Source organism: Peromyscus californicus, unplaced genomic scaffold, assembly GCF_007827085.1.
Source record: "Peromyscus californicus insignis strain IS unplaced genomic scaffold, ASM782708v3 Scaffold_12__1_contigs__length_115047231, whole genome shotgun sequence".
Taxonomy (NCBI): Eukaryota; Metazoa; Chordata; class Mammalia; order Rodentia; family Cricetidae; genus Peromyscus; species Peromyscus californicus.
Window position 1 is genome coordinate 86,663,599 of NW_026294413.1, and position 70,200 is coordinate 86,733,798.

At 51.9% G+C, this 70,200-nt stretch overlaps 1 protein-coding gene across 2 annotated transcripts; it reads left to right on the plus strand.

Moving 5' to 3' along the window:
• The first annotated feature begins 23,347 nt into the window (after positions 1 to 23,347).
• Prkcd (protein kinase C delta) lies at positions 23,348 to 55,713 on the plus strand. 2 transcript variants are annotated; one of them, XM_052733749.1, is made up of 18 exons: positions 23,348 to 23,604; positions 40,718 to 40,837; positions 41,714 to 41,913; positions 43,283 to 43,343; positions 43,516 to 43,678; positions 43,772 to 43,803; positions 44,885 to 44,970; positions 45,157 to 45,286; positions 46,150 to 46,250; positions 47,404 to 47,500; positions 47,767 to 47,867; positions 47,977 to 48,150; positions 48,354 to 48,445; positions 48,985 to 49,047; positions 50,595 to 50,733; positions 50,840 to 51,028; positions 51,500 to 51,628; positions 55,080 to 55,713. In XM_052733749.1, the coding sequence occupies exons 2-18, from the start codon at positions 40,726 to 40,728 to the stop codon at positions 55,236 to 55,238; spliced, it is 2,028 nt and encodes a 675-aa protein (XP_052589709.1). In that variant the 5' UTR covers positions 23,348 to 23,604; positions 40,718 to 40,725; the 3' UTR covers positions 55,239 to 55,713. The 2 variants fall into 2 exon arrangements, with proteins under 2 accessions (XP_052589709.1, XP_052589708.1); XM_052733748.1 differs by lacking the exon at positions 23,348 to 23,604 and adding an exon at positions 38,051 to 38,156.
• Positions 55,714 to 70,200: the final 14,487 nt, after the last annotated feature.

Genomic DNA, 70,200 nt, shown 5'->3' on the forward strand with positions numbered 1-70,200 from the left:
TTAGTTTTTGTTTCTCTGATTCTAGATCTTCATCCAGGCCCTATTTTCTGCATTTTACCTCAACAAATCCTCCCATTCACCTTATAAGGTGGGCTAATTACAAAATATAACTATTCCCATTTTACAGGTGGAGAAACTGAGACTCCAACGGGTGGCAGAGCTGGGATTGAATCCTAGCTGCAGAGCCTCAGAGGTTCCCCTTTACCATTTCCTTCAATTCACTTCTTAGGAATTCAAAAAGTCCCTGGTGAGGAAATGTCCCTGGCCCACTCATAGTTGGTCTGGAAATGGCACAGAGTTCCTCATGGGGTGGTTGGAAAGGAACTGTCCCTGGGGCTTGGCTCTTGAGGCCCAAGGCTACATACATAGAAAGGTCACATGAGGCTGCCCTTGTGTATCAAAAACCCCAAAGAATTTGAATCGGAGTCAGGTGAGGGTTTAGGCCACCCCTCCTCTAAGCACGTGCTAAGTTTCCTGTCCCTTAAAACCACCGTCTGGCTGGGAAGTAGCCCCACTTGCTCCCAGCCCAGTTTCTCAACTGGTGCCCATCACTCCTGGTTTGTGCCTTGCCGAGGATTAAACGTGGTGTTTTATGCATACTGGTCAAGCACTCTACCAACTTTGGTATATCCTTGGAAAAAGCCCAGGGACAGACACCAAGTGCCTCCCGTCCCAGGCCCTGATAACCTGTGGTGGCAACTTGCATCCCTGTCTTTTGTCTCTCGGTGGGTGTGAATTGCCATGTAGGAAGAAGACAAGCGGGGTCACGTAGAACCGTCTCTGTGAGCTTTGGAGATGAACTGATCCGAGCTCAGATGGTCCTCTGTGTCACTGTTTCATGGTCTATAAAACGGAAGCGGCAGTAGAACCTGCCATGTGGCTTATGGTAAGAATTAAACGAGATAATCCAAATGGAAACATCTACATTTCCAGACACATAGAATGAACACGCTCAACAAATACAGGTGATTACCATCAATTTTGTCATATTTACATCAACAGGGCTGACATCGTTTCCTCCCATGAATGATGAAAAACATTGTGTTTGTTAGAATTCCTAGCCACTCCCCCAGCTACATGACCGCATGTGCTGGCAAGATGTTTAGTTAACCCAGGGCCTTATGTCCTACGTAATCCGCCTGCTGCGTGATCATGTAATCTATGCACATGTGTTGCGTAGTTATGTAAGCCCATACGTGCGTGTGCCGAGGGAATCTATAAAAGTGGGTTCCACTTACCCCTCTTCTCTCTTCCTGCATGGTCATTCCCCATAGGCCTATGCACATCCCTTCTGCTCCCTTCCCCTAATAAACTCTTATAAGTGGGTTTTGTTGCACCTTGTGGCTTTTCTCGGTAAACAGTGACGCTTAATAAATAACATTGTGCCGCTTAATAATTAACAGTGTTCCATTCCCATAAAATTATTTTTTGAGACAGGGTCTCAATATGTAGCCCTGGAACTCACTATGTGGATCAGACTGGCCTTGAACTCAGGGATCCCCTGCCTCTCTGCCTTTCAAGTTCTGGGATTAAAGTTGTGCGCCATCGAGCTAGGCCCATAAAGATTCTTTTAACTGGCCTTTCTTTTCCTCATTCCCTCCCTCCCACTTTCCTTATTTCCTTCCTTCTCTTTCTGCCTCTTGTTCTTTCTCAGGCTCACTTTGCTGGCGTATAATTTTTGTATGGCTGCTCCACATTCGTGGTTGATGGACGTGTGGGTTGTTCCCACCCTTTTACTGTTATGAATAGTGTTGTGTTATGAATTTCTGTGTGCAAGTTTTTATGTGGACATCTGCATTCAGTTCTCTAGAAGTGGGATGGCTAGGTCTTGCGGTAACTCACGTTACCACTGAGGGATGGCCAGGCTGTTTTCCACATTTTTGTACAATTTTAAATTGCTATTCACAACGCATAAGGTCTCTAGTTTCTCCACAGCCTTGCCAATATGCACTGTGTGTGTGTGTGTGTGTGTGTGTGTGTGTGTGTGTGTGTGTGAGCACCCGTGTGTGTGAATGCACATGCAAGTGTTTGAGTGCATGTGGAGGCCTGAGAGAGGCTTTTTCCTCGGTTGCTCTCCACCGTATGTAATGAAGCAGTGTCTCTGGCTGAGCCCAGAGTTCTCTGTTTCAGACAATCTGCTCGCTGCTGGATCACAGGCAGGTCACCACACCCGCCTAGCTTTTTTGTGGCTTTTAGAGTGGCAAGTGATTTCCCTGCTGAGTTATCTCTCCAGTCCCCTATTTTCCATCTTTTTGGTCGTAGACATCCTAGTGGGTGTGAAATGGTATTGTATTATGGTTTTGATTTGCATTTCTCTAGTGACTAGTGATGTCGGATGACTTTTTATGTTCTCACGGTCATTTGAATATCTTCTTTGGATACATTTATATTTAAATCTTTAGTCCACATTTAAGTTCTTCTGATTTTCACCAATATTTACCAAGTGGCTGACTACATCCCAGCATGCCAGGGAATGGGAAGGGACACGTAAAGCCAGGACCACGCTCGCGGCATAACGCGTTGCTCTGCTCTGCTTTCCCAGGCTGTAGAATGGGAAAGGACGGAACTCCAAAACGGGAAGATGTGCTGTTGGACAAGAAGCTCGGGTTTCAGAGGCTCTGTCTGTGCAATCCACCCTCCCTGAGGTGGGCCTCACCGAACCCAGCACTGCTGCGATCAATACCTGGCAGCCAGAAGCTGATCGGGCACCGCAGCTACCCAGGGAAGCAACAGAGAGAGCAGGCGCCCTCTGTGCATCCACCCTTGAGAGTCAGTTTCATCCACCATCACCAACTAGCCAGTCACACAGCCCTTGGCCATCTCCAGGCAGCTATGCAGGGTGAGGACTGGAGACTGGAGAGTGCTGGAGACGGAGACTAGAAAGACAGAAGGACCCCATACTTCCCTGACTGGTGTCCCTTCTTCTCTCTGAGCCTCAGTTTTCTCATCTGTGAAACTGTAGAATAATGACACCACCAGTCCCTTGGTTATAAAGCTGAAAGGAGAAGGTGAGCATGCACAGGTCTTCATGTATGTTAGGGCAAAGGAAATGATCCTGACATAGAACTTTTACTTTTAACTGTATAAAAATTTAAAGAGACCAGAAAGCTACCATGCCTTATAAAACAAAAAAACAAACAAACAAAAAAAAAAACAAGGTAAGAGCAGGAGGCAGTGGTGGCACACACCTTTAATCCCAGCACTCGGGAGGCAGAGGCAGGTGGATCTCTGAGTTTGAAGCCAGCCTGGTCTACAGAGCAAGCCCAGCCAGGGATATACAGAGAAACCCTATCTCACAAAACAAAAATAAAGTAATAAAAAACAAGGTGATAAGGGGCAGGAAAACCCAGGTCAGGTGGAGGCAGCAAGCGGGTGGGGCTAACTTCTTCAGCTACGGCTGCTTCTGTGAGGGTGACCTAAAAGCTCCTCAGAGGCAGCAGCCCTAGCTGAAGCTGCCAGATCACCCCGGAGAGCCTTCCTGCCTCTGACTTTTTGGTTTCCATCCTGGTGTGACCTTAGCCCTTCCAGCCCACAACATGGCAAGTAGGACTCTTCTCACTGATCTGCCAAGCTCATGGCCAAGGGGAAACATATTTCCAGATAGGGTGAAAATAGATCCCTCTCCAAATATGCTCATCATAGCTAAGAAAAATAAATAGAACCAAGAGGGAAAAGAGAGCAGGGGCAAGCTGCCCATGGTGGGAGGGGAGAGGTCAGGCTAATGCAATAGAAAAGGGTGTGCATGTGTCCGTGAGTGTTTGAGTGTATAAGTGTATGTGACTGAATGAGTTTATGTGTATCTGGATGTCTGAGCATGCACAACAATAAATGTATGTTTGAGTGTATGTGTGCATGTGTGAAGGTGTGTATGTGCTGTATGAGTAGTGTTGCAGGTTGCATATGAGCATGTGAGTGAACATGTGTGTAAAAGGTGAAAGTATGTAAGCCTTTGCAAGAATGAGCATAAGAGTATATAAGCACTGTATGCATGTGTGGGTGTAACTACATGTGTAATGGTCCAGTTGGTGCATGCTCATATAGGCATGTGTGTGATTACATGTGAGGGTGCATATGTGGGTTTTTTTTTGTGTGTGTGTGTAAGGATACACATGAGCGTGTGCATGCAGTGTAATGGTGTGTATTCAGGGTGAGTTTATGTGTGTGCTCCTGAGTTGATGTGACAATGTGGGGTGGGGGTACACAATGGTACAAAAGAGTGAAAATATGTGTGATTGCATTTCTGTGCTCTTGAGTATATGAACATGTGTGAGGATGGATAAATGAGCTCTGTGTATGGAGGAAATGTATGAGTACATTTGTGTGAGTGTTCACTTGAGTTGTGTGGTACATACATGTGCAAGCAAGTGTAATGAGGACTATATGAGTGTGAGTGAGTTTGTGAGTTTGAACATGTATATTATTCTCTCTCTCTCTCTCTCTCTCTCTCTCTCTCTTTCTCTCTCTCTCTCTCTCTCTCTCTCTCTCTCTCTCTCTCTCTCTCTCTCTGTGTGTGTGTGTGTGTGTGTGTGTGTGTGTGTCCCAAGTCATATGCTCTCGGAGGCTGCCCCAAGGGAAAGGAGAATTCTCTGGGCTTAGTCACTCATGGCGCGGGGCACAGACATTCTGAGAAAATATTTCAAAATAAATATGCTTGTATTTGTCATGGCAACTTCCTGCTTCACAGTGGCCAACAAGGCTTCCTAGAGTTACAGCCTGGCAGGGGTCCCTTAGAGGCACAGAATATTGGGACCTGAAAGGAACTGAAACCTGAAAGACCTAAGAATATCAACGGAGAGATCGAGGCCCCAGGCCCCACAGCTATAGCCAGCAGAGCTGCGTCTGGAACCCAGGCTGTCTGCATTCATTCCTATCTGCTGTCCTTGAACCTCCCTCCAGTGTGAACCTTGGCTTGTGTGCTTACTATTGGTGCACTCAGCAAGTGCACAGATTAGTGTCCCTTAGGTGCTAAGCACCAACCAGAGCTCTAAGATACACTCAAGGACCCTGGATTCAGGCACTCTCCAGCAGGTGCTGGACAGTAAACCAGTAACTGCCACCAAGTCAATAAGATAATTACAGGTCCAGATAAGTGCCTTAAAGTCAAGACAGCAGGTGATGTGATCTGGAGGCCTACTTTAGCTGGGGAGTCAGCGAGGAGCTCTGCAGATTGGTAGTGGAGCTGAGACAAGGTAGAAGGTGCCAAAACCCCACAACGGAGTGTCCTGACCCATATCCTGATAGACCTAGTGGAGGAAGTGGAGCCGGTTGAAAGGGCCAAAGGTCAGAAGGCCATGGCCACACCCCTAACCCTATTCAGTGATGGAGGAGCTCTCTTCCCTGTGGGTAGTAGAGGGATTCTACCTCAGAGAAAACAGAAGCTAGGGGGATACGCTCTATGACCTTGCTGGGAGCCAGGAACCACTCTAGGGATTGGTCTGGACCAGCCTTCACAGATACCATAGAGACCGCAGGTATTAAATAATCACAATCCCTGCATTTGGTAAGCTTGTGTCAGGGGCAGAACCAGTGCTCTGAAAGGTTATTACATTTAATCTCCTCAGCACATCTTATTAGAGAAGAGTCATTTGTGCCTGGTCACACTGTTAGGAAGACACAGAGACGGCATTCACACACAGGCCAGAGCCCTGAGTCAATCCGCCAGTCACTGTGGGCTGACCTTCATGTCTCCCTGACATGGTACTCATGGCCACCCTACCCCCTTGGGATCACCCTTCTTGTCCTCCCAGTAGCTTGGGCTTCCAGACCTGCCAAGAAGTTTTGAATCATGTCTCAATTTTTATGGGCCATGGTCATTATCACTGTCCTTGTGTACCTACTATGTTCCAGGAGTATCCGGACTTTTACATGCCCAAGCACAGTCCTTACCAGAGTCCTTCAAAGCCTGGCTTGTGTGTTTCCTCTTACAGCTTAAGAAGTAAAGCAGTTAGCTTAAGTTTATGTGATTATAGAAAGGGGTCAAGTGACCTGACTCCAATGGGGTGCTGGCCAAGAGCTCAGCCTGGTTCTCTTCATTCTAGCTTCAAAATGTGTGACTCTCTCCCAACACCAGTCTTGACGTAGACAGGATTCAAATTCTGCTGCAACAATGCTAAGACAGAACATACCTGGTCATTGAGGTCATTCTCAAACACTTGAAATCCCAAATGTTGATATGGTGAATACCAGGGGCTCTCCATGTCTGTGCCTTAGAATATGAGAGAAGAAATATAAAATTGCTCAGCTCCATCTTAGAGTAACTTGACTCTGTATGGCCTCAGTTTTCATATTTGTGAAATGGAGTTACATAATAGTATTCACCTTACAGAATTGGAGTCAAGTAAAACTAAGATAATAATGCAATGCCTGGAGCACTGTAGACTCTTAGTAAAGAACTGTGGATCCTGCCAGGCGTTGGTGGCTCACGCCTTTTATCCCAGCACTAGGGAGGCAGAGCCAGGTGAATCTCTGTGAGTTCAAGGCCAGCCTGGTCTACAGAGGGAGATCCAGGATAGGCACCAAAACTACACAGAGAAACCCTGTATCAAAAAACAAACAAAAAAAAAACCCAAAAAAACTGTGGATCCTTTGGATGGCTGAAAGTTGGCCTCAAGACTGAGTGGAGTGGGCATGGCAGTGCATGTTTATGATCCCATTATTTGGGAGGCTGAGGCAGAAGAGAAGCAAGGTCAAGATCAATCTGGGCTATACTATGAGACCCTGTTGACTGAGTGGCTGGTGTTGGACTTCAGACATAGGGTAGAGATTTCAATTTCCTGGTTTTCCAGGATGTTGCTCAGAGGGCCATGGTCCTCAGCCCTATCCTTGAGTTCCTGGTGCTAAGGTTCAGCAGCCCCTGCTCTCTCCTTGGATATAATAGGGCAGAGGGGCAGCGAGGCAGGCCCTAGTTTCTCCAGCACCCCCCCCAGGAGAAGCAGTGGGGTTTCCAGCCAGTTGCACCTGTAGAGCTACAGCTGACCGGGGGTGGGGTGGGGGTGGGGAGTGGGGGAGCAGTGAGTCCTTGCAGGAAGTTCCCTCCAAAAATGCTGTTGAGAAACATGGCAAGAAAATCCCCTAAGCTGCTGTTCCAGACCTCTGGGGTAACTCTGCACAGAGCTCTCATCTCCGTTGTTCCCTTCAGACTGGGTGGTTTCCTCTCTGGACTGCCTTTCTGCTTCCTAGAGCTTCTTCATTCTTCATTCTTCATTCTTGTACCGCTGCTCAACTACTGTATCTAAGACCCAAGTATCAAAGAGTGGTTTCTCTTCTGTTGGCACCTGGGTGCAAAGGCTGGGCGCCCCTGCCATAGACAAAGAGAAAGGAAGGGAAGGAGAGGAACGATTTGCGGCAAACAGGGTTGGAGTGGGTACACTCTGGGTACCGAGCTGGGGAACTGGGCCAGGTGATTGCTGAGGGTCTTGTTAACTAGAAGTCCACAGATCAAAGACTTTTAGAGCTAGGGCACAATTTCCTAATTTCTGGTCCCAATTCCAATTCTCTATGGCCTTTTGATCCCTCCTGTCTCTAGTCTTAGTGTTCTCAGTGGAGATGCTGATGATGTGGTCCAAGAATGCTCTGGGGGCCCGGCATGGTGGTGCACGCCTTTAATCTCAGCACTCGGGAGGCAGAAACAGGCGGATCTCTGTGAGTTCGAGGCCAGCCTGGGCTACAGAGTGAGTTCCAGGAAAGGCGCCAAAGCTACACAGAGAAATCCTGTCTTGTCTACATCCAGAATGGGAAGCTCCTTCCAAGAATCTGTAGACCTCATCATTCCTGCCCTCTCGATGTCTTTCCTATCCTGCTGACCCATGCTGGAGCCCACAAGTCTTGGGCTCACGTTCCCCCTGGTCTCTGTAAGTCTCTGAACCAAGGGCCTGGGTCCCCACTTGCTAGGCGTCATCGATTCCAGCTGTGCAGAACTCCACCTTTGTTTAGATTGAGAAGCCCTCTCCTCTCAGAGAACTAAGAGGCACCTCCTGGCCTGTGATTCCCCTTGCACCCTTGGATTCCTGGCTTTGCCTGGAGTACCTTGGGTGAGGGCTACAGGTATGCTAGAAGAGCTTGGGGCTGTCTAAGGGCCCGGCCTGCTGGTCCACTTGAATACCACCCTATCTCCTTCTCATGAGTGGATCACAAGCCCAAGGCCTACCTGACCTATAGAACGAGTTCAAGGACAACCAGACAACTTAGTGAGACTTCGTTTGAGGAAATGGACTGGGGTGCTGGGGAGGGGTGCTCAGGTGGTAAAGTGCTTGTTGTGCAAGCTAAGAACCTGAGTCTGGATACACAGCACCGCTAGGAAAGCTGGGTGCAATTTTAACCCCGTTGTTGGAGGAAGGGAAGTGTGGTGGATCCCTGGAGCTCAATGGCCAGCCAATAGGTGAGCTTCAGATTCAAGGAGACATCCTGTCTCAAAAACTAAGGTGGAAAATAACTAAGGAAGACACTCAGCATCAACACACACACACATATGCACGCACGCGCGCGCGCACACACACGCACACGCACATGCACACATACACCACCACCACCACCACCACCAACAACAACAACAAAACAAAGAGACTACCATGCTATTTATTGTTAGTCCCATTTTACCACCATGAAACCAGGATGAGAGGAGTTCAGTTGTCCGGGGCCTCATGGCCAGGGGGCACCATTCTGTCCTGCTCTGAAACAGGCCTCTCCCTACAGCCTGACCTTGGTCTGCGCTTCCCCTTGCACTCTTAGATTCCTGGCTTTCCGGGAGTTCCCTGGGTGGGGACTTCAGGCCTGCTAGATGAACGTGGAGTTAAGAGCTCTCTCTCTGCCAGTGTCCTGAGTCTCCTCCCCCGGGTGAGCTTCAGGGCTCACAATTTACCTGCCAGGAACCCAAAGGCAGGAAAGCAAACACCATAAATGATCAGGAAGCCATGTGAATATTTTATAGCCAAGGCAGTAAATAATGCAGCTCTCTGGCTACGCCGACCCAGTTCGTCTGCCCCACATCCAGGACCGTCTGTCTGGGTTCCGCCTTGGATTATTTATTTATTTATTTATTTATTTATTTATTTATATTCTTTGAGTCAGGTCCTCTCTCTGAAACCCAGCCTGGCCTTGAATTTGCAGCAATCCTCCTGCCTCAGCCTCCTGAGTGCTGCGATTACAGGTTTGGGCCACTGCCCCTGGCCTGACCTGTAGTTTTTAAATAATTGCTGTGTTCTTGGCTGAGCTCCTTCATATACACCAGCAGTTTTCAACCTGGGGTCGCATATCAAGACATCCTGCATATCAGATTCATTACAATTCATAACAGTAGCAAAATTACATTTGTGAAACAGCAACAAAAATAATTTGATGGTTGGGGGTGGGGGGTGGGGGGGGTCACCACAGCATGAGGAACTGTATCAAAGGGTTGCAGCCTCAGGAAGGTTGAGAAGCACTGGTATGCACCATCACTACCACCTCACTTTTGCTCAGGCCTGGACCACCCTTCTCCTCAATCTTTTAGGAGTCATTCCTTCTTTGACTTCCTGGGTGGGAGCAGGGTGTCTCGTGACCTCTGGGACGCCCCTCCTGGGCTCTGCTTCCTCCACGTGGTCACCTCCTGCCTCTTATGATGTGATTCCTGGTGACTCATCTGCTTTTCTTCTGTCAGTTCCGAAAGAGGAGTCTTCTCCCCGGGGGCTGGATGCAAAGGCTGGTGTCGTCGGTGTTCGTCACCCATGTAGAGGGTAGAAGAGAATGCCTCGTTTCGTTTAACTCTCTAGTTTCTGTGGTGCTGGGATGAAACCCAGGGCCTCACATGTGCCAGGCAAGCACTCTACCACTAGGAGATAAGCGTTACTGTGTTTATCTTATTGTACAGGTCAGAACACTGAGGTCCAAGTGACAGGGCAGGGCTTGAGCTCAGTCCGTCTGATCCAAGTCTAATCCTTCCTCAAGAATCCTCCGAGAGAGCCAGGGATGGTGACGCACGCCTGTAATCAGGGCACTCAAGAGGCTGAGGCAGGAGGGCTGCTGTGATTATGATGTCTACCTCGACTATGCAGGGAGTTCAAGGCCAGCCTCAGTAAAACAAACAAAAGAACCCACTTGAGAGCTGACTTCTTTCTCCTACCGACCTCCAGGGCCTTGAGTCAGGCCCCTCTGCTTCTGCTCAGGGAGACTTTAGACCCCCTTCCCCACCCCAGGCTTAAGCAAACGGTTGAGTTCTGATCCATATGTTTGAATGGCTGCAACAGGTAAGGGAGAAGGCAGCTCTAGTCTTTTCCTGGGAGGGGGCAGAGGGAGCTGCTTTGTTCAGGAGGCTGGTCCACAGCCCTGCAATCCTCAGGTCCCAGCGCAGCTTTGTGAAGACTTCCATCAGCCAAGGGCCCAGGATGGAGGAGACAGGGTAAAGGCTGTGAAAGTCCTCTGACACCGTTGTCTAGAGACACTGTGCTACTTTGGGGCCGTGTCCCCAACCAGGCTATCATAGCCTCGCAGGAACCTGAGACAAGAAGACAGATGATCCTGCCTGCCTTTCCCCATCCTGGGTCAGGCAGTGAGAACGAGGACAGAAATCAGGGCACAGGCACTGTGCGGTGGCACAGCGCAAGGACAGCGTTACACAAGAAGCCCTGGCCGGAGCCTGGCCTCAATTTTTGGTGGGGGGTGGGGTGGGGTATAGAAAGGAGGGTGAATAGGTTCCTTACTTTCATGAGAACTCTAACTGGTGACCCGTGGCACCTGGAGCTGTGAAAGGATGGCGAGCTATATTCCTGAAGGAGTGGCAAGAAAGGCAGTGATCAGTTTGCATGGTAGCCCACCTAGACGTTTCCACCCACTCCTTCCACTCAGCAGTCAGCACAGAGTCGGGACTCAGGAAGAGTGGTGCCCCCTGTTGGTTAGTAACAAGGTCAGTGCAGAGGTCATTTGGAGACACCATTCAGTGTGGAGATAACAGATATGAACACGGGATCTTTTTACTATGGCATTACTAAGAGCCAGGAAGGGACTAAGGAAGAAGAGACTAGAAGTCAATGCCATGCAACAAGAGTCGGTTATTAATAGATGCTTATAAGAATTTTCTAGTAGTATGGACAGAAGTCCTGAGCCCAGGGACAAGGGCGGTCACAGCTTGACCCTCACCCAGCAGTGGGGACCAGGAGTATTTCAAAGCAAGTTCCAGAGATAAATCTTGGCAGAGGCCCAGGCAGTAAGTCCCTGTGCCAGAGGAGGGAGGGCCTAAGTCTCTATGCCTTTCAGACTTAGGCATCCCTGTTAGGGCCAGGAGAGTGTGAACACAGGAGGGATAGGGAACCCTGCAGTGGACGGGTGGGGGTAGGCTCCTGATGGGCTAAAAAACTCTGGGCATGCTCAAGGGAGGAGGCATGGCAGAGAGACCAGGCAGTAAGGAAGCCAGATAAGTGTCCACTCTAGTGTCTACCGCTCTGTCTCCTCCTCCGGACACTAACTCATGATGCCACTCAAACCTTTACAGTTGGGGTACACTCCAATAGGCCAAAAATTCCATCTGTCCCCCCAGCTGTGGATACTGCTTACTCCATCCAGCCCAGTTACCTGCTCACTTTTTCTCCTGCGGCTTTAGTGAGAAACTAGCCTCACGGTTATAAACTCTGGCCTGAAACTCAGCACAAGTGAAGACGTGAGGCCCCCTCTGTCTACCTACCAGCTGTGTGACAACGGATGTGTCATTTAGACTTCCTGGGCCTCGGTGTCTCCTGTACAATGAGGCTAAAGACGGCACCTGTACAACATGGGAGTTTCATGAGCGGGTATCAGCTCAGAGCCTGCCAGGTACTGGGCACCCTGAGTGTGTGGAAGCTGGAATGACGGTTTTCAGTAGAGATTCTAAACTCACATTCTCCATACCTTCTTCAGAGTCTAGAATTCACCCAGACGCCCAGAGGATCCCCAACAAGATCGGGGGACATGTGAGCTGATAGAAAGCATCAAAGCTGAGGATCCTAAAGGCCTAGGACAGAATAAGACAAGAAGGGGAGAGCTCCATACAGTCCCTGGCCCTGGGCCCAGCAGCACTAAACTGGGTTGAGCTGGCCAGCTCAGGCCACCTATAATTACCTTTCAGCAGAGTTCTGCAGTGCTGGGCGGGGGCAGCATTTTTCAGGTTTTATTTGGATGCACAGACTGTGCCCTGAGGCAGTCTTGTGCCAGCTAGCTGCTCCCAGATGGGAACAAAGGTTGTTTTTTATTTTATTTTATTTTATTTTGCTTTATTTATTTTTTGGATGGCTGACCTCTGAAGGCAGGGTTCAAGGTTTGCAAACCATAGTCTACATAGAGATTCCTGTTGCCCTGCCTGTTTTTGCAGGGGGTGGGGGGGGAGGGGCGGTCCTCTTTGGACAGCCCAGGGAACCCTGAAAAGCCAGGAAGAAGCACACCAGAGCTGTAGGATACAGCACAAAGCAGCCAAGCCAGGGGAGGGGCAATGGGCTCTCTATCCTAGCTAGCCCCAACTCTATCCCTTTCCTTCTTCCGTCAAATGCACAGGTCTTGGCTCATGCTGGCCAAGTTTTTTTTTTTTTTTTTGGACAGGTTATCACTCTCCCTGGCTGCCCTAATACTTACTATGTAACTCAGGATGGTCTCAAACTGAGAATTATCCTCTTGCCTCAGCTTCCTGAGTGCTGAGATTATAGGTGTGCATGACATCTAGCCAGCACAAGTTTCACTGGGGTGACATGGAGCACCTCAAGGGCATTTCTAGAGGTCATGTCTGTACCTGGCCCTTCTCTTGTCCTCCTGCATTGCTTTTAATATTTGCCCTCCCACACCTTTAATCCCAGAACTCGGGAGGCAGAGGCAGGCAGATCTCTGAGTTTGAGGCCAGCCTGGTCTACAGAGAGAGTTCCAGGACAGCCAGGACTATGCAGAGAAACCCGTCTCAGAAAACAAAACAAAACAAAACAATGCACAAACATATGCACTGTCTTACCCACCCACTTATGCCAAGGAAGAAAAAGATCGAGACTTGCAAACATAAATGCTCTATCCAAAAGCAGCGAAAAAGGCAGAGAGCCCAGGAGGCAGATTCCGGGGGGCGGCAAGTGCCCTGTTTGTGCTTCTGCGGTTCTGGACACTCACAGACATTAGCACAGATAGGCTTCCGCTACTGTTGCTCCCCTTGAGTACTTCCCTGCTTGCAGCGCCTGAACCCTTGGCAGAGCTCCGATGTCTCTGGGTCTTCCAGGGTAGGGCCTTCCTGCACACCTGGATGCAGAGACCCACAGAGATGCAGACTAGCCCTGTCCATTTTGACTCCCATGGATAAGACCCTCCCTGGCCAGTTCTATACAGACTCCCAGCATGCTGGGGAAAACAACGAGCATGCTGAGAAATGTCGCTGGGAAGCCATCATGGGAAGCTGGTCAGTGCCAAGCACCTGCTTGCATACTCAGCCCATGTAGGGTGGGAGACAAGTGGGTGGTAGCAATGGGGAGCGATCAGGAGGAGAGGATGTGACACTCAGGTTTGGGGGCGAGGCGGTAGCTAGGGCATGAACTGGCAGCTGGCAGGATACTGGCACCTGGGAACCCAGAGACTCTTACTCAGGTTTAGAACTCGACAGTGGGCCGGAAGCTATACAGCTCAGTGGTAAAGTGGGTGCGCAGAGCTGAATTCCATTCCCAGCAAGGAAAGGAAGGGAGAAGAGAGAGATGGAGAGAAAGAGGGAGGAAAAAAGGAAGGAAGGAAAGAAGAGAAACTAAGAAAAAGGAAAGAATTGACAGGGAAGGAGAGGAAGGACCTTCACAGCTGCCCTGGAACTCCACATTCACGTTGATACCCTTATCCATGAGTCACCAGTGGGCCTCCTTGCCAGACTCCCAGTAGCCCATCATTAAGGGCTGAGCCAGCTAAGCTCTCTGAGCAAAGGTCGGAAGGGCAAAGACTGAAAAGGGCTCCTTGGACTCACTCGTGTGTGCCCTTTGATGTGGGCAAGTGTCCTCCCGGAGCGGGCTGTACTCAGCCTTGGTGCTTCCTTTGGCAAGGGCAGCTGGATATGTAGGCAGGTGGAGGAGTCGGCTCTCAGTTTCCGGTCTTGCATGGCACACAGGCATTGTCTATGAGGCAGGGCACTCGTCCCGGCTCTGGTGGTCCTAAGCCCATAAAGTATAAAGGCTGTGCCTCTACCATTCCTTCAGTCAAGGGCCCAGTGCACTCACAAGTGCTGGGCTTACCCCTCCCTTTGACTTTTGTCTGGGAAACCCCTTTTCTGGAGTTTCACTTTCCAATCTCTTCAATACATGCCCAGGCCTCCACATGGCATTCTAGGCCACTGAGGATGCTCTCCTCGTTGACGTCCGGGGTGAAGCCCATGCTCCAGCCCTCAATCTACACCCTTTCCCCCTGGTATCTGGAATGAGCAATTCCACAGTGGCTGTACTGCTCTCATGCCTCTGCCCGGGCTGTTTCTTCCACCTGGAGTGTCTTCTCAGCCATACCACTTCTGCCACTAAGGAATTCCTTCCGGATCATCCTGACTGGTGCCAGAGTTACCCTTCCACAGAGCCAGCCCAGCTTGGTTAGCCCTAGCATAGAGGCTGGCATTTAGTGGGTACTTATTCTTGACTCCAGTGAATGAAGTCTATAATTGGAAAGTCACTTTGCTTCTTGGGGCCTTAATCTCCCTATCCTATAGGTTTTGATGGGGTCTACATTGGCAGGATTTTCAGTAAGCTTCTACAAGCCTTAGAAATTAGACAAAGTGCTTCAGGCCATGTACGTTTCCCTGTCTCACTTTAAAACTCACCTTGCGAGCCGGGTGGTGGTGGCGCACGCCTTTAATCCCAGCACTCAGGAGGCAGAGCCAGGCGGATCTCTGTGAGTTCAAGGCTGGCCTGGTCTACAGAGTGAGATCCAGGACAGGCGCCAAAACTACACGGAGAAACCCTGTCTCGAAAAACCAAAAAAATAAAAAAATAAAACTCACCTTGCTAATAACAAAACCAGACAAAAGCAGCCAGCATGCCTTTAATCCCAGCATTTGAGAGGCAGAGGCAGGCAGATCTCTGTGAGTTTGAGGCCAGCCTGCTCTGCAGAGCGAGTTCCAGGACAGCCAGAGCTGTTACATAGAGAAACCCTGTCTCAAAAACAAAACAAAACAAACAAAAATCCCAAACTCTACAAAAGCACAATAACAGAGTCAGCAGCCATCCATGGAACACTTGCTCTGATGTAGGCACTGGGCTAAACCTTTATCTTGTCTGACGTCGGGAGATTTAGGGGGAGCTATAATAGCCCCATCTACAGATAAGGAATCTGAAACCACAAAGGGAGGATGACTTATCCAAAGTCACATAACTGAGTGCTTGAGCGCCCCTATAGAAGAGCAGCACCCCTCTCTTGACCTTGGCCACTTCCCTTCAATAAAACCTGTAAGGTTGGGGCAGGCCCACTGCATACTGACTTCTAACTCCTTCAGGAAGCTGAGACGGTGGGGTCTGGCTAAGATGCCTATAGACAGAGGAACAGGCCAAGGACCCCAGAGACAAACGCAGGACCTGGACTTTCGCCTTAGTCCCCTGTAACATCCTGTGTGGTCTCAGGCAAGGGTTTACCCAAGCCTTGCTTTCTTCATCTGTGGCATGAGTGGGAATATCTGATGTACCCCAGGAGCAGGCCCTTAATTAGACAGAAGCTAGGTCTCTTGGCTAGCCATTTGCAATCCCCTCTACTGAGGACACTGCCCGGGTCACCCCCATGGAGCTTGGGAGAGGCTCCTTGCCAAGGGCACAGAGGCAAGAGAAGCTGCAGGCGCCTGCTCCGGCTCCCATCAGATCCCAACGCACATCTGAGGAGGGGGCGAGAGGTAGAAAAGAGGGGTTGTAACCCTGCTCCTCCACACCCTCGCTCTACCGTCACACCTCATGACCCCTGACAGTTGGGACTCTCATGCTGCCATCATCTTGTAGGGAAGCTGAGCTACCTATCTGAGGTTACATAGTAAGGGGGCGCTGAGGGGCTACATAGAACCTAGGCATCTCCGCTTCTGAAGCCAGCAGGTCTTTGTCCTGATATCTGGGAAGTGTGGCCTTCCCAGACTGCGGGGATGTGGCTGGGCCACCTGACCTACAGAGTGGCTTTGAGCACACCTTTCTGAGTCTCGGAGTCTTCAGGGCTGCTCGGACTTGGCGGGTTGTCCTGAGCATTGAACAGGCGGAGCAACCTGATCTAACATCCACTATCTACTGCTCATCTCACACCTACTCACCATCACTCTCTGGGCTACCCAGGATTTGCTTCTTGTGGGAAGCATCCTCAGGCCCTCTGAGCATCCTCTGCCCTCATGTCTTCCTGGTTATGTTCACACTTTATCAGTAATCTGGGGTGGAGGTGGAGCATCAGCCTGGGGCTTGGCACCTGGGCAGGGATGGTGAGTGGGGCAGGGCAAACAGACATTTTTCCTGGAGGAGGAGGTATCACTAAGCCGGCGCCCACTTAAACACAGAGGGCTTAGCTAGGCGTTATATCTCAGGCAAAGCAAATGCCATGTGCAAAGGCCCAGAGGAAAGACTTTGTGGGGTCTGTGTATCCATCTTCCTGGAGTTTGGAGGCTGACAGAGGACGAAGGAGAGCCTAGGTCACATGGGCTAATGGCAGGTCAGAACTTTGGACCTCGCTCTAAGAGGTCCAGGATCAGTCCCAGGGCCAAGGAGTGAGTCCTGAATGCTTTATAAGAGGATCACATAGCTGCTATGAAGAGATAAGATTGTCAGGGCTGAGGGAGGCAGTCTCTTGAGTAGAGGGGACCGCAAAATGGTCAGACAAGAGACCCAAGGCAGTGTGGCAGAGGTGAGGACCGATGAATGAATAGAGAAGTCAGGTGAGACATGAGGATGATAGAGCTTTGTACAAGCTCCCACAGTGAGTCGGGGCTGGGACAAAGGACTGATCAGTGCAGGCCTACTGCTACCTGGCTAGGGCCTGGGAACCTGCTCCACCAGTGCCTTCTGACTTGGAGAAGGCTCAGCCTAAGGAGGAAAGGTCATTTTGTATTTCTCAGAGCTGTAGCTCTACCATGAATGTGTGGCACCCCCACGGGGGCTGAGACTGGGCTGACACTGGCCTTCTTGAATATCTGGGGGACGGAGAAACATTCCTGGGACTTCTGGAGGACTCCAGTGTCTGATGTGGATGGTGTGGAAGGGAAAGTTTGGAGACACAAGATGGCAGGTGGAGTGCTTCCACAATCTCTATTCCTGCTAATTTCCCCATTCTTAGGCACCTGCTGGCACCTCAATCCACACGCATGAACTCACTCCTACTGCAGCCCTAGAGGCCAGCACTGGGACCCACCGATCCCTCTGTATTCCCTCCTCAACTTTCTGGCCTCCAAATAGCACCCCTCCCCCATTCTGGCCAGCCGCAATCCGCACCCAGGGATCTATCCTCCCATTCTACCAAGCCAGCAGGGTTGGTCTGGGAACATGAAGGAGCTAGGGCAGACCTCAGCATGAACTTCCCAAGCTTCTAGGTTATAAAACCCGAGGACAAATTAAAGGTCTAATTCATCTTTTTCTCAGAGCTTTCAGCTGGGTCCCAGATCTCCTTTGCGCCTGGACACTCCTGTGATCCTGGGCCTGGTACCTGTGGCTGAGGCCTCATTTTCAAAGCACACTTTAAGAAAGCTTGGTATGGCTGGATGTCAGAAGCCAGCTGAGTCCCTACCCTATATGTGGCCTACTTGAGAACTTAAATTCTGTACTCCAGTCCTTGACCCAAATTCTACCCCATATCCAGAAATTATAACCTTCTCCTGGCACCCCATTTGCACTGTAGTCATAGGTCCTGGGGTGCCGGCCTGAGTACTGACTGTTTTTTGGTTTTTTTTTTAACCTCAAGGGCGCACAATTCCTCCTGTCCAAGCCTGTTCAACAACCTGGCTGCCTGCCTAGCCACTGCGGCCAAGATGGCCACAGCCTATGCCCACAAAAGGCTGTGGGCAGAAGTTTGACCTGGACCTGTGAAGGTGGTGGGTTGGGGTTGGGTGGGCAGCTGGAGGATGGGACTCATCCTACACTGGGGAGGCGCCTCCCTTGCCAACTACTGCCTACCACAAGCTGCTGGGATTGGCAAATGGGGCAAGTCTCTGCCAGGGGAGGTCTGGGGCAGAGGGATGGACAAGCCCAGCTGCTTGTTTCTAGTGCTGGACACAGGGCTGGGCTCTCTGTAGCTAATGTTAATTTAGTCTCGAGGCAGCCCCAGGGACTGTGAATCTTACAGCTGAGGAATATGAGGCTGAGAGAGGGTTGGCACTTGCTCCAGGTCACACAGCCAGCCAATGTGCTGACTGCATACTGGTTCTTCCCAGCCTAGGGCCTCTGCCCAGGGGCTATGCTTCAGGAGAGGCCCTGGGCAGGATGTAGTGGGGGGTGGGCTCATGAGGAGTAAAGGCTGCAGAAGGGCCATTTGTGCGGGGCCTTGGTGGATGCTAAGAGCTAGATGGAAAGACATTCCAGGAGCAAAACACCAACTGAGCAAAGCGGAGACTGGGAAGTGGAGAGAGAGCAGGGGCTTGGCAGAAGTGCCCCAGGGCCTCTCGTACCTCTGGAGGACTTGACTGTAGGCTGCTAGGTCGGGCTCTGCTGGTCCAACTGGCCCAACCACTTCTCTTGGGCACTACCCACTGCCTCTGCACAGAGCCCTGCCAGGAGATGCCAAGTGAAGTCTGCCAGGGACCTCAATTCCACTTCCCACTCTCAAGGCAAGGATAAAGAGGTCCTGAGCTCCAGGCTGCTCTGTTCAGTCTGGAAGAGTAGAGGGCAGAGTCACTTCCTTCTAAAAAGGGATGTGGGTAGACTGCCTGGGGAGATCTGTGCAATTCTACTTTCTTCTTTAAATGGGCCTGTTTCATTTGCTTTAAACGACACATCCCTTTTTCCATCAAAGCAGCCAACCGTCTTTGTTTGGTTTTTTTTTTTTTTTTCAGGTTTCTGTAGCTCTCCCTGCCTATCGGTCATCTCCAGCTTTGGGTCCTCACCAGGCTAGGTCCTTACCAGCAAGGCAGTGCCCGGGCAGGTGTCAGTGTCTTGGCAGCCTCCAGGTGGCTATGTGACCCAGGAATAGAGCTGGGTCTTTTATAGTCTGGCCAGAATCACGTGGAGGGCTGGCACCTCCCCTCCTGGCTGGGAAATACTTCCTTAGGGCAGGGAGGGCCAAGGCTGCAGGCCTGTGCACAGCAGTGCACAGCACCAGTGCAGCAAGGGGAGTGTGTGTGTGTGTGTGTGCAAGGGTGGTGGTGGTGTGATAGAGGCTGGGGGTAGAAGGGTGAAGGGTAGGGGTGTGGTATGGTGCGGGGGTGGTGGTGGTGGTGGGTTCCATTGTAGGTGAGGGCTGTGTGGCCTGAGTCTCTGGAGGGATTGTCTACAGCCCTTGGCTCCTCCAAGGACCTTCTTTCATCCCAGGCTATCTCATCCCCTGTCCTCAGTTTCCTGTCAGCCACCAAATGCTCAATGAGCTATCATCTGCAGAGGAACTGAGGCAACCACACAAGAGCAAGCGAGGGGCTGGTGAAGCCATCCCCAACCCCGCCGCACTCTCCTGGCCTTCACTCTCTGTGGGTGGGCACACTAGTGTAAGCCCCAGCAGAGGTAAATTGAGTTGGTTCTGGGCAATCAGTGCAGAAGACCAGGATGTTCCTTGCAGTCTCTAGCTGTCATTGGTGACTAGCCCCAGCTCCACTGCCCATCCCTGCCGCTCCCAGGTCCCTGTGAGGAACTGGGACAGAGGAGCCTGCTCAGGAGACAGGCCTGGCCAGAACTGTGCTGGGGTCAGTGCTGGGCCGCACCCACGAGAGCAGCAGGAAAGCCGTGTGCTGTTCTGTCCTCCAGGACTTTCCCCATTTGTCCCCAGGAGTTCCTCAAGTTTCACCTAACAAACTTATGGAAGACGATTAGCTCAGCCTCGCTGACTGTGTGTTAACCGTTGGAACCAACCCAGATTGAGCTTGCTCCTCTGGTCTCAGAAGCTCCATCTCAACCAGCAGATGTCATTATTAGCATCTGCATTCCACAGATGAGGAAGCCTACGCGTAGTAAAATCACGGGTCCAGGGCAGAGTGAGGCAATAACTTTTCAACACTCCTCTGCCATATGACACTACCCATAAGACCTTCCTAGTCTGACTTTGCTTGACCTTCACCTAGTGCCAGAGGCTGAAACCTCTGTGGCAGCCTTGGTGGCCTGAGGCGTAGGCATGTCCCAAGTACCCTTCCCATCTCACGACCCCCAACAAAACCCTGCCAGGCTCCACTATCCCCAGCAGCTGCCCATTCAGTATATCATTCCTGCTGCCTGTGTTTCCTGTCCCAGAAACATGAGTCCACTTTCTCTTGAGCAGGCCGGTGCTCTGGGTATGGCGGAGATGGCTGCCCTGGCAGCCGGAGCTTCAGGGCTGGAATGATGGCACAGGCAGAGACAGCAAACGGTACTGAGCATAGGACAAGAACTGGCTGCTGACCGAGATGAAGTGGGGGACCCTGTCCTGTCTCCAGCTGGCGGGCCTCAGGGACAGTGGGTGGCCTTTTCACCTTGCTCCTTTGGATCCTAGACTTCCCCTTCAGAGGTCTTAGGACCCTATTTTGCTCATGGTTTTGGATAGTGCCAGGGTGGCAGGAATCTTCGTCCTCTCCTCTGGACAAACCCTCCAGAGAACCACAGAGGAACAGCCCTGGGTGGTTACTGCTCAGTTCCACCCACATCTGGTCCCTTGGCTTTTCCTTAACCTGGCAGAGGAGGGGTGAAGAGGAGGAAGTGGGGCAGGTGGAAGGGGGAGGCTTTGAGCCCAGCCTTGCTGGAGGATTTATACCCATGTCATGAGAGACAATCCAGAACCCTTTCAGTACCGAGAACCTGTAACTTAGCCCAATGGCCATTCCCATAACCCTGAATATAGAGACCAAGTCCTTAGCAGACATCCACCCTGGCTGAGACTGTATTCTCTCTCTCTCTCTCTCTCTCTCTCTCTCTCTCTCTCTCTCTCTCTCTCTCCTCTCTCTCTCTCTCTCTCTCTCTCTCTCTCTCTCTCTCTCTCTCTCTCCACATCCTCTTTCGTACTTGAGAACTTAGGTTGAGAGAGGTGTGGTCATGATGATACAGTCAGGGTCATAGAGTCAGCATGTGATAAAATTTCCTTCGAGGCCTCAGCAGGCCCTTATTAGGTTGGTTAGGGACAGCTCATCTGGACCCTACCCAGGACTACCCAGTGTTGTACCCAGCTCCACAATGCAGGGATCCTAAGCTAACCTGGGCCTGAAGTCCCTGACTTCAACACAAGCCTGTCTCCTCTAAGGCCCTTGGGCCGATCTCTGGAGAGAAGCCCGCCTGCATCCGGAACATGGCCAGATCAGTCTTAGCTTCTCTCCATCTTATTATATCACAGTTCCCCTTGCTGGTCACTACAGATGCCATTAATAGTGGTCCTCACTTTGTGGGTGCTTGAGGACCACACACAAGGTACACATCCAGCACCTAGACAGAGCCCAACACTGGGCAGTGTCGTCCTGTGTGTCCCCGCTCCCGTTCCCGTTCCCCCCCTCCCCCGTTCTCAATCACCATCATTCCTCATCTCCCTTTTCCAAGGGAGAAAGCAGCAGGTAGGAGGAAAGGGCTGGTGGCTGGCCCTCCCGCTGTGGTCCCTGGCGCAGAGGCAGGTCCATTGTTGATGTTGAGGGGCGAGGCTGGGTTGGCTGCTATGGTTCTGGAGGAGGAGTCAGAAGATAGGGTGAAACCCGATTCCAGGTGGGCAAAGGTCACCTGAAGCTTACCCTGCCCGCCCTTTCCTTCAGCCCAACCCCAGGGGAGCTAAATAGGCCCCTAAGCTCAAGGAAAGGCCATGGATAACAACTGGGCATCAAGGAGGAGTAAGTAGCATGTGAGGAGACAGTCAAGACAGGTAGAGAGGTGTCGGGAGAAAATAACCCAGCGTAGTCAAAAGCCTGATGTGAGCAGAAAAGCGGCTGTCTCTCCGGAAGGAGTCCAATTTGGCCGGAGTCAGCTCTGATGGAAGGGGGACAGTTATCAGGGCTGGGGACCTAAATACTAATTTCCAAACTGGGCCTGCCTCTCTTCCAGGATGGAAGGACCCGGAACCTTCCTCTGTCTACAGTAGCAGGATGAGTCATTGTGGTTTTTCTCCCTAGCCCAATCCCCACCATATATTTAAAATAAGGTTTGGAGACCTACATCTTTGCCAGGTTCCCCTATCCCGGGAAGTCTCAGGCCTCTGGGGGCGCATGTGGTGGGGGGGCACTTCTCTTGAGCATCAGATGGCAAAGAGCCATCTGGACTTATATTCTTTCTAGGTGGTCCCCCAGAAAGAGGTCAGGGACCTCAGGATCCTAGAACCCTCTTTCAGCCTCCTGGGAAAGGTCATCTTTTATTTTGTTTTTTGAGATAGGGTCTTACATGCCCTCCACTTGCTATGTAGCTAAGGCTGAACTGAACTCCCTTCCTGCCTTGTCTCTTGAGTACTGGAGTACCATTCTGATCCTCCATCTGTGGTTTACCCTGTGGTGGGGATCAAACACAGAGATGTCTGCAAGCTAGACAAACACCCTATCAACCGAGTTACATGACCAGCCCGGGAAGTCATTTCTTTGAGTAAGTATAATGTAACATCTTAGTGCTCTGGGCTTTGGGGACAGAAAAATGGACTCCCTGGCTCCCAGCGGTGCTCAGACTTTGGGCCCAGGGGACCCTTAATGAACGAACAACGAATGAATGAGTTACGGCTGATGGTCGAGTTCCACTTCTGGAAAGAAAGCTTATGCGCTTGATTGAGGCGAGGGGAGCTCTGGATCGTGGGCACAGGACAGACTGCGGAAGATGGGGATAGAGGCAATTCCCAGAACTGTCTGAGGAGCAGCGCCGCCGATTCAGACTGGCTAGAGCCTTTCGCCCTGGAGACCTCCCCAGCTCCTTCTCTCGGGCAGGGCTGGGATCGGCAGGCCTGGCGGCGGGCACTGAGCCCGTTCGTTCGCCGCCCGGCTCAAGCCAGCAGGAAGAGGAGTGAGGCCAGGCGAGGCGGGCCAGCTGGCCAGTGGGGAGTCCCGGGCGTGGGCGCGAGTAGTTGGGGAACCCCCGCCGGTGCCTCCCAGGCTCCATTGTGTGTGCTGTGCCCCCACCTTGGCCTCAGAGTCCTCCTCTGTAAAATAGTCCCCTGAGATAGGACTGGCAGGCGAGGCGCGACGAGAGCCAGGGAAGGCTGAGAGATCAGGGGACTGAGACCAGCACTCAAGGAGGCTGAGACGCGCCGGGCCCCCCGTTCTCGTGGGCGGAGCTTCGAAGGGGCGGGCGCCCGTGGGGCGGGTCCTGAGTGAGGGCGGGGCCGGGGCCGGCACCTGGGTGAGGTCGCGCAGCCCCGCCCCCTCGCACTTCCGTGTGCCGCGGCGCCAGAGCAGGAGGCGGCGGCCGCGGGATCCCGCGAGCGGCCCCTGGACATCTAACCCCCCCGTGCCGGGACCCGGGCGGTCCCCCCCTGGCCGCCGGGCCCGTCCTGATCAGTCCGGTGCTGACCTCCCCGTCCACGCGCATCGAGGAGAGCCGCGCCACGAGACAGACCCCGGCCCGCCGGGACCCCTGGCGCCTGGCCCTGCGTCGGGAGGTGAGTGTGAGCTGGGCCCGGGCGCGGGGTCCGAGCTAACTCGAGGGCGCAGCGGCCTTTTCCCCCCCTCTTCTCTCTCCGGTGGCCTCCTTCCCCCTCTTCCTTCCCCGGTTCCCGGTTCTGAAACTGAGAAACTGAGCCATGAGCAGCCAAAGTCCCGCCGAGCACGGAGACCCGCCGGTGCCTCGGTCCCCTGGTTGGTCTGACCCTCTCTTCGACGGCGGGAGCCCAGGCCCTACTGCTCCCGGCATCTTTACCCTCCTGGGTGTCTTCGGCCCCACCGAGGGTCCGTGCGATGGTCCGGAATCTCCCTGGGGCCCTCTGCACCTTCGTCGGTCCCCACCCCCTCTTGCCTGGTCCTCCGCTCCCAGGCCAAGTCTGCTGCCCCTCGCCGTCCCGTACTCCGTCTCCCCACCCCCGCCAGGCCCGCCGCCCCCTCGACCCATTCCTCCCGGAGCCGCGCCCCCGGCCCACGCGCACAGGCCCCTGCCAGTCCAGCCTCCAGTCCTTTCCACCACCACGGGGCGGAGGCCGGGCCGCCCGTCGTCCTAGCCTCCTGCGCCTGGATCCCAGGCGGGCCGACCGCGCCGCCTCCTTGCCCTATCTTTTTTCAGTCTCAGTGTCTTTCTTGGCTCCCCATCTGTCTCTGGGCTGGGCGTGGCTCCAGGCTCTACCGTTTCCCCTGCCCTCTCCGCCCCTCTGAGCCCCCTCTCCCGGGAGCCTCTGCCTGGTGCTGTCAGTCTCTGTCCCACTGGAGAGGCGCCACTCCCTCTGGGGGCCCAGTAAGGTGATTGAGGGCAGCCGGGATGGGAGTGCCCTGCCCTGCTGGCTGGCAGGGGAGAGGGAGACCAAAAGCACAACCACTGTTCCCACTTCCCCAACTCCCTGGGTGTAGGGGAGGGGAGAGAAGAGAGCCTCCCTAAGCAACTCCACTTAAACCTGTCAAGAGGATTTAGAATGAGTGGGGGGTATTCCTTTCTGGCCCCTACCCTGGGCCCTTGGAGGAGCTTGGCTTCTGCTGCTGGAGTATCTGTGTCCAGGCCTGTGGGTATGTTGTGTATCTCGTCTCCTTGTGTATTGATTGTCACTGTGGGACTTGCCCTGTGAATGTGTCCTTTTCCACGTGTGACTTGCTTGTATGTATATATGGCTGGGTCCTGAGGCTCCATGCATGGCCCTTGCAACTTCATACAGCGTGTCTTGGTGAATTGTCATTGGTCTCCCCTCTATATTTTATGATATGTGTCTTTGCTTACTCATGTATATGTATCCCTATGTGTCCCAAAAGTCCTATGTGCACCATGTAATGGTGACCATCTGGCCATGAGTACATTAGATCCTTTAATTGTGGGAGCCACACTATTGGCATGCTTGTGTGTGAGTGTGTCTGTGTAAAAGTGCATGCAATCATTTTTGGTTCTTCTCCTTCTGCTGCTGATCTTCTGTGACCAGGCTGATCTGGTACAGAGGGAGGGGACTGGTCCTTGGGTTTCCTCGTTCCTGCTTTCGATTAGCCTGGGGTGTGGTGGATCACCCAGCAGAGGGCAGCTGTGGGGTGTGTGTGTGTGTGTGTGTGTGTGTGTGTGTGTGTGTGTGTGTGTGTGGTGCCTGTGTGTGGTGTGTGTGTGTGTGTGTGTGTGTGATGTGTGTATATGTGTGGTGTGTATGTGTGATGTGTGTGTATGTATGTGTGTGGTGTATGTGTGTGTGTGTGTGTGTGTGTGATATGTGTATATGTGTATGATGTGTGGTGTGTATGTGTGTGTGTATGTGTGATATGTGTGTATGTATGTGTGTATGTGTGTGTGGTGTATGTGTGTGTATGTGTATGTGGTGTGTGTGTGTGTGTGTGTGGTGTGTGTGTGTGTGGTGTATGTGTGTGTGTGGAGGGGTGTGTGTGGTATATATGTGTGTATGTGTGTATGTATGTGTGGTGTGTATGTGTGATATGTGTGTATGTATGTGTGTGTGGTGTATGTGTGTATATGTGTATGTGTGTGGTGTATGTGTGTGTATGTGTGTGTGGTGTGTGTGTGTGTGGTGTGTGTGTGTGTGGTGTGTGTGTGTGTGGAGGGTGTGTGTGGTGTATGTATGTGTGGCGTGTATGTGTATATGTGTGTGTATGTGTGTATGTATGTGTGTGTGGTGTGTAGGGGTGTGTGTGTGTGTGTATGTGTGTGTGGTGTGTATGTATGTGGGGTGTGTGTGTGTGTGTGTGTGTGTGTGTAGGGTGTACGTGTGTATGTGTGTGTGTATGTATGTGTGTGTGTGTGTATGTATGTGTGTGTGTGTGTGTGTGTGTGTGTGTGTGTGTGTGTGTAGGGTGTGTGTGTTCCCTCAGTGACAGTCTGTACGATGTTGTGAAGGCTGTGGTAGATGACAGGGCTGTGCTGAAGCTGACACTGGCGGTATGGAGCTGGAGTGAGAGAGTGACTGGTAGAGACTCACAGTCTGACTGTATGAAACTGCAGGTATGTGCTGAGGAGTGACGGGTTGTGGGTAACGGAGCGGTTGAGTGTGGGTGACAGCAGCAGGAGGTGTGTAGGGTATGTGGCTAGGACTGGGAGGGAAGGCGAGTGCCTAGCTGTGAATGAGCTTAGGGAGGACAGGAGGTGCTGGGTGTGTGCTCTGCATGCACAAGCCCAGCCCTGGCTCCCCGAGAGATGGAGAAAGCTGGAGACGAGACCTGGGGCTGCAGTGGTTCTGGACCAAAAAAGCCATGGGCTCCAGTACTTACCATGCCCTTTAAGGTCAGGAGTGCCAAGCCAGGCCTCTGTGCGCTGAGTTTTCTTTGTGGAACAGAGCGAGCGAGGACTCAGGGACTGGTGGTTCTTCAGCAGTCCTGGCCACACTGAGAGTGAAGGCCCGCTGCACGTGTGAAGTCTTACGTGGGGGGCGTTCCTGGCTGTGTGTGCCCTTCTTCTGGAATCTGGGATGAATGAAACCCTGATAGTTCCCAACCATGTTTCCCACACAGCATGTCACTCGCCGCTCCCTGCCTCCCTGGCTGCTGGCAGGAAGCAGGATTCTTCACAGAGTGCCAGGCCCCAGACCTGCTCAGCTCCACCCCAGCCGGCTCCCAGTCTCTGTAGCTATGCTGTGGGGAGTGGGGGTGACTCAGAATTGTGATGATCCAGGGTTCTGACACCATTTATCTGGCACAGATAATTGGAGTTTAAATTTAAACTGGAAATAATTTGAAGTACTGATGGAAAGATAAAGCCTGAGGCTGCTGTTGCTTCCAGGAAGTAGTGATGGGGTCTCTAGCTGGGGCAGTGGGACTTCGTTGTTGTTTCCAGACGGAGTTTCTCTGTGTAACAGCTCTGGCTGTTCTGGAACTTGCTTTGCACACCAGGCTGGCCTCAAACTCACAGAGATCCTCCTGCCTCTGCCTCCTGAGTGCTTTAGGATTAAAGGCATGCACCACCGCAGGGGACCACCTGGTTTGTAGTGGGAATGCCAGGACACCCAGGGCACTGCTGCTTTTGCCATCCTCCTGTTTAGGGTGTCTCTAGGTCTCAGTTTTTTTCACTATATAATGGTGCAATAGTAATGTGAGAATCACCTGAAACCACAAAACAAGGACTAAGATGCATCCTTATCCATCCATTATGTTCTCCTCTGTCGCTTTTTTAGTGGTACTGAGGATTGAACTCAGGGCCTTACTTGGAAGCATCACTGAACAACATCCTAAACTCTTTAATTTTTGAGTCTCATTAGGTTACCCAGGCTGGCCTTGGACTTTCCATGTAGCCAACACTAGCCTTGAACTTTCGCTTTTTATGCCTCAGGCCCCTGAGTAACTAGCTAGGCTTACAGGTTGTGTTTCACTGGATTCCAGTCATCTTTTGTTTTCACTGTGAATCCAGCACAAGAGCTGGCAAGACATGTTTTGAAGCCTCAGAGCCACCTGGGGCATTGGAGCAGTAATATTTCCCCCACTTAAAAAATAGGCTTACAGCTGGACACAGTGACATGCCTTTAATCCCCACACCAGGAGGCAGAGACAGGCGGATCTTGCAAGTTTGAAGAGACCCAGTCTCACAAAACAAAACCAAACAAACAAAAGAAGGGTGGGAGGCTCGCTCAGTTTACATAGTGAATTTGAAACCAGCCTGGGTTACGTGAGACCCTGTCTTTATTTAAAAAAAAAAAAGGCTCAAAGAAATTGTCTGAGGTTGGTGCTTGATTGTATCCTGCAACTCCAAAACCTTTAGGTCCACCTCCTTGACAGGAGCAGGTGTTCACCCTCCACCCCAGCCGTGTCCCATGGCCTCTTTACCATGCTCGAAGTGTTCTAAGGGCAAGGACACAGTATTCTAGACCCTAACGTGGGAGGGACACATAGCTGGGTCCCGAGAGAAGTGGAGCCTAACAGCCAACGACAGAAGAGCAAGTCAAGCCCAGGAAAGCTTGAACTCCTTCGCCCAGCAGAGCTGAGCTGGCCGGTGCTGGCTGTGCCAACGCTGGCTGGTGCTGGAGCCTGTTTGGCTGTGCCTCCCAGCTCAGCTGTTTTCTCCTGTTCCTACAGGTCTGCTGGGAATTGGCCCAGGCAAGGGCGTTGGGCCTACTTACTCCTGGTGCTTAGTGAGTGGTTACAGCACTCTAGGAGCCAGGACAAGCAGGAGCTGGGAGGCCCAGGTAGGATGGGTCGTCTCAGGCAGGTGGGCAATGTGCCAGGGTACCCTTCGTCTTCGAGACTTGTCTTCTTCCACTGGGACTGGCTGGATCTCAGGGTACATTCAAAAGCTGTGATCTGGGTGTAAAGCAGAGTGTCCAGCGGGGGTGCCCATTGCTTTGTTCATAAGGGACTTCCTGCCGGATACCTGGCCGTGGCTGTGACCTTGGAGCTCAGAGGACGGGAACCCACTGGTAACGTGGGGGAAGGAGCGATGACACTGCTTTTGGTCAATTTGAGGGAAAGTTGCATGTAAATGTCAAGGGTTGGGGTGGATGTGTCAGTTTCTCCATGGTTCCTCAAACTGCCCTCATGTCACAAGGAAACAGGCTCACCTGTGCCCCGTGGTGGGTTGAATGCTGGGCCGGGAATAGAATGGGGTCTCCCAGAAGGACTGAGTAGTCTCTCCTCCGCCTCCTGATTCAGGACTAGGCTCTGCGGAGCATCGTCTTCGAGGAATGCCCGGGAAGGCTGCAAGTCCCTGAAGTTAGCAGTGCCCCTTTGGCCAGCCTTGCTTCCTTGAGTCCCTGGCGCAATCAAGTCCTGTGCGCCTGGTGCCCGAGCTCTGGGGCAGTGTGCCCAGCGTGTGTGACGCTAGTAGAAAGCCCGGCACCCAAAACAAACAGAAAGAAGGAAGAGACAGAAAGGAGGGAGGAAGGAAGTAGTTCTGTGTGTGACTAGAGGAGCCCCAGTGAGCAAAGGTCTGCATGTACACACACATGTGTATGTGTACATGTATGGGGGAGTGTGAGTGTGTGTGCTGGAATCCGGGGAGGGACAGGACAGGCTGGCAGGTGTGGTCTCCCTTGATCAGCCCCCATTCCCACCCTCCGACTGTTAGTCGCTGTTGGTGCAGGGGTTGTGGGTGTGTTTGAAGCTTCCTCAGTGTGGAGAGGGAGGAGATTGAGGTTCTCACTTCAGTGGGGGTAGGGAGGACAAGGGCAGGATCTTCACTGGGTCTTCTATCTGTTCATCCTGCCCCAAACCTGGTGGGGAGGAGTTGATCTGCCTGGAGCTTTCAGCTGCCTGAAGTCAGGGAAGCCAGCTCCTCCCATCACTTAGCCTCAAGTTTATTAGCCACAGAGCCTGCCTACTGCAAACTCTCAAACATCACCTGTCTGGCTGGCAGAGACACGCACGTGCTCACACAGGTAGACCAAGCCAAGCTGCGCTGGGCATACTCGCCCCAGGCACACTCCGCCTACACATAAGCACAGTTGTTCACATGCATCTCCTCAAGGGACACACTCAGACACTCATACAGAGGCTTACTTCCTTCTGTGACTATCTACACACATCACACATGCCCATGCTAGGTCAGATGGCGAGCCCTGGTCTGGATCATTACCTACTTCTGGCAGCCAGAGTCTATCACCTGACAGTGAGCTTCCAGGTATAGCTAAGATCACCAGGGCTAGCTGGCGGGGGTGGGGGGTGGCGCACACCTTTAATCCCAGCACTCAGGAGGCAGAGGCAGGTGGAGCTCTGTGAGTTCGAGGACAGCCTGGTCAACATAGTGAGTTCCAGGACAGCCAAATCTGCACAGAGAAACCCTGTCTCAAAAAAATAAAATAAAATATCACCAGGGCTGAAGGAAGTTAGGCCACACTGAGAGAAGGATCTGCCCACATGACCTAGGTCCTCAGGCTGACAAGGGTTTGGCGTTAGAGATAGGGGCACAAGTGTGGAGGAGGGGTCAGTCAGCTGCTGCAAGCTGTGGCTAGTGCCACAGAAGAGGAAGTGAGTGGGCTGTTTAGTCATGGGACCAAGGTGATCATAGGCCAATGGTGGACCTACAGTTGCTCTGTCCTCACACTATGCCTGGAGAGAGTGGAGTTGCTGAACTCTGGGGCCTGTCCAGCAGGGCATTTTTCTCCTGGGGGTCTGCCCTCCAAGGCTTGGGCCCAGGGAAGAGACCCAGCTGGTCCATGATATTTCCAGAGACTCACTTCCTCTGGGCTGCCCAGGAAGTGGTTTCAGAGGAGGACTGACCAGCTCGGCCTGCGGCTTGCTTCACCCCAGCTCTGCCTGTAGAGGGGAGTGGTGTCTGGCCTGTGGGTTAGGCCAATTGACTAGGCTTTCCATACCAAGACTGCCCAGGCTTGTCTGGAACTCGGGTGGAAGACAGGGGCCTGAGACCAGTAAGTCGCCTGCGGCCCCACAACCCCAGGTCCTCCCTGTTCCAAGCCTGTAGGCCAAAGGGGCGTCAGCACCAGTAGGTACAGCCCGTGGGGGTGGCAGTACCCCTTCTGTGTTTCAGAAATTAGGTAGCACCAAGCAGCTGTGTGGATAAATCTGTGTAAGTGGTTTTCACACTCAGTACCTTGGTTTTTTTTTCCTCTGACAAAATCATGTTTATGTTCATTTTTATGAGCTATTTGGGAAACAGCAGTAAGTGTATGCAAAATAGCAAGAACTGGCTGAGTAGTGGTGGCTCACACCTTTAATCCCAGCACTTGGGAGGCGGAGGCAGGTGGAGCTCTGTGAGTTCGATGCCAGCCTGGGCTACAGAGTGAGTTCCAAGACAGCCAGGGCTACACAGAGAAACCCTGTCTTGGAAAAAACAACTACAAAACAAAGGAAGAAAAAATGGCAGGAACGGAAGGCATGTAAAGCACTCAGTGCCTGGTGCAGAGTAACTATGCAAATCCATCAAGTGATACTGATAATGTATCCTGGTGTCACAGCCACATGGCTGTGGAACCCAGCTGAGAAGTCCTCCATTCTGTTAATTCTGCTGCCCTCACGATACTAGGCGTTGGGGAGGGCTCTACTGATTCAGTGGGTCGCATGTCCTCTTCAGAAGGGGCCCCAGGGTAGAGTAGCTATGCACAGTCAGCAGCACAGCCTGCTCCTGTTTGTGTCCCCCTCGCTCCCTTTCAAAGTGAAGAAAGTAGATCTCACAACAATGTATGAAGAGAAGGGAAAGGTAGCCCACAGCTAGCCGCTTAGGGCTCCGCTCTGCTTGGGTCCCTGCAGGACTTTGGGTTTGGAATGAGAAGGTGGGTGGTGAGCCCTCTAATCAGGCTACCTATCCTTGGGACCCCTGGAGTTAGCCTTTGGGTCAGAGAAGGGTCAGGCATCTGGGACTGATTAGGTTGGAAAGTGGGGCATGTACATCCATCCTTGTTGCATCACTGATTTGTGGCAGTTGGTGGGAGGAACCTTCATGTCCCAGGAATACAGAGAAAGTCAGCTCGTCTTTGCCCCTTGCTGTTTGGGGCCAAGAGGCTGGGAGTCTCTGGTGATGAAGAATGGTAAGGATGGTAGTGTAGCATACAGGGCCAGGAGGTTGGAGGGCTGGAGATCAATGGGAACCTGGGCCAAATGTAAGGGAGGATATCCTGAAGGTCCAGGGGTAAGACCTCCACCACATCAGATATTCTCAGATGTAGTTGTTCCTGCCTGTGTACCCAAGCCAGAGACTAGACCGCTCTCAGCCTCCGTTGCCTCATCTGTGAAATAGGCAGAACAGGGATGTCCATGTGAGGCGTGAATGATGGGAAGGAGCCACTGTAGGGGTAGGGTATAGGAAGACAGAACACTGCAGCTCAGAAGCTCCTTATAGAGTGAACTTGGTTGTCGGGGAACTGAAAGGGGTCCCTTTAGCCAGGGCCCAGGAGTGAGGAGAAGGCAGCTGCCTAGATCAGGGAGGTCAAGGCTGCAGGTTGATGGACTTGGTGGGAAACACTAGGAGCTGAGTCAGGGATGGCAGGGTTTGCTTTACTGTCTTAAAAGTCTTGAAAGCCTTGTTTGGAGCTAGGGCATAGGGATTGTGGGGGCCAGAGTAGGGGAGGGTGAGCGGTAGGCAGGCAGGTGTTCAGTCTGGGCTCAGCAGTAGGGACCGGGTTGGGGTAGGAGGTGGAGGCAGGAGAGGCATGGAGGCTCACTACAAAGGCAGGCTGGGGAGTGGGCTGCATGGGGGAAGGCAGACAAGCAGACAACCGGCCCCAGGTTTCTGGCCGGATGACTGTGAACGTGGGCACTCCTGGCAGATGAAGACACATGGAAGTGGGACATCAGTAGGCTGCTGTGGGCTGATTTGAGCTTTTTTTTTTTTTTTGACTCATTCATGTGGTGAGGTTGGAGAGCCAGGTGGGCACGTACGCCTACAGTATGGGGTTTTAGGTCCAAAGTGAGACCTGAGCGTCTAAAGCTGGGTTGGTGGGAAAGTTTGAAAGGCCTCAGATACAAGACGGAACAGCTGTCCCTCAGAGGCCCTGGCCTGGGGGCCAGGAGGGCAGGCCTGTGGTCACTGAGCCGCTGTTTTCACAACAGCAGGAGCTTTGGATCACATCTATAGCCGTGTTGGGTAAACAGGCCAGTCACTAGGCCAAGGTTGGATCAGATGTCTGCGTAGTATAGACTGCGGGGCTGTTGGGGTCACGGTAGGAGTATCTCTGGGGTCTGCCAGTGGCAGAGCCGGAAAAAGCTTAGGGGTCTAGGTTATCAAAACACAGACAGTTAGGCCATCAGGGGCTGCTGCTGACCACAGACTCAACTACACCAACCTAGATGGGATCCTGGAGTAGCAGGCAGCCTAGGGCATCCCACAGCTGGATTAACCCCAAGAAGACCAGGGACAACTGGAGATGGGGTAGTGGAACAGGTGGGAGAGAGAGGGCCAGGCAGGAAGATAGCAGTGTTCACAACTTCTGTGTATATCTCTGCCTCATTCCAGGCCCCACGTTCAGCATGGGATATGGGTATGATCATTCCCATATTGCAAATGGAGCTCCTGGAGAGACTTGGCCACATTCTAAACTACATCCCAGCCCATTTAGGCCTGAGCTCACCAGTTTCTCTGTTTATTACTTATGAGGGGGATGGCCCACCTGTGGGTGCTTCTAGCTCTTCCTGCTTTCTCCAGATCCCTGAGGTCCTGGTCCCTGCCCTCTGCACACTGCCCATCTTAGAGGTTATAGACAGATAGCAAAAGACCAAAGTGGCCATTTTACCTTCTCCCAGACACAAAACAGTTTACTGTTGTAAATCTGAGCATTCTGGGGACCTTCTTTGACGGGGGGCGGAGAGAAGGTATAAGACAAGGGCTTGGGACCACTAACTCTGGCCAACAGAGCAGTCCCTACCTGCAGACATAGCCCCTCATGGGCAGGTCTAAGAGTTTGAGCTGGAAACTGTTCCCCTCCCCGCTCCTGGCCCCCCTTTGGCTTTGTGGCTTTGGTTGAATTGCTCAACCCCTTGGTCATCTTCTGCAGTTGTGAGCCTGGGGCTCCTGGAGGGCATGTGTGGGCTGCCTCCCCCCCCCCCCCCCCCCAGCACTTACAAGTCTTCCCCTCACTCACCAGGCCTGTGACAGCCACCTGTGAGCTCCAGCTTCAGCACTGGCTCACTTCCCCTCAGGGCCCTGCAGGCAAGTGGGCAGGCTAAGGCCTGCCTTGGGATGTGCCTGACCAGCCAGCCTGTCCCTTCTCTTCCATGTTTTGGAATTCTCTTTGGACCTCCTGAGGAGGCAAGCCCATCCTGGCCTGGCTCCCTGCTCTCCTTCCCGTTCTCTCCTTTTCTCCCCAGCCATTATGCTCAAGGATACTGTGACAGGAAAAGCTGTATTTGGTGCCAGAACCTAATCAGAGTTCATCTCTGTGCCTCGTGTGGGTCTGTTGTCCATCTGTATAATATGGCTTATCACACTGCGTGTGTGTGTGTGTGTGTGTGTGTGTGTGTGTGTGTGTATGCGTGCATGCATGCGTGTGTGCATACGCCCACATGCCTGGCTGTGTTGACATGTGACAGCTGTGGGTGTGGGGGAGGTGTTCCTCTTTGTATGCCACTGTGTCATCCTAGGGCTCTGTGTGTACCTCTGTGTGTCTACCTTCGAAGGAGACTCCTCATGTCTGACTGTATGTAGGCTAGTTGGTGTGCCCATGTGTGCCCATGTGTGTGGTTGTTTTTGGAGAGTCCTGGATGTTCCCCCTCCACCTGGCTCCTCACAGAGAACCTCTTGTCCTCAGAGGAGCTGGCTTCTGGCTTGGGCCAGGAAGGGCCTTGGCTTCTCCCCCACGGGTACCTGGAAGTCTCCCACTCATTGAGCTCAGAGGTCCCTGAGCTCAGGGGCCTGCAGATGACTACAGTTCCGTGCCTGGTGCAGCAGGCTGTGCCCTTGAAGTGTTCCTGACCCCGTGTGTGTTGGCAGAGGGCTTGTGAGCCAGTTTACAGGCAGGAACCTGAGTCCTGGCCCTCTGGCGGGGCGGCTGTGATGTCGCTCAGGCTACAGACCCTGCAGCCAGCCCAGCCAATAGATGTTTGTAGGTCCATTTCTACTCTCACTCACAATCCTCACTGCCGGAGCAAAGCTGCTCCCAGCCTGCTTAGTGCTCCTTAGTCCTCCTCCAAACCATGCATCCCATCAGCTTGCTCTGTCTGAGGCATTCGATGCTGGGACTGACCCGGGGCTGAGGCAGACTCTTGTGGCCCCAGCCCCCACCCTGTTCTGTGCAGAATCATGTCACTGCATGCATATTTTCCTGAGAGAAGACTCCCAGCTTTCACTTGACTCTTAGGGTAGCCCAACCCTTGTGCAATTGGAAAAGAATGATTATGCCACCTGAGGCCCACTTCCTATTCCCATGGACTGTATTTGGAATTCTCTTTGGTATTGAGGCAGGGTCCTTCTGTAGCCCAGGCTGGCCTGGAATTCCTAATCCTGCTGAGTGCTGGAATCACAGACAGACAGTGCCCACCACACTTGCGTGTAACTAATCCAGGTTTTCATGTTTTGTTTTGTGGGGTTTTTTGGGGGTGTGTGTGTGCTAAGGATTGAATCCAGGGTCTTATACCAGGCAAGTAAGTATTGTACCACTGAGCTCCACCACCAGCTCTTAGTAGTGGGATTGTTGAGTAGCCATCATGTAGCCGGGACTGAGATGACTGGACTAGAGGTAGAGACACCACCCCACCTACAGCAAACCCAAGTCCTCAGCACCTAAGACGGTGACAGAGGTTACCAATAGGGAAGCAGCTGCCTTCCTCAGGAGTAGGGAGAGATTACCAGGCCTGGCTTTTGGAACTATCTAATAGGGAAGCAGCTGCCTTCCTCAGGAGTAGGGAGAGATTACCAGGGCTGGCTTTTGGAACTATCTAGATGGATACATGAGAAGAAGGCCATTCTGGCTAAGGGCCGTGCACAGGTTCATGGGGGCTGGCAGGTGAGGTGCCAAGCCGCCAGAGGGATTTGAGAGGGAGAACAGGATGGGGCCAGTATGTGGGAAGGCTTAAATGGCAGGTTGAGGTATCTGACTTCTTCCAAGAACAGTGCTAGCTGAGAGGGTTCCATGCTGTGGGAGGAGTCACAGCTGAGAGAGGGCTGCTGGGGTGTGGAGAGCGGGGAGGAACAACAGAGTAATGAAGAATCTGGGGAGGAGAGTACGGGGGGGCAGTAACTGGTCCCATGGAGTGAGGGGGAGTGGCAGGACATGAGATCCGTCCCGTGGAAGGCATCCCTGTTCTGGGACCTGGCTGTGACCTGAGACCATGGGCTCTGGTAGAGGCCTTCTCGCTGCTCTTCCTGAGGACCTATTTCCTGAGTTACGAAAGCTCATGGCCTCCTTGACTTGGTTCTGTCTGGGAATTCCACTGTGGAGGTCATCCTCCTAGAGGTCTCTGTTAACAGACTGGCTGTTCTTCATACCTGGCCTGCTCTTCATGACTGCAGGGCCAGCTTCCTCTCCCCTGCTAGTCCCATCACCTCTCAATCCATCCTGGCCCATGACCAGACTTATGTCTGCTCTCCTCTCCTTCCTTCACCCCTCCCAGACCTGTACACCAGGTAGGGTGGCAGCCCCAGGAGGGCATCACTTTGCTGCCATCTGCATCTAGTCTTGCCAGCAGATGGCACCTTCTATGATCAGGCAGTGAGTGCCAGCCTGAGGTTAGGCAGGTATGGATGGTAGAGAGCTACGTGAAGTAGGCTCAGGACTCCTCAGGGGTTTGCTCCCAGGTAGCTGTTGAAGAAGTCAGGTGACCCACCAGGACCTCCAGCTCATGTTTTCGTGGGCCTGTTCACACTTGGCCATAGCAGTCTGTCTGATCAAGGTCTCTCTTCTCCATCCCCAGCCCCAGCTTTCCCCGCTGTCCAGTGGACATGACCCTATGGCCTGTGAGACAGATCCAGCCCAGGGTAGAGGGAGACTGTGAGAGCTGAGGCCTTTCAGGCGGAAGCCTGGCCTTAGCTCTCCCTCTGTACCGTAAGGAGGTGGACATGTCAGTCTCTGCTCCCATTCTCACCACACTTGGAGCCACCCAGTGGGAATGCCAACAGTGCCCTGAGGCTAGCCTCTCTCAGTGCCTTGGGCTGGCTGGAAACAGGTTTCTATTTGCTCTGGAAAAGGTGACCTGCCTGCGGTGGCTTAGCCACTGCCTTCCTTACCACAAGGCTTCTGGTTTCTGACAAGGCTAGGGACCAGGTCGGTTCCCCATGTTTTCAGAAATGGAGGAAAACAGTAGTTCAGGGCTCTGTACCACCCTTGTTGTGCAAGAGGAGATGAGTGGCCTTGAGGGCAGGCCTAGGACCAGACCAGGATTCAGGACGAGGGTAGGTGAATAGATCAGCCAAGCACACGGCTCTACATTCTCGCTTTTCTGTCTTCGTAAGTGTTTGTGCTATTCCTGCTCTATTTACCTGTCTCCATTTCTGCCTTCTTTCCTCTCTTCGTCTCTCCTTGGCATAGTCCATTAGAAAGAAGTGAATTGTAGCATCCAGCAGGCCTACATCAAATCTTCCCACCACTTGCTTACCACTTACCAGCTGTGTGACCTTGAGTAAGTCATATACCCTCTTTGAGCCTTGCTTTCTGTATCCAGAAAACACTTCCTGGGGCTACATAAGGGAAAAGTGAGCAAATAGAACTACAAGGCTAATGCTGTATGTTGTCATCTTAGACAGTCTTTCTTAGAAGCGGGTGAGCTGAGATTGGCAGCTTGGCTGTTTGTCTCTTTCCCCTGCTCTCTTTGTCAGAGACAGACTGGAGGGGCAGGAGCATAGAGACTCGGAGCCCCCAGCAATGGGGAAGGCCTGCCTGCACACACACACACACACACACACACACACACACACACACACACACACACTCGTGGAATGCTGTGAGGATAGTTGCTGTCCCCTGGGCCTGCAAAGCCTGGGGCTGAGGCAGTGGCCTTCCTTTGGGGCCTGTGGCCCTGGGCCTATTTGCATGGGGTTTATAAATAGTGGGCACACCTTGCCCCTGCGCTTCTGTCCTACCCCCTCTTCCCACCACTGCTCCACAACACAGCAAGGTTGTGGGGCACACTGATTTGTTGTGCAGATGGACACCATTGCCCAGAACCTCTCGCGGGGTCACACTGAGATGGAAGCAGATGCTAGCTAGCTCATGTATCATGTCTCCCTTCTAGGGTCCGAGTACTCCAAGTGAGGACCAAATGGGCATTTGCACCAGCAGGGGCCTTCGCCGTCATTTTTGTCCCAGGAACTTGGGGGCAAGGTGATTTGACCCCTGAATGACTCTTGGGTAGTCTCATGGCAGCCCACAAAGACCACGGCACCCCAGTGCAAGTAGCACTGCGGCCTGGATGCAGGTTTAGGGCTGGGGCCCAGACCTGCTGTGGTTGTGGTTTTCCCTCCAGTGGCTTGTAACAGTAAGCTGCTGTGAGTGGGAGCCGAAGTTGAGGCCGCAAGGGCAGCCCATGGGTCGGGTCCTGAGCCGGGCATTACCCTCCTGTGACTGCTCTGACTCCTTGTCTCTTCCACACAGCTCTGTGAGCCCAGGGCAAGCTGGGAGCAAGGGAAGCCTTGGGCCTGCAGGCGGAGCTAGACGCCAGGGGGAGCTGTGGGGAGAGGCTGGCCAGCAAGTGTGTGGAGTGCTTAACACAGTCCAGGGTGAGCTGACAAGTTCCTGCAGACATGGTTTTCCTGTCTCAGAATTGGGGACAGTTTCCCAGCTCTCACTGACTTGTGGGCAGGGAGAAGAGACACAGTGGGGATATGAGCAGACTTAGAGACGGTGTCCTGTAGGGCACAGGGGTAGCATTAACCGGAAGGCATGTCCTCTGTCTGTCAGGCTGACGTTGGCACTTATCCTAGTGGGCTAATGAGACACCAGCAGAACAGCTTAGAGACCAGGGACAAGTCCTCCTCTGGAATGTGAGGTTGCAGAGACTCAGAGCTCAGGAGGTCTGAATAACCACATAACCAAGACAGCATTGGTGTCAAGAACCTGTGTCTAGCCAGCCTCACCATTTTGCCACTGGGATGGCTCTAATCTCCTGTCCCCGAGGAGCCTAGGCCCCTTCTCCTGCTTTTTCTCTGGCTGTTTGGCGTTACCCTCTGAGGTACTAAGCTAGCTGCTCAGTACCCTGCCTTGTTCCTGAGTTATCTCACTGAGATAACTGTGCCCGCTGTGATCTGACCTTTGGTATGTGGCAAGTGTGTGCTAGGAGGGGCCCTGCTTATTACTTCAGACCCTGAAAGCACTCACTGGGGCACTTGATGCCTTGGACTCCGAGGTCAGTAGGAGGTCCAAGATGTCTTTTTTCCTTGGGGATTTGGGACATCCGTCCAAGATTCCTACATGTGACCAACGCCAGGCCTCTGTAGCTTGCTTTTCACGCCACCATTTACTGATGTCTCATCATATCATGTTCCCACATGGCCTCCCAGGCACACTCACTTCCATGACTGTGTAAGTCCTTGTGCTCGTTAGTTTTTTGTGAGCTTAACACAAGCTGGAATCGTGTGAGAGAGGGAAGGAACCCCTATTGAGAAAATGCCTCCATCAGATGGACCTATAGGCAAGTCTGTAGGGCATTTTCTTGACGGGTGTGGGAGGGTTCAGCTCACTGTGGGCAGGGTCGCTCCTGAGCAGGTGGTCCTGGGAGGTATAAGAAAGGTAGCTGCCAGCCTGGAGAACAAGCCAGGGAACAGTTTGCTCTCTGGGCAGTTCCTCCATCCAGGTGCCCGTACTTTGTGATGGACTGTAAGCTGTAAGATGAACAAGCCCCTTCCTCCTCGAGCTGCTCTGGTCATGGCGTTTATCCCAACAGTGGAGAGCACACCAGGAGTCTTATTCTTGCAGACCTGCGCCTTTCAAGCCCACCACCATGCAGGCTCATGCATACTCCAGGCCAGGAGCCCGCAGCAGCTTCTCCGTTTCTGCCCTCCAAACTCTCACGGGCACTGGTCTAGCACTCAGCATTTGCCCACCTGCTGGTTTCAGGTCTGAGACTGGGGGCTGGGGGCACAGGCTGAGGTTGTACACCTGCTCTCACTTTTACTGAGCAGGAGCCAGACCTGGGCAGGATTTTGTGGGATCAACCTCTCTAATCTGTCTGTTCTGCTCTGGCGTGGCCCGGAGCTCCGGCTGGGCACTCTGGGCTGGGCTGCAGGCTGAGGTCAGTGTTTCCTGTTGAGCTCATCTGGACCGGGAGCTCTGGGAAGACCGGGCTGCTCTTCTGGTTGCCCTGCTAAGGAGCTGGATGGAGCTGCTTCATGCTGGGCAACTGGGTTTTTGTTTTTGGGGTGTGTGTGTGTGTGTCTGTGTGTGTGTATTTTTCAGGGTGCCCTGAGTCCAGCTTTGTATATTACACTCAGCATTAAAATACAGTTTTATATTTGGAGAAAAATGTGAAACTGCACCCCCTTTCCATATCCCCCACTGTGTTCCTTTCACACCTCCTTACCTGCCTGGAAAGGATCTTGGTCACCGCCTCCATTCTCAGTCTGAAAGGACAGGAAATCTAAATAGGCAGGAGACATGTGGCCCTGAGGGGCTTGTCTTCAGAAGGGTGGGGTGTGTTGAACAAAGTCAGGGCAGAGTTAGTAGAGCTCTAGCCTTCCATCTGGCTCAGCCTGAGTCTCAGTTTGCCCATCTAAAGAGTGGGTTCTTTGGCTGATGAAACAGGACTCAGTTCGCCATGCTTCTCTGCGTAGGTGGTTATGAGCAAAATCAACCGAGAATCAAGAGGGGGCTTCACGAGCCAGTAGAGAAGAGAGCAGTTGCTGGCACCGAATGGGGAACCCAATACATACTAGGTCTCTGGCATGCTTAGGTGGTCAGTAATTGGCCATGAGAGGGACACTGAGTGACTTCCCCAAATGATTGCCTCAAGATCACAATCAAATGCCTCCAGGGTCCAGTTCAGGAATGGGGACAGTATCCTGACCTGGTAGAGAGAAAAGCAGCCAGCACGGTGGCTGTCGATCAACAAGTCCGGTTTCCCATCTTTTAGTTTTACCAGCGGTGCCTCAAGCCCAGACTTAGGTTAGTCTGCCCAGCTTTCCCCATTGGCACCAGAGACTAGTGCATTTGGTGTACCATGTGGGGCAGTTCCAGTGGGTGAGCTCTGTGGAGAGTGGGGGCCTGAGTAGCATCCCGGCAGCGGTCTCCACCGCCTCTGCGTCACTGTCCTGCTTCATCCCTTCATGTGCACAATCTTCCGCAGGCTTCACCATGGCGCCGTTCCTGCGCATCTCCTTCAATTCCTATGAGCTGGGCTCCCTGCAGACAGAGGACGAAAGCCAGCCTTTCTGTGCTGTGAAGATGAAGGAGGCACTCAGCACAGGTAGAGTTGGAAGCTAGTGCCTAGAGGGGCATGGGACCTTCTCCCCCAGGTTCTTCTTGTCTCCCTGAGCTACCCTGCTGAGGATGCAGGAAGACAGAAGCCACCAAGTTCTCTCCAGGGTTTGACACTGATTGAATTGAGCCTCCTATATCTTGGGTTTCACCCCATGATTTCCACGTCTTCTTGGGCCAGGCCCTGAGCTGGACACTGAGGCTATTGTGTTCCAGTACTGGCTTGGCCTTGCCTTGTCCCCCAGCAGGGGGAGCTGGACAGGTCACAGGAGATGAGTCTTGTGCTGAGGGAGCCTAGGGTCAGGGTGGCTTTCTGGAGGACACACCCTTCACTCGAGTCTCACCTTCTGCTCCCTGCCGGGTACACCTTTTAGGTTCTAGCTGAGCTGCCCTTCCTCCAGGAAGTCTCTGGATGTCAGGGTCAGGCCACTTGATGGCAGGAAGGTTTAGAACCACGGTCTTTGTCCTCAATCCTATACAGCTGTGACTTAGTGGTTACCTGAGGAATACAGTGGTTTGTATCTCTGTCTGGGACTTGAGACAGGGCCAGGCCATGTTCCTTGCCAACCAGTCCATGGCTGGCATGCGGCCACTCTTACATGTGTTCACTGGGTGAATGCAAACAGAAAGGGAAGTTGAAATGGAGCTGGAGCAAAGGGGTTACAGGAAAGGGAACAGCAGGAGCGAAGACGAGAGGTGGGGCCCACCAGAGTACCCTAAAGACACGGGAGGCCGTTGGGTGCTTCGTGGGATGCTGGAGAGCCGTAGCCGAGCCTCGGGACTGGACGGAGAGCAGGTCGTGTGGCAATGAGGGATAAGGAGGGAAGGAAGGACTTAGGAGTCCTAGCCTGACTTTCTGTTGCAGAGCGAGGGAAGACTCTGGTACAGAAGAAGCCCACCATGTACCCAGAGTGGAAGTCAACATTCGATGCCCACATCTATGAAGGCCGCGTCATTCAGATTGTGCTGATGCGGGCAGCTGAAGACCCACTGTCTGAGGTGACCGTGGGTGTGTCAGTGCTGGCCGAGCGCTGCAAGAAGAACAATGGCAAGGCTGAGTTCTGGGTGAGAGGCTCGCGGGCCGTGGTCTTGCATGTGCATTGTGTGCTTGCGGGATGGGTCTTGGTGAGTGACCACAGCATCAGGACCAATTACCAGTATGACTTTGTAGCCACTGTGGTTTGAATCCTGGCCCTGATTTACCTCAAGGTCTCTTGTCAGAATGAGCATGAGTATCCAGTGCTTTATTGCAAGCTAGTTGTCGTGTCTGAGGTTTACGTACTTGGGAGACTGAGGCAGGATGGCCACAGATTCAAGATCTGCTGGGTAACGAATGTAATGAGATCCTGTTTCAAAATGTGAAAGTATAAAATTAGAGTTGGGGATGTAGCTCAGTGGTAGAGTGCTTGTCTAACATGCACGAAACCATAGATTCCATCTCCAGCACCGCAAAGTATGGAGACGCTGCAGAATATGACACCTTGTAGGTGGTGAAGGGAATTATCTTGGTTATTGCAACTACACCTCTCCCCTCTACCCCTAACCTCCCCACCCCCGTTAATTTTGGAAAGGCAGGATATGCACTGTAAAGTGGTGTGCTCCTGCTCCAACACCAGGCTCTGTTTTGAGAGGCACCCATTGTTCCTAGTTGGGGATGTTTTAAGGATAGTACAGGTCTAGCCAGGCATGGGACCAACATCATGATATTTAGCAGCCAAGAGATAAGAGAAGGAAGCTGGCAGCCTGCCCACTCACCTGCTGAAACGAGGACTCTGCACATGCCTGTGCCCACATGCATCTCTGGTGGTGTACTTGGTGGCAGTAGAATGCCAGGCCCATACAACCCTGCAGGCTTCTGCAGCCTAACTAAAAAGACTCAGTGACCATTGGAAGCACTGGTCAGCCTTCAGTGAGGAATGAAGGCACCCAGATGGAAGAGAGGGTGTGACACAGGGCTGCTCAGACTCTCAGCCAGTTAGGCAGGGACACAGGAGCCCCCTGGCCATATGCTCTTCCTGAGAAAATGCCACTGGGTCTGGGTCCTGGAATAGAGGCTTGGGCCCTTCCCTCTAGATGATCTGGGCTAGTGAAGAACCTGTCCCAGAGTACACAGTGTGTGTGTTTCAGGGATGGTGGTGTGGTGTCTGAATGTGCATGGGGGGTGGGGTGGGGAGTTTCCCTTCACACTGCTGCTGGGCCACAGGGCCTAGCAGGGTGTGGGCTGAATCCTTTCACTTCCCCAAATGTAATAATACCCTGGGTGCAGAGTTGGGCGGGGCTTGGGCGGGGCCCTGCCCACCCTGGGCAGGCAGGTGTCTGGCCAGGCTATAGGGCTCCCCCCTTGGCCTTGGGGGAGAGCCATGGGGCGGGTTCTGAGTCTCACCAGGGTCAGGCCCGCCCTCACGGATTTAACATCTCCCTCCCACCCCTGCAGCTGGACCTGCAGCCTCAGGCCAAGGTGCTGATGTCTGTGCAGTATTTCCTGGAGGATGGGGGTAAGACTCCCCACCGGGGCAGGGGCAAGCTTGTTTGCCAGATCAGGGGCAGAGCTTGCACTGGTGCCTAAGGAAGCAACTCCCATGGGATTATGTTGGGACCATCTTGGGAGATTTGCAGGGGGAGCGTCCTTCATGGACCCTGGGGCTGACTTCACCCTGTGGCTCATAGATTGCAAACAGTCTATGCGTAGCGAGGAGGAGGCCAAGTTCCCAACCATGAACCGCCGTGGAGCCATTAAACAGGCCAAAATCCACTACATCAAGAACCATGAGTTCATCGCCACCTTCTTTGGGCAGCCCACCTTCTGTTCTGTGTGCAAAGAGTTTGTCTGGTGAGGGCTGGTGACACCTGCTGGGGGTGGCATGGGAAGGAAGGGACTGAACTGAAGTGTCCTCACTCACTCTGCTGGGGCATTGCCTTCCAGGGGCCTCAACAAGCAAGGCTACAAGTGCCGGCGTGAGTCTTTCCTCTATTCAACGCGTGCGTGAGTGTGCTTACACATGCCATTGTTTGCATCCCTGGGTCTGGATGTCACGTCTGGACGAGAGCCCTGTGTACATGCGTGTGTGTGCTCAAGTCAGTGCCGGGCTGGCTTGTTGCAGCTTGTCAAAGCCAGTTCTGTGTGTTCCTTCCCAACTCTGTGCAGGTTCTCAGATTGTTGCCAAAAATAGGCTGTCGTAGAGATTTACACGGAAACCAGCCATGGGGAGACACACACACACACACACACACACACACACACACACACACACACACACACACTGTCTCTGCCCTCAGGGGTGGGTGTGAGATCTTCACTAGCACTCCCCTGACTTGGTGTGCTTGTGTGTGCAAGTATCTCTGATGCACAGGTGTGAGCGTACCTTTCACCCTGACATGCAGTGTGGAGCAGACTCTGCAGACTGCAGGAGTGAGCCAGCAGAAGCTGTCCTATCATTTGCTCACTACAAGGTCAAGTTCCTTAGCACTGGCCCAGTGCCTCTGTTTCCTTGTCCATTCACATAAAGTGTGAAGGCCACTGGGGTAAAATATGTACGCTGTGTTTTAAGGGCTGAGCAGGTAGTGAGCATTCAGTCTAAGAAGCCTATTGTCATGATTGTGCAAGCTTTGTATGTGTTTACAGGTGTCTTTGTACTGGGGCGTGTCATGTTGTGTCCGTGTGAAACAGAGCTTACTTAGCAGCTATTAGCTGACTTGGAATACAGAAATGGGAAAGAGAGGCTCTCCGGCCCCCGTACAGCCTCCCTTCTGCCCACCCCCCACCCCACCCCGGGAGTTCCTGACCTTCTCTATTTTCCACAGCCCTTTAGATTGGCCCATCTCTTGCCCGTCCTTTCCAGGCCCCTTCTGGAAGGGCTGGCAGGAGGAGGAAGAAATAAAGCCCTGGGCTGAGGCCTGTGCAGGGTGAGGGTGTGGGCGGCCAGCGAGAAGGCTGGCTTTGTGCAGAGGGCTGTCCTTGGCCAGCAGTGCCAGCTCAGACTCTGCCTCTCTTGGTGCCTCCCCCTCCCTGTCCTGGGCCTGCGCCCCTTCCTTCAAGAATGCAACGCCGCCATCCACAAGAAATGCATTGACAAGATCATCGGCCGCTGCACGGGCACTGCGGCCAACAGCCGGGACACCATCGTGAGCTGGGCCCCCGGGGTCTGGGGACTGGGCAGGCGGGGGGCTGTGGGGGCCCCAGACTCTCCTTTCCTTCTTCGGCCTTTGCGATTCCCAGACCTCGGGGGACCCTGTTAAGGATCTGACACCGCACGGGGTTGGGGGAGAACTGGCCTGTGACCCCTGACCTGTAATACCCGTTCCCTCTAGTTCCAGAAGGAACGCTTCAACATTGACATGCCTCACCGGTTCAAGGTTTACAACTACATGAGCCCCACCTTCTGTGACCACTGCGGCAGCTTGCTCTGGGGACTGGTGAAGCAGGGCTTGAAGTGTGAAGGTGTGTGCTACCCAGATCCCAGCTGCCCCCGACCTCCTGAGCCCCGCACCCACCGTGATGCCGCACCTCTTTCCCTAAGACTTCAAAGGACTCTCATCTGTCTACCCTTCACTTGGGGGGACCCCTCATTTATGGGGAACCCCTTCTCACTGGCCTTCCTGACTTATGAGACCCTTTGAGCTGCATCCTCAAGTGTGCCGCTGGGGATCACTGAGGAGCAAGTGACTGGAAATACTTAACCAAGGCTTGTACACACTAGTCGGCCCTGCTCCCAAGCCTCCCTTATCACAGGCTTCCCTTCAGGGGAGTCTCAAGGCCTGAGGAAAGCTACCTATCTTGCTTGTCCCAGATGTTAAAGGGGTTATAACTAGCTACCATTCTCCCTCCCTCCTCCTCCCCTCCCCCTCCCCCTCCCTCCCTGTCCCCCTTCCCCTCTTCTTCTCTTGCTCTCTTTTCTCTCCCTCCCTGCCTCCCTCCCTCCCCTTCTTTCTTCCCATCTCCCTCTCCTCTCTTTCTCTCTCTTTCTTTCTTTGACCTCGGCCTCACACTGTAGCCCAGGCTGACCTGGAACTGTGTGGCTCAGGCTGGCCTCAAATGCAGAGCAGTCTTGCTGCCTCGGCTTCCCAGTTGCTGGGATTATGGGTGTGAGTTACTGCCTCCAGATACTTTCTTTTTCTGTACTTAAACCACGACATACTTGAAATGCTCGTGGTGGCTTCAGATGCCCTCACCCCTGGAAGCTCAACAGTCCAAAAGTTCTCTCCTCCCCCTCCCTCCCCCTCCCTCCCTCTCTCCCTCCCTCCCTCCCCCTCCCTGCCCATTTCTGAGACCTAACACTGGCGGTCCACTTGTGCCTCTTGCAGACTGTGGCATGAATGTGCACCACAAATGCCGGGAGAAGGTGGCCAACCTGTGTGGCATCAACCAGAAGCTCTTGGCTGAGGCCTTGAACCAAGTGACCCAGGTAAGCAGGGGCAGTGGGATCTGGACATAGGACGGTGCAAGCAGAGGGTATCAGGGCTCACAGAATGCCCGGGGAGCCCTGAGATGGGTGAGGCTTCTGCAAGGTCATTGAGGAATTTAAGTGGTGCAGAGGTAGCCTTGTAATCTTGGGAAATTCATCGTTCAGGCAGTTCTGAGGGGAGATGGTGACTGCAGAGCTGAGCATTGGGACATTTTGAATAAGGACAGAATCTGATATATGTGCAATGTGTGGTATATTGTATGGTATATATGATATATGTAGTGTGGGTGTTATGTGTGTGAGAGATGAGTGAGTGTATATGTGTATGTGGTATTTATTTGGTATGTAGCATGTGTGTCCAGAGTATGTTATCTATGGGTAGGTGGTATATAGAGTATGTGGTATGCACATATGTATGCTGTATGTGCATAGTCTAGGTTTGTTTACATGGTGTATGTGTGTGGTTGTATGTATGCAGTATGTGATATGTAGAGGTGGGTGGTACATGGCATGTGGAGTGTATGTTGTATATACATGTCTGCATAATACATGTACATGCATGATACATATGATATGTGTAGGTGTATATGGTATGTAAATGTGCAGTGTGTATGTGTTGGGTGTATAAGAAAGGGGTTCTCATGGTCTGTGTGTATTTACATATGACTGGAACTTAAGGGATAATAAAACTATAGAGTAAACTTCTAAAGCCAGAAATGAAGTTAGTGGCTGGCAAGATGTTTCAGTGGGTAAAGGCACTTTCCACACAACTAGACAGCCTGAGTTCCTTTCACAGAACCTACAGAACAGGAGAGAAGCATCCCACAAGCTGTCCTGTGGTATATGCATGTGTGCACATGTGTGCATACACATACACACAAATAAATGTAAAAAACTGTTAGAAAAAAGAAATGGGATTAAACAATTTATTAAATGCTTAGGAAGGTATGGTTCAGTTTACTAAATTTCTGTGCCTATAATCTGTGCCTTTCAGATCGCAGGGCCAGGGGAAGGAAGGAATGTGGGTGGCCTGGGAGTCCTAGGCTCTGCCCCTCTGACACCGTTGGAATTGAGAGGGGATATTGTGGTGGGGGTACTTTTCCTGGCCTAGGCGTTCTAACCATTTGGCTTCCTTCTTTTGCTCTTTCTCTAGAGATCTTTACGGAAGCTGGATTCAGGATCACCAGAAAATGTTGGAATATACCAGGGATTCGAGAAGAAGACAGGAGTCTCTAAGGAAGACGCCCCAGGTGAAGTTGGGCCAAATATCCCCTTTAAAGCTCCTATTCCCCAACAGAGCAAAGAAAAGGGCGGGTCTTCCTTGAGGAGTGAGTCCTGGGTTGAGGCACTGAGCCCCTTTCTCTCTGACCCCTTCCCCAGCCCACCCTTGGGACTCCAGTAAGTCTTTCTGTCTAGTAAGTTCAGGGAAGAGGTAGCACCATGGGGAGTGAGCCCCTTCTCTCCTCTCCTGTGCCCTGGGAAGGAGGAGTCATGTCTCTCTCTCTCTCTCCAACAGACAACAATGGGACCTACGGCAAGATCTGGGAGGGGAGCACCCGGTGCAACATCAATAACTTCACCTTCCACAAAGTGCTGGGCAAAGGCAGCTTTGGCAAGGTGAGAGAGAGCAGCATGAGGACCAGGGCTCAGGGGGTTCCTGTTGCACACCAGAGGCTGGGTGCTGGCGACCTGCAGGGCCTTTGCTCAATATCCTGCCCGTTGGTAGGTACTGCTTGCAGAGCTCAAGGGCAAAGACCAGTACTTCGCAGTCAAGTGCCTGAAGAAGGACGTGGTGTTGATCGATGATGATGTGGAATGCACCATGGTGGAAAAGCGGGTGCTGGCGCTCGCCTGGGAGAACCCCTTTCTCACCCACCTCATCTGTACCTTCCAGACCAAGGTTTCTGGCCTTCCCCATCATTGCCCGTGCCCCGACCTGATTATCCCTCACAGTGGGGCTGTGTCTGTTACAGTCACACCTCCTAAGTTGTCACCTTCACCCCAGGTCCTGTGTCCTCTACTTCCTTTTGGGGCTCCGTGATCTTTTGCAGGGGTACCTTCAACTTGTCCCTTTACCTCTGCTCACCTCCTGTCCCACTCCAGGACCACCTGTTCTTCGTGATGGAGTTCCTCAATGGGGGTGACCTGATGTACCACATTCAGGACAAAGGCCGCTTCGAACTCTACCGGGCTATGTATGTGAGGGCCCTTTGTCAGGAGAGGGACTTTGGCTGAGTGTACTGCCACTCTGCCCTTTATCCTCCCTTCCCTCCCCAGGAAAAGCTTGAGTCAGGACAGAGCTTGCCCTAGGGAGACTCGGGACACTGTGTGGGAAGCAGGCTCTGGCTCTGGGGCTGGCACAGGTACTCTAGGTCCTTGTCGTCTCTTTGGGCGCCAGCCAGAACAGCAGAATGGATAGTGCCCTGCACTACATGGACCGTGGGGTGTGACCCCTAGACGACAGTAGTAATGTCTTCAAGTGTTTGTATACCCCTAAATTAGCGGCATGTGTTTGCACACTTGTGTCAACAGAAATGCCCTCCTACAACACACCGTTGGCTTATTTAGCTTTCCCTTCAAATTCGCTGCCTAGGCTTCCAGCCCCCACTTACCTGATTAAAAAACGTGCTTGGTTTGGTCCATGGTGTTGGTAGAGTTGTTTATAGCATTTCCTGTCCCGGGGCAAGGTGATGGGACTGGTGGGCAAAATCCTGGAACATTGTTTCTTGCTCAGGTTTTATGCGGCTGAGATCATCTGTGGGCTCCAGTTTCTACACAGCAAAGGCATCATTTACAGGTATTGGCGGTACTGGGGCCCCTGGGACTTCTGAGAAGGGTGGTTGGTGCCTAGTCTGGTCACAATTCCGGCTTAGAGTGAGTAAGTGGCTGAGTATTTGCCTAACCCCCAACTCGGTGTGAGAATTTTCCTGCTGCTCCTGCACCAGCCCCAGGAGCTGGGAGCTCACTGCCCATACTCAGTGCTGTTGGAAGGGAGGCAGCCCTGGCAGGTACAGTGACTCCCTACGTTATGCTCATTATTCTCACTCCAAAGCCCCCAACCGAGCAATCTAAGACTTCACCAATATGAACTGGCTTCTTAAGTCTTCATCCAATACATTATGCTCTACCCTATGGTGGAATGCCATACACTCACCAGAAGGGCTGAAGCTGCACTCTGTATCTTGATGTGGGATGATATGAAACTATTTCTCAAGCTGGAACTAACCGGTGGAGCCAAGTTGTGATTTTACACCTCTGTAATCCCAGCACTCTCGAGGCAGAGACAGACAGATCTCTGTTTGAGGCCATCCTGGGCTACATAGGACATCCAGAGCTACACAGTCAGACCTTGTCTCAAACAAAAAATAATTAAAAATCATCGTGGGCTGCATATTGGGACCCTATCTCATAAAAGAAAAGAAAATCAACCAAACCAAGCCATGTGACAGTGTGTATCAAATACTGGTGTTGCAGTGTTCTGGGGTGGAGTGGGGAGCTGGAGAGACAGCAGTTTAGAGCACCTGCTGCTCTTGCAGGGTTGGTTTTTGTTTTTTGTTTTTTCAAGACAAGGTTTCTCAGTGTTGTTTTGGTGCCTGTCCTGGATCTCGCTCAGTAGACCAGGCTGGCCTCGAACTCACAGAGATCCGCCTGCCTCTGCCTCCCGAGTGCTGAGATTAAAGGTGTGTGACACCGCCGCCCAGCTAGGGTTGGGTTCTTAGCATCCACATCCAGTGGCTCACAACTGCTTATAGTTCTAGTTCCAGGGATTTGACGCCCTCTTCTGGCCTCTGTGAGCACCTACACTTGTGCACTTACCCACCCACAGACGCACATATATAATGTGTAAATAAAAAAATAATGATAAGTAAAACTCAGGAGTGAGAGACATATTCCAATTTGCGGTCCATGCCTAGCATCACTGGAGGCTGTCCGGTGGTTGAAGCAGAGATGATCCTTATACTGTTTGTACATTCTATTATGTATTCCCATTCAGGTGACCAATGAGGGAAACCAACATGGTCCCTGCCCTTGTTGAGTTAGATAAACCTGAGCTGGGTAGAAGCGGGATGGGATATATCTGCCAGCTGGTGAGGTGACAAGGGGCAAGTGATGTCACTCGGGGCTTCGGGGAGTAGGGTATTGTGTGTCCCACATTTAGCACAGTGGGTGGCGGCCAGAAGGCACTTGGGTTTAGCATCCTGAGCTTCTTCCCTTTCTCCTCTGTGTTCTCTTGTGCTCCAAGGGAAAGTTGTGGGCTTGCAGGGCTGAAGCCCAGCATGTGGCAGCAAGGCTGGGGGGATTAGAACGGGCGCCCAGGGCTATTCTGTCCTTTCCTCTCTTCAGGGACCTCAAGCTGGACAATGTGATGCTGGACCGGGATGGCCACATCAAGATAGCCGATTTTGGGATGTGCAAAGAGAATATATTTGGAGAGAACCAGGCCAGCACCTTCTGCGGCACCCCTGACTACATCGCCCCTGAGGTGAATACATGTCTCTCACTCAGCTATGCCCTTGGCCTTGTTAGGGTAGAGCCAGGGGGCTTCCTGAAGAAGCCTGGTGCCCTACCCTCACCACTGTTGCCCCCAGATCCTGAAGGGCCTGAAGTACACATTCTCTGTGGACTGGTGGTCCTTTGGGGTCCTCCTCTATGAGATGCTCATTGGCCAGTCACCCTTCCATGGCGATGATGAGGATGAACTCTTTGAGTCCATCCAAGTGGACACACCACACTATCCCCGCTGGATCACCAAAGAGTCCAAGGACATTATGGAAAAGGTGAGCCTGGCTGTGCCTTGGGGTTTCAGGGGGACCTGTCTCTGGAATAGGGCCTCCCTGGGGCTCCATGCCTGAGATATCCCAAGCCTTGGTCTGTCCCTGTTTCTAGGCATTCCTTTCTGAGTCCCCTGTCTGGAATCAACAGGGTGTGGTGACTAAGAGGTCAGGAGACAGACAGACCTGAGGCCAAGTCCTGGCTCTGTCTGTGACTAGTCGGTGACCTTGGGTGGGTCACTTAACCTCCCTCTCCTTATCTTCAAACTGCCTCAGAGTTGATAGAAGCACATAGAAACCAGTAACCCTCAGCACCCCAGCTGACAGTGGGTGTCGGTAAAACACAGAGCTTACCCTCGGCCCCCGAGCTCCTGGGCTGAGTCTGTCCAGCCTTGCGACCCTTGGGCTGTTCACAGTTTGCAAAAACTCCAGTTTCCCATGGCCTTGAGTCCTGACCGAGGCCCCTGTGGATTGCAGCTGTTCGAGAGGGAGCCGGTCAAGAGGCTGGGGATGACAGGAAACATCAGGATTCACCCCTTTTTCAAGACCATCAACTGGGCGCTGCTGGAGAAGCGGAAGGTGGAGCCGCCCTTCAAGCCTAAAGTGGTATGTCACCCCACCCCCGTTCTAAGCCGGGTCCCTCCCTTGCTCTGCCCCCTTCCTGCATCAATCCCACACTCGCCCCCTTTCCCTTTTCCAACAAGCCTGCTTCCTGTTCTCCACGGCATGCTGTACCAAGCCCTTACATTCTCATAATCTCCTCAGTCCAGCTCCAGCAGTCTCACAGACAGTCGGCACTGGGGATTCAGTTCATGGTCAAGCATTTAACCTCGTATGTACAAAGCCGTGGGTTTGATCTTAGTACCACCAAGTAAGAAGCAGAAGCTGAAACAGGCCTGATAGAGCATACCTGTAATCCCAATACTTGGGAGGCAGAAGCAGGAGAGTAACCATAAGTTTGAGGCCAGCCTAGTCTTCATAGTCGTTTTTCAGCTGGCTCGGGCTGCGTCGTGGAACCCTGTTTCAGAACAACAACAGAGAGGTGGTGTAGTGGTGGGGAGGCACCTGGTGCTCGGGTAGGAGAGCCTTGTAAGTGCAGGTCAGCCGGGGCTGCATAGTGAGACCCTGTCCAAGAGAGAAGGACAGAGACAGGACCTCACTGTGGTGTTCAGTCTGACTCAGAACTTGGGACTGCAGCTGTCCTCTTCCAGGTGCACCCCACCATGCCTGCTGCCAGCCATCTTGTAACGAAATTCTTCAGTACTCTGTGTTCTGGGAACTATGTTTTGACCACCAGAGTTAGGACTTCACCTCCATGCTCCATCTGTCTAATCATCAATCACATCCATTTTCCAATCGATATTGGACATGCCAAGTCCTTGTTGGGTGCACTGTATTGGGCTTTGGTGAAGTAAGAAAAAGCCCCAGAGCTAGAGGAGCCCAGACAAGACGTTTGCACACTGGGGACAATCTGTGACAGAAGACAGCAGTGTGGGAGATATCACAGGGCACACATCTATGGGTTGCTTTTGAGAGGGTCTGTCAGTAGGAGCCTGGGATGCAGGGAACAGAGTGGTCTGAAAGGCTGCCTGGAAGAACTGCTGGGTGTGTAGGGCTTGGGATGTCAGACCAGGCAGAGGGCAGCTAGAGGGTATTCCTGGTAAGTGAACAATGCTTGCATCAAGGCCCCAGATCCTCAGAGGCCACTGGGACTGGTTGAGATAAGAAGCGGATTGCATCACTGGGAACTTGCAGGGTGTGATGATGTACACGTGTAATCCTAACACTCAGATGGACACAGGAGGTCCTCAACTTCAAGCCCAGGATACACAGCATGATCCTGTCTTTTAAGAGAGAAGTTAGGACACTGTGTCTCTTTTGTGATCACAGCTTCTTCTCTGCCTTCCTCTCGATTGCTCTCTGTCCTCTGCTGGGACATACTGTTCCCACTGGGCAGTCTCTGTGACATGCCCCACATTTGTGCTTTGAGACAGCAGGGCACTTTCCCTTGTGGAGCTCCTGTTCACAGGCTCCCTGAGCAGGGTGACAAGCTGACCCAGCTGTAAGAGCAGCACATGGCTCTTGCTACTGAGAGAAATTTCTCCTGCACACACCAGTCAGGTGTGATGCCCCACTGGGGGCAGGACAGGGCGGGCATAGTGAACAGGGCAGTGGGCTCTCAGCCCCAAGAATGGGCCTACCAGGAAGTAAGCCCAAGGGCTCTGGTATAGCCAGCTCAGTGGCAGAGTGCTCACCTAGCATGTCAGTGCCCTCCCCAAATAAAGGTAAAAAAAAAAAAAAAACAAAGCCAGGCATGGTAGCACGTAACTGTAATCCCAGCCCTTGGGAGGTGGAGGCAGGAAAATCATGGGTTCAAGGCCAACCTCAGTTGCATGAGACTTTGTCTTGAAAGAACAAAAACAAAATAAAACCAGGTTCCAATCTTTCACCCATCAAACCTCTGGCCACAGAGCAAGGCCTAATGTCTCTGAGCCTGTTTTTCTACAAATAGAATAGTAACATTTCTCTCTAGGACTGTGGGGTGGGGTCAGATGAAGGAAGGAAGTAAACCCAGGGCTCCTCTAATCCACCGGTTTTCAAAAGAAGCCAGAAATCTGGATTTCCATGTTAAAAATGTTGCTTCTGATTCTATCCAAACCCGGCACTGGGGGCTCGGCATGTAGCCAGTTGTGAAGCACTTGCTTCACACACACACACACACACACACACACACACACACACACACACACACACACACACACACATACACACACACACACACATACACACACACGGGGCCCTGGATGTGAGTCCCAACAATTTGCCAAACAAACCAGTGCTAGCTGAATGATCGAGCCCTCTAGCTCAGTTTGTCCCAAGGGTCACCAGAGACCTGTTACTATCTTGTCCAGGCCTTAGGGGCAGTGAATTAGGAACTTTTCTTTTTTGGGTTTTTCGAGACAGGGTTTCTCTGTGTAGCTTTGCGCCTTTCTCACTTGGTAGCCCAGGCTGGCCTCGAACTCACAGAGATCCGCCTGGTTCTGCCTCCCGAGTGCTGGGATTAAAGGCGTGCGCCATCACCGCCCGGCAGGAACTTTTCTTATAGACAGACTGAGAATAAGTATTTCGAGCTTTGCAGGCCAGGCAGTCTCAATGCAGCCATAATTCGTATGTCAACAATGAGTGTGGTTGTATAGTCATAAAACTTGATTTGTGGGCACAGAAATTTGCATTTGACCTCATTTTCATATGACATTGGATATCCTTTTAATTGTTTTTTTTTTTTTGTTTTTTTTTTTTTTTTTTTTTTGCCTCCCAACCATTAAAAATCACAGGGGCTAGAGCTGGAAGTGGTGGTGCTTGGCAGATGATGCCAGCGCTTGGGAGGCTGAGGCAGGAGGATCATGAATTTGTAGACAGCCTGGGCTACATGAGACTTTGTTTCAAAAATACTAAAACCAGGGGCTGGAGAGATGGCTTAGCGGTTAAGAGCACTGGCTGTTCTTCCAGAGGTCCTGAGTTCAATTCCCAGCAACCATATGGTGGCTCACAACCATCTGTAATGAGATCTGGTGCCCTCTTCTGGCCTGCAAGCATAAATGCAGGCAGAACACTGTATACATAATAAATAAGTAAATAAAACAAACAAACAAACAAACAAACAAACAAAAAAAGAAAACAAAAAAAAAATACTAAAACCAAAACCAAAACTAGCTAAACAAAAATAGCAAAAGCTATTCTTAGCTTCTAGGCCCCATTAAAAACAGAGCAGGAGACATGTGGCCGATAGGCTGTAGTTCATGCCCCTGTTCTGGACCATGTCCCCTGTCCTTACTAATCCAGTGCTCCCCACCTGCCTTCCTCATCCCTTGAGGAAATAGCATTCCCCTATGGTGGGACTGCCTTTAGGTGACCAGTGACATCATCTTTCCCGATTGAGTGGACTGCCCTGGCTTGCCCCACCAGGACCTCGAGGCCTGGGTGCCTGTCATGCCTTTGAAAGACCTTGGAGATACCCCGACAGTCGCACTCACCCTCTGCTGCCTTCCTCTCACAGAAATCCCCTGCAGACTACAGCAACTTTGACCAAGAGTTCCTGAGTGAGAAACCCCGCCTTTCGTACAGTGACAAGAACCTCATCGACTCTATGGACCAGGCAGCCTTCCAAGGCTTCTCCTTTGTAAATCCCAAGTTTGAGCAACTCCTGGACAAGTGAGCTCCCAGACCTGCTTTACACGCCAGCAGAGCAGGCCAGTCTGCCCTGGTTCGCATCCGCATGCATGCCCATGGACAACAGCGGGTGACTGGGTGATTTCTGCTGCTGCCCCTGCACCCTCAGAGGGTTCGGCTCTTGTTGGCTGGGCTCACAGTACTTCCTCTGTGAACTGTTTGTGAATTTCCTTTCCCTTTGCCATCCGAGGGAAACTGTAAATCCTGTGTTTCATTACTTGAATGTAGTTATTGAAATATATATTATATATATGCACATATATATAATAGGCTGTATATATTGCTCAGTATAGAAAGCATGTAGGAGACTGGTAATGTGTTGACCTTTTTTAAAAAAAACATGTACACATATATATGTATGTGTATGTATATATATGTGACCAAAAGAAAAAAAAAAGCACAAGCTGTCTGAACTACAAGGTTCTTTTATGTGTGTCTAAATAAACACTGAATGGTACCAACCTGGCTGTGGGGACTTTTATGTCCCAGGAAGCTGGTAGCAGGTGCTCCTGCCACTGTTGACTGTAGTCACAGACCCCTGCGTCTTCATGCAAATGTGTTTGTATTTAGGGGTTTCCCTTTGCTCCAGGGCCCTGGGACTGCAGGAACCCCAGATGTCTCTATGGGGTGATGGTAGGAGGTGAGACCGGCTATAATCTGTCGCTGGGCAGAGAAGGTCAGCCCAGAAATTGAGAGAAGTGGAAAGCCAGGCCTAAAAGCTTTAGCAGAGGCTTAGGCCCAGGAGTGTGTCTCAGGGATGGAGCGCTTGCTTAGCATGCATAAAACTCTGGGTTCCATCTCCCACTCGATCAGTGTGCGCGACACACGCGCGCACGCGCGCGCGCGCACACACACACACACACACACAGATGGTAAATGTAAAAAGGGCACGTGGGATGTAGTTCAGTTGGTAGAGCACTTGCCTAACATGCATGGAGCCCCGCCCCCAGCACTGTATAGACCTGACATTTGGGAGGTAGAAGCAGGAAGATCAGGACTTCAGGTTTATTCTTAGCCACGCAGTGAGTTTCAAGGCCAGCCTGGGCTATAAGAAACCCTGTCTTAAAAATAATAATTTTAAAAAGATTTAGAGGCTGGCCCCAGATTAAGCAGAAGACAAAGAAAGGAAAAAGCCTTTAAGCATATCTGGATTCAAATCCCAAATCAAAGTAGCTTTCCAACAAATGTCATGTCCCTTGATTGTTTTGAGCATCAACGCCCTCATCTGTGAAATGGAGACAGGCAAGGAGGTGACAGCTGTAACTGCATGTCTTGTTTTGTTTTTATGAGACAGGGTCTCTCGAGCTTGCTATGTAGCCCAGGCTGGCCTTGAACTCAGAGAGCCGCCTGCCTCTGCCTCCTGAGTGCTGGGATTAAAGATGTGTGCCCCCATGCCAGGCTGTAACTGCACATCTTACTGCTTATCTTCATTCTTTTTTCATTCTTTTTTTTTTTTTTTTTTTTTTTTTTGGTTTTTCGAGACAGGGTTTCTCTGTGTAGTTTTGGTGCCTGACCTGGATCTCACTCTGTAGACCAGGTTGGCCTCGAACTCATAGAGATCCACCTGCCTCTGCCTCCCAAGTGCTGGGATTAAAGGCGTGCGCCACCACTGCCCGGCGTGCTTATCTTTATTCTTGAGAGATGAGTCAGCGTCTAAGTTCTAGAATTATTCCACAAGAGTCCTTGCCTACCTGGAGGAGAGGGGAGGGGCAGGTGGGAGAGAAAATGCCTAGCTCCTGGATGGTGTGGCCAGGCATGCTCCAGTGTGCTGACCTCACTGCCTGCCCAGTCAAGGAGCCTGGCTCCAAGACACAGCACCTGGCAGCTGCCTGTGAGCCAGCGTGGCCTTGGTATGCAGTCACTGGCGGGGCTGTCTTCATGGCCTCTATGCCCCCATTCTACAAGCTTCCTTTGTCCCCTCCCTCCCTCCTGCCTGCCTCTGGGGCACAGGTCTCAGACAGGGCTCTCCCTTGGGCCCCTCTGGTCCAGCCCCTAGGGCCCAGCTGGCTCTTTGTCCTGGAGGTGGCTGAGGCAGTCCTAGCCTCTGATTGGCTGGTCCAGTAGCCATGCTGCTGACTGCCAGCAGTTCATTCTTCTGGGCTGAGGTACAAATTTCCACAGCCTGGGAAGGCAGGATGGACTGGAACCGACCCAAGGAGAGCTGTAAGGATGGAAGTGGAGTTTGCCCTCTCCATCCTCAAGAAGCACTCCTGTCTCCCACTGTACCTGTGCCGCGCTAGCCTGGACATGGGAGCAGTGACACTCATCCCGCTTAGGCTCACAGACAATGTGACGTGGGGTGTGCTGGAGAACCCCGGGGTAATGGAAGTCCAGAGGAGGTCCCTAGGGTCCCCAGTCTCCTGCTTCTGCTACGACGTGCAAAGGTCCCCAGAACCCCCATGAGGCCATGGGCAATGGCCATAGCACAGAAGTAGTGGTGTTTACCTTTAGGGCCATCCTGGCACTCTAAGTCAGAGCCTTGTACACAGCACTTCATGCAAAGATGGGGTTCCTCCTCTGTGGAAGGGAGGGCTGAGTGGTTTATCAACTTCGGGCAGTGAGGCGTGGCTGGAACACAGTATCTAGAAACTAGGCCTAAGGTTTGAGTTTCACTGCGCTACCCACGCCCTGGATCATTTTCTTACAGCCTAGTCTCCCCACCTGTAGACTGGAGTCACTAATCTGTGCTGCCTCGTGGAGCAGCTGGTTCCGGAAGGCTTCATACAGGGCCAGTTGGTGCTGATGCCTGGTGGCGCAGTGTAGGTCTGTGGGACCTGCCTCAGGAAGCCTGATTCCCCATGGGAAGTGGCTCCCAGGGACACTGTCACTGTCTGATTGCCTGGAAGGGCACGTGTCTCTAGACCTGTTCCCAGCTTTTGAGTAGGTGCCAGGCCCGACTGTGGCCTAAGGAAGTGCCAATCATGCTAGACTCAAAGCCACTTTTCCTGGCATCTAGGAGGAAGGCAGGTTGCCCTTTCCCTTGGCAAGTGGACAGGCAAACATCAAGGAGCTCAGTCCTCAGTGTGGAGGACAGAGCAAGTACCCCCGACTCAGTACAGGACAGATGAACACGGATGCTCCGGAGCCTGGGGACAGGAGCGCAGGCTCCTCAGTCAAATTGCCCTGGTTTCAGTGCTAGTGGCCTCAGCAAGTGACTTCATCTCCCAGAGCCCCGCTTTCATTTCCTCCACTGGAAAATGGGGCTGACCATGATGTTGCTGTTGGCTGTGACGACACAATGGTGTTGATAATACGTGTTGCATATAGACTTAGTAAACAGCAGCCACTGTGCCCTGCCCTTCAGTGAGAAGAAACGTTCTACTCCACACTGACTGGACTGCAGGTGGGCAGCTAATATGTAGCCATCCATCACTCAATGCTTCCCCTTCAGACAGGGGTACTCGAGAACCTCCTGCCCAGACTTGCTAGGATGCCACTTCTACACGTGTTAACCATGTAACGGGAGGAAACAGGAAGTGAGCCGAGGTCTGGGCATCCGGGGAGCTGTTTAAGGATGTCCCCGACAGGCGCAGGGACAAGAACCTGCAAAAAGAGCTCAGTAGAGAACTAGTGCTTCGATGGGATTCCACCTGGCTGCTTCCGTGTGCCTGCTTCAAAATATGTTTTTTTCAGCTCGGTGTGGTCGCCCATGCCTTTAACTCTGTGAGTTCAAGGCCAGCCTGGTCTACAAAGCGAGTTCCAGGGCAATAACAAACAATATATGTTTTTAAGTGTGTGTGTGTGTGTGTGTGTGTGTGTGTGTGTGTGTGTGTGTGTATGTGTGTGTGTGTGTGTGTGTGTGTGCGCGCGCACATGTGTGTGTAAGTGTAGGTACCCTCAGAGACCAGATCCTGTGGGGCTGGAATCACGGAGATGTGAGCCATCTATTGCAGGGAATGGAAATCAAAGTCCGGTCCTCTTAACCACTGAGCCACCTTTCTAGCTCCAGATATGCCTGCCTTTGAGGGCACTGATACCTAAGGGGTACAGGGCAGAGCTATGGAAAAGAAAGATACGCAAGTGAGTGAATGAGTGTGTGGATGGATGGATGGATGGATGGATGGATGGATGGAAGGACCAGCTAGACTCTGCGTGTCTGTTAGGCCACCTGGAATTCAAGTGTCTGTCAGTCGGTCACTTAGAATCCAGGCTACGTCAGCTGTGCATACTGATAAAAAGTACATGTCTTCTGTGCCAAGTTCTAAGCAGGGGTCTCGGCCCTGGCCGAGCCCTGGAACCCAGTGCCCAGGTTGGCCAGGTCTAACTACATTCTGATCTTGAAGGCGGCCCAGACATCACATTTTGAAAGCTCTCCTGATGTTTATGTGCAATACGATGGAGAGCCAGTTAGGCAAGGTGAGAATCTGCATATTTCCCAGTGAAGCTGGGGAAGGCTGCTCAGAAAAGCCACACCTTGGAAATCTAAGCTACTTGTCAGCATTGCCAAGCTAGCTCTTGTTTGGAGGAGGCTGGGATCTCTAGCCTCTGTGACACTGCTCTGTGTCTAGGACCGCAGACAGAAAAATCGGTGGCTCTGTGAGGTGGCCACTTGGCAGGGCTGCTTTGCCTACTGCCTGACTGGACTACATCGCCCCCTAGTGGAGGCAGGCCATCTAGCAGGTGCTGCAAGGACAGCCTCATCTGCCCAGTCTTCGTGCCAGGGACCATGCTGAACACCTCCTCACTTTAAACTGTTAGTCTCTAGCTGCTAGAGACCCAGAGACACAGAGGCAATACCTCTTCTTGCATAAACAACTATCTGTTTTGTCCCAAAGAATGATATCGATCCTAAAGTGGTAGCCACATTCCCCAACACATCCTTATTAATATTTGAACACCTGATACAGCTGGGCGGGCCACATCTTCAGTAGGTTCTAATAAGAGGAAATAAGGGTTCATTCAGAATTTGTGAGGGTGGGAAGGGCTCAGAGGGCTCCAGGACTTCCCATGGCTGCCTCACTTGAGGAGGAGGACTCCCCTCTACAGCTCTTCCAGGCACCGGCTTCCACTTTGGAACCATCAAAGCTGGATGGGACCTCTGGATCCCTCCCCCCATGACTGTGCCTAGCAGAGGTCCCTGGATGACGGCCTGTGGGAGACCAGAGGCTGGATAGCTGGGTTTGCTCTTCTGAATCCTGACTACCAACCAAAGGGAGGACATCACACAGATCTGAAAACAAGGAGACAGAGGACCAAGAAAAGCTCCCCAAATGGGGAGCCTGGCCAGAGTCACCATGGCCCAGATGGCATTAGGCTCCTGAGGTCTGAGGCGTTCTCTGACTCTCGTTATCTGATTGACTTCAACCCTTCAGAGCTATAGCCTCGGTGATTTCAATCTGAAACTTAACGTCTGTTCCTAAATCAGTCTTTTTAAGTGGGCCTTAGAAGACCCACAGTTTCCTCCCTCCGCCTGTGTTAAATACATCCTCAGGCCTGACATTTGCTGCTCAGCCCACATTAAGTGCTGCACAAAGGCCAAGGCCCTGTGGGAAAGAACTTTCCTCTTCCAAAACGCCTGTTGGGGTTGATCTTTCTCCCAATTTCAGTCGGGATAGTGGACACATGTGCTGTGGGTGGGCCGGCGTGTGTGCTACGTGCCTGAGTTCTTATCTTCCTTGGTAAGAGCAGGTGCCTGCCATATGCCGGGAGCCCTACAGGTATCTCTCAGAGCCCCTACTCAGCAGATATGAACGAGTATGCCTGGCATGCACTTGGTGTGGCCCACAGCTCCTGAAGATGAGCTAGGTCAGGCACTGTGCCTCTTCCCTGCATTGTGGCCTGTAATTCAGCTTCACAACAGCCCCTGAGGAAATGGCTGTTAAGCCCCACACTTCACCAGTGAGTCAGCAGAGGGTCTGAAGAGTGAAGGATTTGCCCCATAGCTCTGGGCGGCTCCTCGGAGTCTGTGAGCTGGCCCCCTTGTCATGCTTCCTTTGGCAATGAGCATAATTGCTCACAGGCTGCTGGGTTTGCTCAACACTAGTCAGGAGGAGGACGGGAAGATGCCCTTTCCTGGTCCACAGAGGTCCCAAGAGGAGAGAAAACGAGCAGCAACTGAAGAGGATAGCTAGAGGGGGCTAGACAGTTTGGCTTGGCCCTGGAAAGCCCTTGGAGATTATAGGTCCCCAATGGGGTATCTTTGTGGATTCACAATTTGTTATTTTATTTTGTATTGGTATTTTGCCTGCATGTATGTCTGTGTGAGGGTGTCAGATCTTGGAGCTAGAGACGGTTGCTAGCTGCCATGTGGGTGCTGGGAGTTGAACCCAGGTCCTCTGAAAGAGCAGTAGCGCTCTTAACCTCTGAACATCTCTCCAGCCCACGGATTCACAATTTGGTAACTGGAGCCAAAGGGGAAAGGGGTAGTGTTGGACCAGGTTTTCAGGAGTAGGCAGTCACAGGGACATAGGAAAACCTTCCAAAGGGATGGTCAAATATGTCCCCAACATACCACCTCCTGTAGGTCAGAAGCCTGGCCCCTCCTTTCTGCCCTCTGCAAGTTCACAGACAGCACAGTGAGCCTAGGTCACAGCCAGAGGTCAGAAAGTGTGTCCAAATGAGTCTGGGTAAGCAAGCGAGAGCGCGGGACGTGGCAACAGAGAGCTTCGGTCAGCTCACACAGGCACGGCCCTGCCCGCGCTCTGCTCTCCCCTGACTGTGCTAGGAGAGGGCAGGAGGAAGCAGAGCTAATCTTCAGTCCTGCCTGGGACATTACCGTGGCCAGCCGAGGCCTGGAAACTGGTTCAGGGGCCAGGCAGCTAAGGAGGCCCCAGCATATTAGACACTCCCAGCAACGGTGCAGCAAGGTACTTCCTGGCCTTTAAATCCTGGGTTCAAAAATAAGCCAATCAGATACATTCTCTCTTGAGAGTGAGTCAAAAACAACGCATTTCACAAAATAGGTTTTGTTAGCTTAATTGTTCATGAATATCCTGTTTGGAAAAAAGGTTTTATGTTTCAAATTTTTCAAAGATGTTTTTAAGCTCTGGCCCAGGTATATCAATAGCTCAGTAGTAAAGGCCCTGCTGATAACGGACCCATACTCAACCTCCACCTGGCATGTCCAGGAATTAGCATTGCTGACGGTCCAACTGTAGAACACAGGCTTAGAGTAGCCTCTGGGTCTACAGCTGCTTACTCTTTTGTTTGCTTATTTGTTTGTTTTCGAGACAGGGTTTCTCTGTGTAGCTCTGGCTGTCCTGGGACTCTTTGTAGGCCAGGCTGGCCTCAAACTCAGAGATCAGCCTGCCTCTGCCTCTCGAGTGCTGAGATTAAAGGTGTGCGCCATCACCGCCCGGCCTACACCTGCTTACTCTTACTTACTTGCTTGTAAGACCCTAGCAGGTTCCTTGGGTTTGGGTTGTAAGTAGTCTCCAAAGGCTCCTGTGGAGTTTTGTTTCTTTAAAAGTTACGTTTATTTGTTTAATTGTGTGTGCATGTGCACACAGTCATGCTAATGTGTCGTGGCATGCCTGTGGACATAACAGTACAACTTAAGAGGGTCAGTTCTCTCTTTCTACCATTTGGGTTCCAAGGATGGAGCTCAGGTCACTAGTCTTGATAGCAAGTACTCTCAACTGCTGAGCCATCCTGCAGGTCTGCTTCTTTCTTTTTAAAATCTATTTTCTCTCTCTCTCTCTCTCTGTCTCTCTGTCTCTCTGTCTCTCTCTCTCTCTCTCTCTCTCTCTCTCTCTGTGTGTGTGTGTGTGTGTGTGTGTGTGTGTGTGTGTGTGTGTGTGTATGCACATGTATATAGAGGTACCCGTCGAGGCCAGAAGTGTGGCTTTGGAATCCCTTGAGCTGCAGTTCCAGGCACTTTTGAGCTGTCTGATGTGGGGGCTGGAAAATGAACTCAGGTCCACTACAAGGGTGGCAAGCACCTTTAACCTTTGAGGTGTCTCTCCAACTCTTCCTCCTCCTTCTTTGAGACAGTCAAAGGCTGTCTCATACAACCCAGCTTGGCCTCAAACTCATAATCCTCTTGACCCATCCTCCCAAATGCTGGGGTAACAGGTATACACACCACCATGCCTAGTTCCAGCTGCTCAGGGCTCGGCTCCAGACTGCGGAGTTATAGGAGGGAAGTGGGATCTTTAAGAGGTAGTCTTAGTAAAAGGAAGTGAGGTCACTGAACACGTGCTCTTGAAAGGGCTACTAGGGCCCCACCCCTTCCTGTTTCTGTTTTCAGCCACTTTGAAGTGAACAGACCTCCTATACCAAGTACCTGCCCTGAGGTACAATGATACCACAGACCCAGAGCCAAAAAGCTAGGTGCCCGTGGACTGAGGCTCTTAGACCCTCCATGTCCTCATTTATATCATGTACACAATAGTGCCCACTGTGGGGGGCATTAACAGACACTACGGAAAATTCTTCAAGGTACTTCAGACCCAGTCCATGCTCTGGAAACCTTAATGGGTCTTAATCTTTTTTTTTTTTTTTTTTTTCCAGACAGGGTTTCTCTGTATAGCCTCAGCTATCCTGGAACTCGCTCTGTAGACCAGGTTGGCCTGAACTCAAAACTCAGAGATCCACCTGCCTCTGTCTCCCACGTGCTGGGATTAAAGGCATGTGCCACCACCACCCGGCTGGCTTTATTCTTAACTCTGTGAGCATGTTCAATGTTTTCAAGTGGGTTTCCAGCTAAGTATGCCTAAGTGTAAAGTATAGCTGGGCTAAGCAATGCCCAGGAATCCTGCCAGGGTGGAGATGAGGCACTTTCCAGGCACAGCAGTAGGGTAAGGAGCCCTGGACTGGGAGTCAGGACTCTACAGCAGGGCCCTTCATCTTGCCACCCCCCACCTATCCACCCCTCACCCCCACTCACCCACCCCCGTGGAGTTGGGACCATCAGCCAGCTCAAGGGTGAGAAAATAAGTACCTGAGGCTGATGGGAACTGCAAACGGATGCCATGTGGCTTTAAATTATGAGAAAGAAAATTTGAATGTCAAATGTCCCCGTTCTTGGCACAATTTAAAATAAAGTGATGTGAAGGGTGGTAATTACCGCTGTCACAAAACTCCACCGCAAAGAGGCAGCCGCTGTGAGAGCAAGCGAGACCTGTGGTGTGCCTCCTTTTCTACCCTTGTTTGGTCTCATGACCCACACAAAACGAGTGTCCCTTTGCTCTCGGGACTTTCTGCTCCTGTTCCAAGAGCAGCACGGTGGGAAAGCCCGGAGGCCTCCAGATCCCTGGCTTAGATCCCTGGCTTGTAGCATCCAGGGCCTGGAGGCACAGGTTGCTACAACGTTTCTTGAGCAGTTTCTAAAGGCAGAGCCTATGCTGGAGGATTCCTTGGTGCAGTGGGGGTCATGACCCTGAAGGGAAGCCCAGACTTACTGATTGCCTTCTTGAGCAATTAGTAAGCACTGATTGTGTGTGAGGGCTGTGCAGGACGGAGGGAAACAGGCTGATAAGGAGCAGGCCTCGAGGTCTCTGGAAAGGCAGGTGTGTGAGAGGATTCCAACGCAGTGGATCTGTGAGCATGGAGAAGATGTGCTAGCTTTTCTTGGGTGGGCACCAGCACCAAGGAATGTTCCCTGGAAAAGGGGACAGCTTACTCCTGATACCCCAAAACAAGTAAGTCCCATAGTGGGATGTCTTTTAATCTGATAACATTAAGTGCTGGTAGGATGCAAAGCATTGGGTCCCTGTTGGCAACAGTGGGAACAGAAATTGGCCTCATTTCCCACTGAAAGCAAAATTTGGCACCATCCCTGGAGACCCCCGTGACTCCATTCAGAGATGGCTTGGTGGCCTGGAGCGCCTCACAGGCAAAAATGCTTGTGGCCAAAGAACAATTAGAAATGACTGGAATGTCTTCAGAAGAAGCGTAGCTCAAGAAGTGGGCTGCATTCCCTGCACAATACTGATTCTTTCTATTTTGAGATCCGAGGACCAAGGAAGCCTCCTGTTTCAATCCCACTAACATCCCCAACCTCTGTTAGGAGTGGTTCATACCTAAAATCCGCACACTGTGAGTCTCGGCCAGCTTGTACTACATAGTGAGATCATGTGACAAAAACCTACCCTCCCCCAAAACATTTTTTTTTTTTTTTTTTTTTTTTGGTTTTTCGAGACAGGGTTTCTCTGTAGTTTTGCACCTTTCCTGGAACTCACTTTGTAGACCAGGCTGGCCTCGAACTCACAGAGATCCTCCTGCCTCTGCCTCCCAAGTGCTGGGATTAAAGGCGTGCGCCACCATCGCCCGGCATCCAAAACATTTTTAAAAGGGGTACAGGAAATGGGAAGGAAAGGGAGGTGTACTGTGAAGACCTTCCTCCTCCACCTCCTTTTTCTAGAAGGATATCATTCAGTAGCCCAGGCTGACTTCAAACCCATGATCCTACTGCCTCAGCCTCCTGTATATGTGCTGGGACTGCAGGTGAGTGCCACTCCTGGTGGCTTGTGATACCCTCTGCCTGGACCTATGCAGACTCTAGATGCCTGCAACCCAGGAGATTAGGGCCTCATGGGGATTCGGGCTCTAGAGGTGAAGGAGACCTGAGAGAGTGAGGGAACCTCAAGGCCTTGACTTCCATCAGTAACGTTTTATTAAAACCTGGGGTCTAGGGTGTAGCTCCATAGTAGCTCACGAGCAGAGCAAGGCCCTGGGTTCTAGTCTAGGAGAGTGAACATGCAAGGAAATCTATTAGAATCTCCCCCCAGAGCACAGTGGTGGGTCTATAAATGCTTAGTTAGTTTCTGCTCTTGTCTATGTGCAAAAGGACTCGTGATTTAAAAGCGTTTTTTAAAGAACAGCCGTTCTAACTCTTGACCTGCCAGCTGGCTACCCGGGTCCTTTTATGACAGTTCTGTACACGGCACTTTTGTTCTGTGTTTTTCTTTATGGATGTGCCATTTCCAAGTTTTTGTTTTGTTTTTCCTTTCCAAGTTTTGAAACATTAAAAAAAAAAAATGAGTAGGAAGGAGGCTGAGGTCAGGAAAGCAGCCGGGGGGGTTAGGGGAGGAAGGGGTTTGGGAGTGAGGGAGTTTGGGGGGAGGGAGGTTTGGGGGGGAGGGAGGTTGGGGGTGGAGAAGCTGCAGTAACATGGAGGCCTGGGAGCTGTGGGTGTTGAGTGTGAGAATGTGAATGTGTGGCCCCTGAAAGTGCCTCCATCCCTGGTGGCTGTCCCCGTCCCCACAGTGTTGAGTGAGGTACTGGCACTGAGGGCATAGGACTGGCAGCCCTACTTCAGTCCTGGCCGGAGGGGAGCTGACAGGTTTAAATTACCACAGTGGTTTAACCAGTGCCTGGGTTGGTGATAAGAAATGGGCATTGTGACCTACAGGTGGTGGGAATTATGAGCCTGGCACTCCTGGAACTCGCTCTGCAGAGCAGGCTGGCCTCGAACTCACAGAGATCTGCCTGCCTTTGCCTCCCGAGTGCTGGGATTAAAGGCATGCGCCACCACCATTGCCCAGCTGAGCCTGGCACTTCTGATCAGAGGGGATGACCGTGCTCACATGGGCTCTCAGCTCTGGCAGCAGTGGCCTCATGATTCACCTGGGGACAGAGGGCAAGCATGCCCCAGCCCCAGTTGCCAGTCCTCTGCCAATTCAAAGGCCTGCTTCAAGGCTTAAGCAAAGCTGGAGGAGATCAATGCCTTGGGGGTTAATGGGAAAGTGAAGGTTTTCCCAGAAAGCAAACAGTAAACTTCAACCCAAGAGGCTACAGCAGAGTGTACTGCGTGTCTGTGATCTTTCTGAGGCAGTGAAAAGAAAGTGAACCCCGCATGGGCCTTTTACACACGTAGAGGGAAGGGGCCCTGACATGAGGGGGGATAGTGACTCTTTCTGACAAATGAAATTGTTAAGCAAACTTTCAGATACTAAACAACTTAGAAAGATTGTCTCAGACCAAGAAATAAAAACACTGAGGATGTAATTGCAGCCCTTTTAACTTCCCTGGAAACTCCAGCCCAGCTCCAGCCCCTAGACACACCCCATTTCCTCCTTTACCGAGAGCCAGCACCTGCTTTTAGTCTGTGGGGAGTGTCTCTGTCCCACAGGACCCCCCAGGCTTTCCCTAGCCTGAGTTGCGTGACTTTTCCAGGATACGTGAACAAACACCTACTCACCTCAGACAGGACACTGACAGACCAAAGGAATGACTCCACCCAAGTCTGCCCTGGTGAACTCCGGAGTTTACTAGGGTTACTTGCAGGAGCACGGTGACTCAGAGTCAGCTGTGCCACCAAAATTCCATCCCAGCACGGCTGCCGACTCACCCAGGCTGCATCCCCGAAGTCACCCATGGAATAGTAGGTGACTCCAAGGAAGAGGCTGTCCCTCTGCAGCCATTTGCTGCTTATGTAACTTTGGGGAGGGGCCTTGTGAGTTCTGTTAAGTCTCTGAGCTTCCAGAGTCTTCCACATGTTCTGAGGTTCCCCCGGCCTCCTATGTTTCATAGTTTCCTATACCTTTGAAGCTTCACTGTGGGAGGGAATGTTCCTCTTGGGAGGAAACAGCACAGTAGCACCGTCTAGAGCAGCATTTCTCAACCTGTGGGTCATGACCCCTCTGGGGGTCAAGTAACCCTTTCACAGGGGTTGCCTAAGGCCATTGGAAAACACAGATATTTACATTATGGTTCATAACAGCAGCAAAATTATAGTTATGAAGTAGCCATGAAAATAATTTTATGGTTGGGAGTCACCACAGTACAAAGAACTGTATTAAAGGGTCACCGCATCAGGAAAGTTGAGAACTATAAGATCATTTCACATTATTATTATTATTTTCTTTTTTGTTTTGTTTTTCGAGACAGGGTTTCTCTGTGTAGCCCTGGCTGTCCTGGAACTCGCTCTGTAGACCAGGCTGGCCTCGAACTCAAAGATCCACCTGCCTCTGCCTCCGAACGCTGGGACTGAAGGTGTGCACCACCACCACCCGGCTCATTTCACGTTATTTTATACTTATTTATTAATATTTGTGTGTGTGTGTGTGTGTGTGTGTGTGTGTGTGTGTGTGTGTGTGTGTGGCCACAGGTGTCACAGTCCAGTTTGGAGGTCAGAGGACAACTTACAGGAGTTGGTTCTCTCCTTCCACTATATGACTCCTGGGGATTGAACTCAGGTCATCAGGCTTAAGGATAAGTGCCTTTACCCTCATCTCATCCACACACATTACTTTTTTTATTTAATATATTTTCGAGCCTCCTATAAATAATTGTCTGCATGCGCTCTATGTCTAGCCTCTGAGTAGAGACATGCTCCACACTCTAAAGCAGGTGTTGTGCTCTGTACATGTTTTTGACATTCGTCTTTCCAAGTCTACTCATTCAGGTGCATATCTTTCCTTGCTTGGTCCTTTTCTCAATAGTTTTATTGAGAAATACCATATAATCTGCTCACCTAAGGTGCCCAGTTCAGAGCTGGGTATAGTGGTAGCACATGCCTTTGATCCTAGCACTTGCCAGGCAGAGGCAGGGGGAGCTCTGGGAGTTCCAGCCTAGCCTGGTCTACACAACCAGTCCAGGACAGCCAGGACTACATAAAGAGACCTTGTCTCAAAGAGACAAAAAGTATTTTGGGACTGGAGATATGGGTCAGCCCTCTTCTGACCTCTGTGGGCACCAGGCATACACAGGGTGATACACATACATACATGTGGACAAAACATTCCTGCACATAAAATAAAATAAATCTGAAAAAAAAAATGGGGCTGGAGACTTGGCTCAGTGGTTAAGAGCACTTGTTGCTCTTGCAGAGGACATAGGTTCCAGTCCCAGCACCCATACAGTGGCTCACTATCTGTAACTCCAGTCCCTGTGTGTTCAAAGCCCTCTTCTGACCTTTGCAGGACCCAGGCACACATGTGATACACAAACATACATACATGTAGGCAAAACACTCATTCACATAAAATAGATAAATCTTGAAAATTGAAAAAGTCCCCAATGTTGTGGAATATTATTTTAAGATGTGTTACATTTGTTTATACTGTGGAACATTTGTTTAATGATGCAAAGATGTGTTATATTCTTCTATGTTGCATTTGTTTAGCTCTGTGAAGCTGTGTTACTGTGCCTGTCTAAAACACCTGATTGGTCTAATAAAGAGCTGAACAGCCAATAGCAAGGCAGGAGAAAGGACAGGCAGGGCTGGCAGGCAGAGAGAATAATTAGGAGGAGGAACCTGGGAAGGGAAGATGAAGGGGTGAGAAAAGAAGGGGCCAGCCACCCAGACACACAGCCAGACATAGAATAAGAAGGGAGGAAAAGATACACAGAAATAGAGAAAGGTAAAAGCCCAGAGGCAAAAGGTAGATGGGATAATTTAAGAAAAGCTGGCAAGAAACAAGTCAAGCTCAGGCCGGGCATTTGTAAGTAAGAACATGCCTCAGTGTGTATTTATTTGGGAGCTGGGTGGCAGGTCTCCCAAAGAGACAAAGAGTAAAACAACCAACTACACCCCAATCTAGTGGCTTTTAGTCTAGTCAGAGTTGTACTGTGTCACCACAGTTATAGAAGATTGCTATCACCAAAATGTAAACCCATACCCTTCGCCCCTTATCCTCCAAGCCCGTGTACTCTCAGAACTAGGCAACCACTGATAAGTCTTCTGTCTCTACAGGTATGCCTGTCTGGAACATTGATGTGAAATCCTGCTTTCAGCCAAGATGGAATTAAAGAGATCACATTTACCTTCCTTCCTGGAATGAACAAACAAACAAACAATTAGAAAACCTGTAAAAACGTATGAAACAACACTTCTAAACACACCCAGTATTAGGCAACCAAGGCCAGTGTTATCTAAGAGATCAGAAACAACCCATGGTCACCCCAGTCTCAATGCTCATCAGTGGTCTCAGGCTGTGAACGGGGAAGGGGGACCACATACAGCAGTGTAGATCTCCCAAGAAAAGGATACATTTGGACATCCAGGAGGCCAACATGGATGCAGACCCAGGAACACGACCACAGTGACCTCATTGTGGAGATAA

Excerpts from the sequence above, each read along its gene's own strand:
- Prkcd (XM_052733749.1), top strand. The coding sequence starts at position 40,726 with ATGGCGCCGTTCCTGCGCATCTCCTTCAATTCCTATGAGCTGGGCTCC. Across the intron at positions 45,287-46,149 it reads GCAGGGCTTGAAGTGTGAAG|ACTGTGGCATGAATGTGCAC; the intron begins GTGTGTGCTACC and ends TGCCTCTTGCAG. Across the intron at positions 50,734-50,839 it reads CTGACTACATCGCCCCTGAG|ATCCTGAAGGGCCTGAAGTA; the intron begins GTGAATACATGT and ends TGTTGCCCCCAG.